This window comes from Pinus tabuliformis, chromosome J (assembly GCF_031772625.1).
Source record: "Pinus tabuliformis cultivar Carrire ecotype Pingquan chromosome J, CPIR1, whole genome shotgun sequence".
NCBI classification, from domain to species: Eukaryota; Viridiplantae; Streptophyta; class Pinopsida; order Pinales; family Pinaceae; genus Pinus; species Pinus tabuliformis.
In genome coordinates, this window is record NC_142295.1 from 197,598,884 (window position 1) to 197,670,972 (window position 72,089).

Sequence of the window (72,089 nt, forward strand, 5' to 3'; positions counted from 1 at the left end):
AATGTGAATGCTCCGAAGGATCCTTGATCTCCTAAGGAAGCTAAAGTTTATTATTAAATGCATGAGTAAGCTCTAGAGGCCTCCATTACATATATTTTTGTAAATAGAGTTCATGACATGTATGCTTGAGATCATGGACAACAACAACACTTAGTAGAAACTTCTAAACATGGAAATGTTTCACGTTCAAGAAATTCATAATAGATTCCCTACTTCCCAGGGATGATCTACTTCTTATCTTTTCTTATTTTCGAGAATCCTTCCATGCATTACCTAGAAATATTATGCAGGCCTCATGAGGACCAAGCAACACAATGTTTCGTGGACTAACAGTTTCTCAGCACAGTATGGTTCTATTCAATTTCTAGGTTTACTAGCTCTAGGATGCCTCTCGGGCTCTGTACAATTCCCAGCTGAAGGCAGGCTGTCAACTCAACTAACTCTGCACAGTTATGGACTTGAGTGCTCACTGTGGGTTTGGACACCGAAATTCCTTGGTTGAAGGCTAGTTGTCAATTGGCTCTGTACAATTCTAGAGCTAAAGGCTCACTTTCTTCCATGGAATCCTCTGCGCAGTTTCCTAACTGAAGACAAGATGTTTTTTGGGTCTGTGCAATTCTATGTACCCTAAGCTCACTATTAGGTTTCATTGTTCATTTCCTAAGAGCAAGTTTGGTTACCCTAAAGGATTGCGCAGATCATTAAGGTAGTGCAAGAACCGGATTGCAACAAAGTCACAAGGTCAACTTGTGGTTAGATGACAAAGCAAGTAAGAAAACACAAACTGTAAAGAGAAAGATAAAACTCAATTGAAAACACAAGTACGTGAGTAGTGTAAGACAATATTCTAATATTCAAGGAGCGAGGATCCAAAAAAAAGTGAAGGCGAGATTTTGGAGGGTGGTTGTAGCTGCTACAACATTGGCGACACACTCGTAGAACTCCATCTCTCTCTATGGACATTGTCTCATGTAAAGTGATTCTAACCTTTCTAGAAGTATTGCTCAATTCTTTGATCATCATGGCTTTCTCACTAGCTTCATCTAAAGGTGTAGTCCCTTCCATTCTCTTGATTGTTCATCACACATAACAAGCCAATTCCACTGAGTTGTTTCGATTGGTGATAGAGTGTCATAGTTTAGGTTTCCTCTCTGGTGTTGCTCCATTGTCAGCAGGCGTGGATAGTACCTGACTCTAGTCAATTCAAGAACACAATCATCGCTCGACTGTGAGTGATCTTGCTCAGTACCCTGGCGGAGTTTCTTACTTCACCTCTCTACTGGGGAAGCCTTTCTCTTCTTTCGCCATTATTTTATTATTATCTTTTCATTTTTCATTTTTAGAGAACTCTGCATATGCACTTGTTTATTTCATGAGGAAAAAGAGGGATCTTGACTTATTGAGAGAAAAAGAGGTTTTCCCTTCAGAGAATTATGTTATATATTCCTCTCACATACTTGTTAAGGTTTCCCCTCACCTTGCTCTACTTGAATGAGTTGACAAGGGTTAACCGAATATAGAAAAATTGAGTAGAGTAGTAGTACTAGTTAAAAGTGCAAGCATTTTGTTTTCACCAAGACTCACTCTGAACAAAACATATTTCCCATTTGGGTATCATGGATTGAAGAATGTAAGCTCTTCATAAAGAGAGGGCATAACGGATAACTAAATGTTAATATTTGTACAACTCCTCTTATACTTCACCAAAGTTTTCTCAAGAGGCAAACACAATTTAATGTCAACCTAAACATACGGGTATAACAAGAACAAACAAAGCAAAGAAAATAACAAAAGTAAAATGAAAGAAAAACAAGCAAGTAAAGAAAAACACGAAAGCAAAGAAAAGAAGAAATAAGACACTAATCCTACTCCTAAACTAAACAATGCATGGGCTTGCTAATGTGAAGTGATATTTCCAATGCAGCCATCGTCGCATTGGCTTCCCCATGTAGGTGAAGGTATGGTTGAAAAAAAAAAATGTTCACATAAACCAACATGCAAGAAAGATAAAAAATTGAAAACCAACATGCTCAAAGTTTGAATGTTTCCACAGAAAATAAAAAAGTGAAAGAACATGATAGACACTCTACGGACGTCCTATCGTGTGGAAACACACTGTGCACAGATGATGAACATGCATACTCTTTTGATCTTGGAAAATGGGCAAACATGAAAAAATAAAAAAACTTTCACTTTGTAACACGACTTGCTACGTATGACTCCTTCAATGTATGAGAAATAGCATCGTGTCATTATGGTGGATTGTGTAAGATGTGCAGATCAGCTTCATTTTCAATGTAAATGGGAGAGTAATGAGGATACTGGGGTGTTTCAAAAAAATTATGATTGGGAGCGAAACTAAAGTCAACACATTGAGGACCTGACAGAATCATCAGGTCGGGATGAAGTGCCTTGTGAGCTTCAGGGGTTTCCTCTTCATTAGTGAGTAGATCATCAAAATTCGGTGGCTTGGAAACATCAACAACAAACGAATCAACATCGTGATCAAATGAAGGACTGAAGATATCACGATAGCCATGATCCGAAAATTCAATATGTGTGTTAGCATCCTCATGATATGATGAATCATAGAGAGGAGTAGATGAGAAACATAAATTTTCACCCTCTGAATTTTCAGAAATGAAATATGATAGAATGAGTGGATTTAGAAGGAAGTATTTTTCCTCTCTGCAATCAAATGACAAACTAACATATTGTGTGTCCTGTGAATGATCAGAAATAGAAACATGCGGGAATTAATTTTCACAAGACAAATCAGAAATGGCAAGATAACAAAATATGTTAGGATAGAGCGAATGACGTGCAAACAGAAGGAGGTCATCCTTCACCGCAATTTCTTCTTCAGATTCCCACACATACTCTTAAAAAAGGACAGTCAAGTCGGCTTCTCAACAGCAACTCCATTGACAACTTGATACTTGTGAACATCACATGGTGAGTTCGGAATGGATGAATGAAAGATGCCAAAGTCCATAGGATTAATAGAACAAGAGGACGAAGGTTGAGAAAACAAGTTCACATGAAAACCAATAGTATTGTAATCCAAATCTACATAGATATCTAGTGCAGGTAGAGTGGGAGAAGGTGATGATTTAATAGATGGGTTCGTAAATTCTCCCACCTGGTCCTACTGAGCTAGAGCTTTTTGATAAGGAATAAACATTGGGTCACATGTGACCACAACATTTTCCATCTTAGATTTGGTAGATATAAGACCAAGCTATGTTGGGAGGGGTTCGAATGATTGTAACACGTGAGGATTTTCAGATACGTGAAGTCAATAATAAAAACTTTTCCTTATAAATTTCCAATCGACTTCATCTTCAGGGATTTGATAAAAAGGATTTTTGAAGAGCTTCCAAAATTTCCAAAGAGATTCATTAGGTGTTTTCTATAATTCCAAAATATAATTGTTGAGCATTTGACAGTCATAGTCATAGAAAGCACGACCTAACTCTCTTAATAAGTGATTGAAAGAGTGAATGGAGGTTGCGAGAAATGTTTGACACCATTGTTCTGCACACCTTTCGAACGTGTAAATGAACACCCCATAGACAATATTGTCCAAAGGGACTTAATTCCTATGGCACAAGCCTACGAATGCAACTATGTGCCTTAGTAGGGCTACTCCACCTTCACCGTCATACCTAATTGTGACAAGTCATCAAGAATGTCCCTTGACACTTCGAAATATTTTGCATGACAAAAACATGATGGGGGTATAATTGTAATGTAAGTGATAAATGATGTGCAGAGACTGAAAACTGACTTTGAGGACTCATATTATCATCTAGCCCTCCTTCTAGTGCCAGAAATCTTGACAGTGTTGGACCTACCAACATGACAGAGGATCTCCCTGGTAAGAGTCCCAAATAAATCTCATACCATTTAGAGCAGGAGTCCCAACAGTGGGTAGCATAGTAGTGCCTTGATTATGATAGCATGTAGAGGTAAGTATGATAACCTTGTCGGAAGCAACTGTGTGACCTTGCAGGGAGTCAAGTGAGATGCATGGGTGTTCTAACACATAGAGGGGAAAGTAACGTGTGTCCCTTAGAAGCTTGTAATATTACACAGCCCAAATGGAAAACATGAGCTGAATGACATCACATGTCAGAACTGGAATAGTCCACAATCCAAAGTGAGGGGCTAATACAGCAACAAGTCTTCAACAAGATTCGTACAATTGTATACAAAATAGTTCATACACAAATGTGTAAGTGACATAAAATAAACTTCTAAAGTAACCAATATATTCGAACTACAATAACCACATATGGATGAAAATGTGTTGGGTGAGTTATATTACTAAGTGAAAGTTCCATCCATACATACACCATTGACAGCCACTAGCCCCAATAGTGGAACATTATAGTCAACACCGCTTGCTCCTCCAAAGAGATGTACTTGCTCTATATTGGGGAGAAGCCAAGGCTCATTCCAATACTCTCCATCTAAGACATTCCCAACCAAAATCTTGGCTCCCAAATGCCCATTCTATGAGTTATGAGGTTCTATTTATAGCAAAGGGTAGAGTGACCCTTGACATTCCACTTTGTGACTCATTGTCTACCCTCATGGCTCTTTACATTACATAGTGAATTTTCAAGTTCCACTAACGACACTTGGAATTTCACTTACAATAGATTTACAATAATATACAGTTTCTACATATAACAATGTAAACTTTGAAACGGGAACTGATACTATTATCTGTTTCGTAGAAATAGCAAAAAAGTGACCTGATTTTGAAAGGGGGTGATGTAGAACACACATGTTTTTTTTAGAGCATAGTTTTTGGCACTTTAATTTTTTTTTATGTACATTTCGTTTTAGAATGGCATTGATTTTCATGCTGATTTTAAAAAGTTGTAATCTGCATCAGACCCTTTTTTTAAAAGACCTATTTTTTGACTTTAAATTTTCTAATTGATGAAATGTAAATAATTATTTTGTAAATTTAATAATTTTGGAAGTGGTCGTTTTCTTCATATTTTCTTGTTTTTATTTAGATTTTAATTTTTTCGTAGTAAGGTTTTTATTGTTTTGCATTTTTAAATTAGAAGGTCGATATTTTGAATTTTCGATATTCTACATATTTATACATCCGTAATTAATTTTTCAATCCACATGAAATAATTGCTTCTAAAAAAAATTATTTTTTAACAGTGGACATAAAAATAACCATTTTTAACATAAATATAACTAAAAAACTACATGTTTTGATAATTTTTTACTAGAATTGACATGTCAAAATCACCATTTTTATGCGAAAATTTTAACTAAAAATGGTTAAATAATATATTTTTTAATGAATTTCATGTCAAAAAATAATAATAATCACCTTTTTTTTCAAAAAATAATGATTAACTTAAGAATTAATGTGAAAATCACATATTACAAATATTAAATGCATAACAGTATCAGTTCCCATAATTAGAATCGAATAAACACCGCCCGACTGCCTTTGGGGGTGGCTATCCGATCCTCGGAATCAGATAGCCACTGCCCGGCCACCCCCACAGGCGGCCAAGCGGTGGCCATCTGATTCTGAGAATCAGATAGCCACTACCCAGCCACCCCAACGGGTGGCTGGGTGGTGGCTATCCGATTCCTAGAATCGGATAGCCACCCCCATGGGCAACTGGGAGATGGATATTTGATTCTGAGACTTGGATAGCCACCCCCACGGGCATCCAGGAGATGGCTATTCGATTCCAAGAATTGGATAGCCACCCCCACGGGTGGTCGAGTGATGGCTATTCGATTCCGAGAATCAGATAACCACCCCCACCGACGGTCAGGGAGTGGTTATTTGATTCTCGGAATCAGATAACCACCCTCTGACCACCCTTGAGGTGGATATCCGATTCTTAGAATCAGATAGCCACTGCTCCTCCGCCCCCATGGGTGGCTGAGCGGTGGCTATCCGATTCTGAGAATCAGATAACCACCACCCGGCCACCCCCACAGGCGGTTGAGTGGTGGCTATCCGATTCCAAGAATCAGATAGCCACCGCCCAACCGCCTGTGGGGGTAGCTGGGAAGTGGCTATTCGATTCTCAGAATCAAATATCGATCGTCCGTTCACCCATGGGGGTAGTGGTCGACAAAATTATTATTTTTTAAATAAAAAATAAATTTTGTTAAATATATATATATATATATATAGATATATAGATATATATATATATATATATATATATATATATATATATATATATATATATATATATATATATTTTAAATATTTTTTTTAATTTTATATATATTTGTAAAATATATATATTTTAAATATTTTAAATGTTATTTAAAAAAATATCAAAGATATATCTAGCCTTTTTAAATTTTAATTTTTTTTGAAAATGATGTTTAATTTGAAAATATGTATTTTTTTAAATTTTTAATTGTTTTTCGGGTTTTCATTTTATTTTATTTTTAATTTCAACATATTTTTTTTTTAGGGTTTTTTGAAAATGTTTTTAATCTTAATTTTTGTAGTTTTTTTTTTTTTTTTTCTTTTTTTTTTTGTTGTTTTTCTATATTTTTTAATCAAGTTTGTTTTTAATTTTTAGTTTTATTAATGTTTTTTTTAAATTTCCTACTTTTATTTAATTTTATAGTGTTTTTTTTTTCCAAATTTTTTTATTGTTTGCCACATTAAAAAAAAAGTTATTTTTTTAAAAATATGTTTTTCTTATTATTTATTTCATTATTATTATTATTATTTTTAATTGTTATATTTTATAGGTTTTTTTTTTTTTGCATTTTTTTTTTCTTTTTCTTTTTTTTTCAATTTTATGTTTTGTTTTTAATATATATTTTTATTTACGTTTTGGTATTTTTTTTAACTTCTTTTTTGCGTTTTTTCATTGTTTTTATTTTTGTTTTTATTTTTACTTTTATGTTTTCATTATTTTTTTTGAAATTTTAATGTTTTTCGGAGTCATAACAAAATCTTTTACACCATTATTTCAAAATGTTAAAAATTTACCCAAAAAAAAGCGTTATTTGAGCATCAACACTTTTCAGTTTGAGGGTGTTTTTTGCACAATTTTTGCACATAAAAATTCGATTTTATTGGCATTTTTTAAAAATGTTGAAAATTAACCCTAAAAAAAAATCCATCATTCCATTATTAGCACTTTTTATTTTCAGGTTGCTTTTTGCACAATTTTTGTACAATAAATTCGTTCTCACTGCCATTTTTAAAACATGTTCAAAATTGACCCTAAAAAAAAAAACCATCGTTCTAGTATACACACTTTTGGTTTTTAACACTTTCTTTCATGCTTTTTCGGGGTTTTTTGCGAAAAGTTCTCATTTTGAGTTTATAGTTCCCATTTCAAAGTTTATATTGTTATATAACCATGTGGCCCACGTGGGACAAAATAGGTTAGAGACATCCTAACAGGATAGAACACTATGACTCTAAAGTGTGGGAAAAGACCAACTTAGAAACCTCCACTTGATGCTACTCCATCACATACTGATGTGAAGCTTGGTACTATGTTTTGATGACTTGATGTTGTCTTGGCGAAAGAAGACTCTTTCCTTCACGGCATCTGGGCATGGGGTCTTGGAATGTGTGTCTGTCTCGTCCTAAAAACTGTGCAGCATTGTCCCGAGTGTGGTTGGATCACCAATGTAATTCTTCATGTTTTCTACACTCAACTGCATGTGATCACTGGTTGCCTCACGCAGGAAATTATCCATGTACCTGTCGACCTCCAACCAAAATTGGTTCTTGTGGTTAGCTTTGGTGAGGGAACCTGCATCTGCTCACTCTCTTCTTCAACTTCTAGTTGTTCCATCTCATTAACCTATATTTGCATTGTTTCTTTGTCATTGTACGTTTCCTTAGTTCTTATTCCTGTTTCTGCTTCTCATCTAATGTTCTTCCTTCAACTCTTATTATCCTTGCTACGATATCATTTATGTTACCTACACGATATGCTCTTTTCTCTTCATCTACTCTTCTGTCTATGTCTTGTGCTTCCTTTTGCTTCTGTTATCAAAGCTATCTTCATGAAGACTAAATGCCCTCTTGCTCTGTAGCTTTTTCCTCCCTATGTTATGTGAGTGATTTCCTCTTTCCCTAATCGTGTACTAGATTGCTACCTTCTTCCACTACTGGTAGTTTTTCTACCATCTTAGTGTTGATTCATTTTATCTAAATAGTAGGGCATCTGCATATATTGACAAGTAAATTGACACTTTCTCAACGGCTTCCCCAATACTGATCTTAGTGGTCGCTCTTGAAGCACGCTCTTTGGTGCCATGGTACAATGATTGCTGGAGACAAGCATTTCACGAGTGTGGGACCTATGGGACAGAACGAACACTCATGGAAAGCAAACATTAGATCTTACAAATATAACTTTACAACATGATCAAGAAGTAGCTAGGGCATCTCATGAGAGGAAATTTCCATTTTTGAATGACAAGGGTGACTAACTGACTCTGGGAACTGCACACTAGGTAGTACTGATAGTTGGTATGGAAGCCTAATGACTGGAACTTCGCCATGCACATATTAGCCTAGGATAGGCCCTGGGAGAGACTATGCATTACATAGTCTTAGTGACCAATCTAGGAGTCTGGATCGTCTAATTTTGTAGTGCGCAGTTGGACCCAACCCAGGACATCCTCTATACAATTCTAAAAGCCAAGGTAGAGGCTTTAAGCTGCCAGATTGTGTAGTGCATGCAAGTGAATGTGAGACCCACGCAAGTGGAGCCCAGATATATCCATGGGGAGTGTGAAAATAGGCAGATTTGAAGGATGATGTAAGGATGAGTGTAGATCTAACTAAGTGTAGATGTATGCATGTAAAACAAGTGTAGCAGTGGATCAAACTAAAGGAATAGGAGGCATGTGAAGGGAGTCGGCACGAGACGACCATTGGTGCAAAAATGGGAAAACTCATGTGACGCTTGAGGAAGGCAATGTATAATTTAAAACAAAACTTCTACAAGCTAAAACAATTTATAATGCCATCAATTTTTCAACAAAAAGAGTGAAATGCTAAACAAACCAAAGCAATAGAAAAAGAGGCAAAAGGAAATAAAAGAAAAAATCATCGCAAAAAGTGATGACAATGCTTTGAAGGCTCCTCGTTCTCCTAATGAAGCTAGAGCTTGATGATCGAATGCGTAAGTGAGCTCTAGAGGCATCCATTACATATATTTGAGCAAATGGAGTTCATGATGCGTATGCTTGAGATCAAGGAAAACAAAAACACTTAGTAGAAACTTCAAGAAATGGAATTGTGTCACCTTTAGGAAGCTAATAATGGAGTCCCTACTTCCCAGGGATGCTCTTCCTCTTAAATTCTTTCTATGTGGGAAACCTACCATGCACTACCTAGAAATATTTTGTAGTCCTCAGGACGACCGAGAAACTCTCTGGTTCATGCATTGATAGGATTTGAGCATAATATCGTTCTATGCAATTTCTGGGGTAAGTGGTTTTGGGCTATCTTTTAGGCCCTACGCTATTTCCCATATGAAGGCAGGTTGTCAGCTATTTTTGCACAATTTCTGGGCTGAGTGGATTTGGCCTACTGCTCAGGCTCTACACAAATTAATAGCTGAAGCTGGGCTATTAGTTGGCTCTACGGAATTATGGACTTGTGTGCTTATTGTGGGTTTGAACTATGCAATTCCTAGGTATAAGGCTTGTTGTAAGCTATGTCTATGCATTCCTAGAGTTGAAGTCTTACTTGCTGGTTTGGACTGCTCTGTGCAGATGCCCAGCTAAAGACAAGATGCCAGATAGGTCTATGAAATTCTCGAGCCTAAGCTCACCATTGGGTTACACTGCGCATCTCTAGAGAGCAAGGTTGGCTTTCCTTGAGGATTGTGCAAATCATCAAGGAAGTGCAGGAGCCTAATTACAACCAAGTCACAGGGTCAACTTATGGTTAGGCAGAAAATAAAGTAAGCAAACAAAGGGAAAAGATAAAATGCAAATGAAAACACAAGTAGTTGAGGAGTGAAAGACAAGATAATAATATCTAAGGAGGGTGCCTCTAAAATGAAGCGGAGGAAAAAATTTGGAGGGTTCTTATAGCTACTACAAAATAATACTAATGACATATTAGTTGGCTACGGGTTAGTTATTTTGTTGAATGACTCACACATGGGTGGTATGGCCTTACAGATAGATGGAAAATTATGGGAGCGGTGGGAGAGTGTACTTGATTTGAATTGCTAACACTCCTTTGGTTACTTCAACTCGAAAGATATTCATATATGTTCGCCTTGAGGATCATGATGTTGTGGGGGAAAACCCCATATTTTGTAAGGTCATGGCAATTTTACTGTGGGTCATGCATCGTGGTGGATTCCTTGATCAATAGCACCATTAGTTACACTATAGAGCATGTCTCAAGAGAGGATAATAGTCTCTATCATCACACCTATTTCTTCCCCACGTAATCATAGATGCTTAAAGGATAAATAGTGGGAAACCCATGGAATGTTTAATGGATGTTATTGAATGGCACGACTGACTTGGAACCCTTGGCATCACTAAGAAATAGATTTACATGACACTCTTGGAACTTGGAATGGAAGTTCTTGGAGGGCATGACTGACTTCGCCCCTGTGGAATCAAGAATAAAATGATTGGTGTGATAGCCTTGGAAATTTCAAGGGAAATTATGGAGGGGAATTATGAACTTAGCACTATTGGCCTCAAGGACAAACTGACTGGCATGGAATCCTTGGAACATTAAAAGGAAGTTGTTAGAGAGCATGACCAACTTGGAACTCTTGGTATTACAAAGAACTAGTGGTCGATGCAGACGGAAGGAATGCCAACTACAATATAATCCACTAATGGAAATAACATTCCACAAAGACATTATGTTAAAGGATTTGTGGGAAAATGGTATAATGATTATCATAATAGCTTCCAGCCAGTCATGTTGTACTAAAGATGATATTTATTTGTAAGATTCTTTTGAACAATGTTCAAGGGATGCACTCCGTTAAAATCATTGATAGGTGAACACCCTCATAATAATTTAATAAAATTAAATGTTTTTTGGTTTTCACCCTACACGGAATTCTAGGTATATTGATGTTCAATGATGAGGTTCTCTATCATTCTATTCTAGTGATGTTATTTCCTTGCATGATACGTCCTTTACATTATCGAGTATGTGATTAATTATCCTAGTTAAAAGAAACATGGAATTGATACGAGGTTCCATCAAGAATTGTATGTTAATATGCTTTAATAGTGGTTGTTAATCTTACATAACTTACTATTCTTTTACTAAAGTTACTCTACGTAATAATGAATATTTTATCTATTGCTCAATGAAAGAATATAGAAAAACAATTCAAAAAATTACATATTGGTAACTTTTGTATTAATTTTCTAATCCTATGTGTTTTTACGGTTTCCTCAAATGTTATAGATATTAATATAAGATGTAGTTCTTAGTTATTACGATATAATTCTTGCAAAAAGATTTAATTATCTCTTTGCGTCAAAAAAATTACATGGTCACTTTTATTACCCTAAAATTCATTAGAAGAAAATAAATATAACTCAATAATAAAATGTGTATTTATTTTACTTATGCCATCTAAAATACAAATAAATTTTCACCACCTTAATATTATATGAAAGTAAGCTGAAAAAAGAATAAACTTCAAATATAATTTACTATAATTCAATGAGTGGATGGAAATTCGTTCTCGGTGAGAATTACTGTTAGTACAACATGGAGAAATGGAAAGTAATATTATTAGAAAGAAAATGTCTGAAAGGTTAGCTAAATTTTAAAGATGTTAGGTTATGTATGTAAATAATATTTTAAGAATTTTTTTTAAGTGATATAAATATATTGAAATGGGGATAAAAATATTTAATTAAAAAATAATAAACTAATTTTTATTTGTAGTTAATTAAAATAATTTAGTTATATTAATTTATTGAATTGAAATAACTATAATATTATATTAAAAATATAAATTTAATTAGTATATTTAAAATATTAATGTAACATTTAATTGACTAAGTTTCACTTCTATTGATAATAGATAATATTAATAATCAATCTAACTATATAAATGGTTAGTAAATGTTTATAGGAATCAATTTATTATAAATATGAAGACACTTATTCTATGATAGATCTCGTATTATCAACAATAAAATAATCATAAATATTTACAAAATTCTAAAATTATTTTAAATTATTATTAATATTAATATTTTTTTTTTTGTAAATAAATGTTTACAAAATTCTAAAATTATTTTAAATTATTATTAATATTAATATATATATATATTTTTTTGTAAATAAACACACATAGATTTCTATTAGAAAAATATAAAGTTTACATCAATGATTACATTTGAGAAGCTATCTAGATGAAATCCATACTAGCAGAGATATCCAATATTAGGAAAAAAAGAACCTCATGAAAGTCTATACAAACATTAAGGAACAATGTTAGATCTAAGACTTTTGTGATCCATAATGTAGATAGATGTCTTTCAGATTAATCCTAATGATGTGATTAACCTGAAAGAAATCTATCTACATGAAGGAATAAATCATTGGGCTATACGATGAGATAAGAGCCTACCACAAAACTTCCTTCAACTCCCAAAAGTTCAATAACATAAGATCACCAATAGAGAACAAACACCTGGGAGAAGGTAGAGACTAGAAACAATATATAGGCATTAAATCAGTGATGCACTATTTGAACACAAATCGGAAGAATGACATCACTGCAAAAAAACAATCCCAACACAAGATATATATGCACAGGTCTATAGTCATAATACCCAATCACTATCTCCAAACAATCACACCTAGAATCACAATAAAAATTTCATGATAGTCGTAGTAAACATAAAACCTTGGTACATATAGGTGCCAAAACAAGGCTAGAAGCCATAGAATGTCATGGATAGGAATCTAAAAAACCATCGGTAGAAGATACTAGAGCAAGAGTATTTCCACTATGAGCAAGAGGGTCCATGAGATCTCCTGAATGAGAATCAGAAATTAGAATAGATTCCACATTTTCCAAGTGGGAGTCCAGATTGTTGATACTAAAGAAAATGTTTCAAACCATACATTTAATGACCTCTATAGAGTAAAATGCATTATGTCTCAATCTACTTTTCCCTGAACATAAGTCACAAAAAAATTGAAGTCTATTGCATGAGAGTAAGAAAATCAAGGAAATGTAGTCTTTATTGTCGAAAGTGACCCACGTTGGGAAACCATTTGACTCGAACACATGCAAGTTAAAATTTTGAAGTATGTGGGTGATCACCACTTTCCAATTCTTCAAGGAAGATAATTTCATGACATATTTCCAACCAAATGACATCAAAAGAAAAAGCCATTGAGTGATAGGAGAAGGGTCTGACTAGATGACATGAATTCCACACAACAAAATAACCACCAAAGTTAGTAGGCATGCATTCGCATGGTGCCATGAATACTTGTGAGGTCAGGAAGCAAGAGAAATCAGAAGAAGAGTGATGCAGGCTTTCACCTGCTTACACCCATAGTATGCATATCAAATGCATAATCGCATTTGCCCTAGGGATTCTAACTCACTATTGAGTCAAAATGTTCAACCATTAATGGTTTAGACCCTCTTTATTAAACTCTACAGAATCATTCATTGCAATAACCTAGTCTTTATTAAACCACCTTTCTATCGAACTTAATCACCCCTCATAAACCTTGTTTAATTCTTATTCCCACACATAATCAAACCCCCACTTTAATCTTTCGTAATCTTGGACTTACTACATAATCCTTCATATCGACGCTTTTATTATTATAAACTATTTATAATGGAAATACCCATAAATCATGCATAATCATACCTTTTTCCGCTTAAAATACAGTCTTTGAACATTTAACGAGGATTACATTTATCGCTATCACAATTTTCCATATCCACAGTCACATTAACACACGACCCCATATCCTCCAATATGTGATTAAGATAATGGACGTCAATTCATATAAGTCGCACTCAATAGCCTTATTAGGTCCGCTATATCACTTGTTACATTTGTTTTCGGTTGATACAACAACCCTGAATGTTTGCAATGCGATCACTTTGTTGATCGCATCGAAGATCGTTTGTTGCAATTCTTTATGGCCAAGGGTTATTCCTTCTCTATGACATGATTAAGACTCCACCATTGATCCTCTTCTGCCAGTGCTTAAGTTAATCTCCACCCCATGATCTGATGATTGATATCCTTTCCCGATCAATCAAACTTACATGATACTCCTGTACCATCGATCTACACTTAGTGGATCCAATGGTCCATGACGAATTTCAGGTGAGTCACAAGTATGGAGAATACACTCCCAAAAAGGTATTTTTCTCTCTCCACCATCATGCTACATGTCAACTAATGAGAGGAATCAGGTGAATACCCTTTAATACCACTTCCCATTTTTCTCTGCCCGATAACCCATTCATAATTTTAAATCTGCCTTCCTTCACTGACTAATGTCTGAGCTTGTTAGCGCCTAATGGCCGTAGGTCTTCTACCATCGAAGGCTCCAATGGTTCCTCCAGATTCCTCCATCACTGTTCCTCCAGGCTTTTCTTTGATCCTTCAATCAGTTCAATAGCTCATTAAAATCCTCTATCACATTCTTCCTTTCTTTGTGTATTCGCTCTCCTCTTTGCATTTGCTGAATTTCCCTACACATATATATTACAGAATTCCGATTCACTATAATTCAACACTCGAAACATAGCTATACAGGTTTGGAATTAATCTCTATATTTATAAATATAAACAACGATTATAGAATGAGATTCTTTGTCTCTCTCTGGCCTGATTCTTCTGATTTGTTGCCTCTTTTCAACCTCTACCCATAGACTTACAACCACACTTTAGCTATCTATCTAGCCTATCTAAAACATCTAACCTCTTTCTTTTCCTTTTAGGATTACTTTTATACAAAGGGATTCTAAAACCAGTCCCTAGTTTAGATCCATAGATTCCTCAACAAAATCCTAAAATCTCTTCCTCATCCCTGAGGTTCGTCTCTAATCCATAAAATCATGAACTAACTCTTAATCTGAGTTTCACAATTAATTCTCAAATCCTCTCATCTCTCAATTATCCTAAATCCCTCATGTTCTCTTACATTTGAGAACATTTATAAACATGCCTCACTATATTCAATTAAATCCTATTCTCATTAAAATCACACAAAAGCCTAAATAATTACCTTAATTCACACTTAGGAGACAAACTCCCTTGAAAACAAAATACCCTTATGTCTACGAAAATACAATGATATTATTGGGCTGAATGCTCCTCCATCAGACTCCCAAAGTAGAAAAATTTCATGATATCCTAATCATGTGTCTTCATAAGTTGATAGAAAATCTCCGGGGTCCCAAACTTTAGTTTGCAGTTGCCCAAATTCCTTGCACCTTTGTCGCGACTATATGTTTGTTGTGTTCTGCTTCATCTTCCTCTCCTTGTCAATCAGGTTCAAGTTCTGATTGATCATCCCTCCAATTGCTATCAATTTCGTCCACATGGATTGTTTCATCATCAACTGCCATAATTGTTCAATCTCTATCTCCAGTTCATCCTTGGACTCGTCCATGTTGCTGTTGTCCACTAACTCTTCAAACTATTGTTGGTTACTTTCACTTTGTAGTTGTTGGTTTACTTTTTCTTCTACTTTTGCTCTTACTACCATTGTAGACATTGCTCTTGCTCTTGCTCCAACTTTTATTGCCTCCCTTTCATCCTTACCCTCTTTCATGATTATTTCTGTTTGCACTGAATCATGACTTTCCAGCATTCTCTCCAGCAATTGAGCATCTGTGTTCCATGGATTAAATTCTTCCACATAATCTTATTCTTTCATTTTTATTTGTCTGCTCATCTGTCCCAAATTTCCTCCAGCATCTACAACTAAACCTGCACTCACAAAACAATTGTTAAAATAAAAAACATAAGGCTTTTGTGCCTTTTCCACCTTTGGCAACAATTTGGTTTGCTACTCTGTTTTCTCCTCCTCTATTAGCACATTAGTATGCTGATTTGAATTCTCAAAAGAATTCATGAGACTGTCAGCTAGTCTTTCCTCCACATCATTTGTTCTTATGATATCTTTATGTCCTTGTTCACTATAGTGAACTTCTTCATTCTCGTTCAATTATGATTTTACAACCTAAACATTTACCTTTTGGTTTTCTAGCCTTTCTTCCAAAAGACTTAACTCATGCCACAAATTTGCCATCTCGCTTGGAATTTCTCCCAACAATCCTCACTATCTTCTTCTCTATCACAAGCATAACTTATTGACACTATTTCTTCGTTCTTGATTAGAATAAAATTTTGATCCTCTATCTCTTTGATAGTTTTAGATGTCTATTTGTCACTTTCTGTTTTATCATTTAAGAAAATAAATTCCTCGTTATCCTTACCAACAACAAATTCCTTATCATAAGGCATAACTTTCTCATTACTACTCAAGATATTTCCTCCACTAAGCATGGAATTTATGAACTCTTTCTACTGTAATAGCTCAACTTGATCTTCATTTGAAAGACAATCATCATCGTATTTTAGTTGGCAATTTTCAACTTCATTCAAGACAATTCCATAAAATGGTTTTTCTTCTGCAATACCTACATTCACGTACACCTTGTTAGTTGTAAAACCACAAGACCTCATGACTTCATTTGATGATTCAATCACCAATTCCTCCAGCTGTTCCAAGTCCTTTACATGACTTAGAAATATTTCGATGGTCTTCTCCTCAATCTCATCAAGTCCTTTACTTGGTTGCTTAATATCCTTCTCTACTTCCTCTTTTAAAACAGAATTTAGATTCTTCCTGTCTTCTTCCCTCTTTATGTCAACATCAGCAATTTGTCGTCCTTCACATATTTCTCCTGCAAACATAAACAAATTGTCAGATTTAAAATCTTGTGATCCTTTGATCTCACTTGAAGTTTCAGTCTTCAAGTCTTCATCTTCATTCAGAACTTCACCCTGCTTTGGTTTACAAATGGACACTTCCATTTCCAACTCAGCTTCTCTGAGTTTTCCCATCAGCCACCTTAATTTCCTTTGTTGTAGCCTTCTCTGCAACTTATGCCACTTCACTAGCTTCTTCTTTAATACCTAACCTTGTCTCTATTTTTGCTCTTCTATCATCATCAATACATCGAGTTGTTCTTTCAACTCTACAATTTCCTCATCAATTTCCTCTTGACTCATCCTCTTTCCATTTGCCTTGGCATTCTTTTTCTTCATCTTTCCTCTACTGTGGTCTTCCTTAGAACATTTCTTATGACTATCAGTAGCCATCTTCTTCTCCATCTCTATGAGTTCCTCAATCATTCACTATGAGCTGCACTAAAGCCTCTACAATAGCAAGTCCTCCCCGCTGCCACTTACCTCACCGAGCTCTCCTCTATACTCAGTATTTTGGTAAGAAATTGGTTCTCTATTCTCTGGAACCTCTTTTGAGCACTCCTCTTTACTCGTTCTAGGCTTTAACTCATCTGCACCTCTTAAGAAAACAATTGTCCTCTTGTATTTCAATCACCATGAGATACTTGGTTCTAACCACTTATTCTTTCACTTAGAAAGTCTTACCAGCTTCCTTCATTACTTAGCAATTCTACCCACATCCTGTAGGGAACTTCCTTTGTGAAATGTAACAATACGCCTGTAGTAACAAGTCTCCTCCTTGCTACATATGCCTCACTAAGCTTCTCTCCTCTGACCTCAGTCTTTCAGCATCTCTCTGGTTCTTTCCTCGAACCTCTTGCTAACTAACAATCCTACCCAACACTTCTTTTGCTCGAATTGTTATCTCTAAGACAAATCTACCCACAATCGCAACTATGGAGCTACCTCAACAACTTCTACCCAACCGCAGTTGGAAGTTGTTCTCAGTTTCTCTTGAGCACTCCTTGATCTTAGGCTATTGCTGCAACTTCTCACCTCCTTATGTTGTCACCTGTGTATCAATATAACAACAACATATTATCCAATATTTAAATCAAATTAAACAAAATATACCACCTCACTTTCAAGATCTCTGCATAATCTTGTTCCACCATTTACTGCCCTCTAAAAGGGTTGTCCTCTATTCCTTGCATCTACAAGTTCCAATATTCTGTTATGCCTTACCTCTGTGTACCTATTGTTTGTCACATTAAAATCTGATTGCCCTTGCCTGCATAAACACTTTAACACATAACTTTGTTTTAACTCTTTCACATAGAATTTCTTTGTTCTGTTTAACACCAATTGTTTCAATTACAATTCTTCTCTGATAACAAATGATGCAGGCTTTCACCTACTTACACCCATAGTATGCATATCAAATGCATAATCACATTTTCCCGAGGAATTTTAACTCACTATCGAGTCAAAATCTTCAACCATCATTGGTTTAGGCCCTCTTTATTAAACTCTATGGAATCATTCATTACAATATCCCAGTCTTTACTAAACCACCTATTTTATCGAACTTAATCGCCCCTCATAAACCTTGTTTAATTCTTATTCTCACATATAATAAAACCCCCACTTTAATCTTTCGTAATCTTGGACTTACTACATAATCCTTCATATCGGCGCTTTTATTATTAGAAACCATTTATAATGGAAATACCCATAAAGCATGCATAATCATACCTTTTCCTCTCAAAATATGGTCTTTGCACATTTAACGACGATTACCTTTATCGCTATGACAATTTCCCATCTCCATGGTCACATTAACACACGACTCCATCTCCTCCGATATGCGATTAACATAACAGACTTCAATTCATATAAGCCACACTCAATAACCTTATTGGGTCTGCCATATCCCTTGTTGCATTTGTTTTCGACCGATACAAAACCTCTGAACGTTTGCGATGGGATCACTTCATTCTTTCTCCCAGGGTTATTCTTTCTCCAAAATATGATTAAGACTCCACCATTGATCCTCTTCTGCTAGTGCTTAAGTTAATCTCCACCCCACGATCTGACGATTCATATCCTTCCCGATCAATCAAACTTGCACAATAGTCCTCCACATTCGATCTGCACTCAGTGGATCTAACGGTCCATGACGAATTTCAGGTGAGTCACAAGCATGGAGAATACTGGCTCAAAAAAGCAATTTTCTCTCCCCACCCTCATGCTACATATCAACTGATGAGTGGAACTGGGTGACTACCTTTTAATACCACTTACCATTTTTCTCCACCTGATAACTTGCTCATAATTTTAAATCCGCCTTCCATCGTTGACTAACGTCTAAGCTTATTAGCACCTGATGACCATAGGTCTTCAACCATCAACAGCTGCGACGACTCCTCCAGATTCCTCCATCACTATTCGTCCAGGCTTTTCTTTGATCCTTCAATTGGTTTAACAGCTCATTAAAATCCTCTGTCGCATTCTTCCTTACTCTGTATATTCACTTTCCTCTTTGCATTCGCCGAATTTGTCTGCACATATATATTACATAATTTCGATTAACTATAATTCAACACTCGAAACACACTTATATAGGTTTGGAATTAATCTCTGTATTTATAAATATAAACAACGATTACATAATGAGATTCTTTGTCTCTCTCTGGCCCGATTCTTTTGATTTGTTTCCTCTTTTCACACTCTACCTGTAAGCTTACAACCACACTTTAGCTATCTATCTAGCCTATCTAAAACATCTAACCTCTTTCTTTTCCTTTTAGGCTTACATTTATACAAAGGGATTCTAAAACCAATTCCTTGCTTAGATCCATAGATTCCTCAAAAAAATCCTAAAATCTCTTCCTCATCCCTAAGGCTTGTCTCTAATCCATAAAATCATGAACTAACTCCTAATCTAAGTTTTACAATTAATTCTCAAATTCTCTCATCTCTGAATTATCCTAAATCCCTCATGTTCTCTTACGTTTGATAACATTTACAAATATGTGTCACTATATTCAATTAAATCCTATTCTCATTAAAATCACTAAAAAGCCTAAATAATTACATTAATTCTCACTTAGGAGACCAACTCCCTTGAAAACAAAATACCCCTATGTCTACTAAAATAAAATGACATTATTGGGCTGAATGCTCCTACATCAGACTCCCAAAGTAGAAAATTTTCATGATCTCCTGATCATGTGTCTTCATAAGTTGATAGAATATCTCCAGGTTCCGAAACTTTAGTTTGTAGTTTCCCAAATTCCTTACACCTTTGTTGCAACTATATGTCTGTTGTGTTCTATTGCATCTTCCTCTCCTTGTCAATCAAGTTCAAGATTGATCATCCTTCCTGTCGCTATCAATTTCCTCCACATGGATTTTTTCATTATCAACTACCATAATTCTTCAATCTCTATCTCTGGTTCATCCTTGGACTCGTCCATGTTGCATTTGTCCACTAACTCTTCAAATTTTTGTTGGTTACTTTCACTTTGTAGTTGCTGGTTTACTTTTTCTTCTACTTTTGTTCTTGCTACCATTGTAGACATTTCTCTTGCTCTTGCTCCAACTTTTGTTGCCTCTCTTTCATCCTTACCCTCTTTCATGATTATTTCTGTCTGTACTGAACCATGACTTTTCAGCATTCTCTCCAGCAATTGAGCGTCTCTGTTCCATGGATTAAATTCTTCCACATAATCTTATTCTTTCATTTTTATTTGTCTTCTCATATGTGCCAAATTTCCTCCAGCATCTGCAACTAAACCTGCACTCACAAAACAATTGTTAAAATAAAAAACATAAGGCTTTCGTGCCTTTTCCACCTTTGGCAACAATTTGATTTGTTGTTCTGTTTTCTCCTCCTCTATCAGCAGATCAGTATGCTGATTTGAATTCTCAATATAATTCATGAGACTGTCAACTAGTCTTTCCTCCACATCATCTGTTCTTATGATGTCTTTCTATCCTTGTTCACTGTAGTGAACTTCTTCATTCTTGTTCAATTATGATTTTAAAACCTGAACATTTACAATTTGGTTTCCTAGCCTTTCTTCCAAAATACTTAACTCATGCCACAAATTTGCCATCTCGCTTGAAATTTCTCCCAAAAATTGTATACAGTCCTCACTATCTTCTTCTTTGTCACAAGCAAAACTTATTGACACTATTTCTTCATTCTTGATTAGAATAAAATTATGATCCTCTATCTCTTTGACAATTTTAGATGTCTATCCATCACTTTAGCTTTGATCATTTAAGAAAATAAATTACTCGTTATCCTTACCAACAACAAATTCCTTATCATAAGGCATAACTATCTCATTACTATTGAAGATATTTCCTCCACTAAACATGGAATTTATGATCTCTTTCTGCTGTAATAACTCAACTTGATCTTCATTTGAAAGACAATCATCATCGTACTTTACTTGGTGATTTTCAGCTTCATTCAAGACAATTCCTTCATTCAAGACAATTCCATAAAATGATTTGTCTTCTGCAATACCTGCATTCATGCACACCTTGTCAATTGTAAAACCACAAGACCTCATAACTTCATTTGATGATTCAATCACCAATTCCTCCAGTTATTCCAAGTCCTTTACATGACTTATAAATATTTTGATGGTATTCTCCTCAATCTCATCAAGTCCTTTACTTGGTTGCTTAATATCCTTCTATACTTCTTCTTTTAAAACATAATTTAGATTCTTCCTGTCTTCTTCCCTCTTTAAGTCAACATCAGCAATTTGTCATCCTTCACATATTTCTCCTGCAAACATAAACAAATTGTCAGATTTAAAATCTTGTGATCGTTTGATCTCACTTGAAGTTTCAGTCATCAAGTCTTCATCTTCATTCAGAACTTCACCCTGTTTTAGTTTACAAATGGACACATCCATTTCCAACTCAGCTTCTTTGAGTTTTCCCATCAGCCACCTTACTTGCCTTTGTTGTAGCCTTCTCTGCAATTTATGCCACTTCACTAGATTCTTCTTTAATACCCAACCTTGTCCCTAGTTTTCCTCTAGTATCAGCATCAATACATCGCTAGTATCATCATCAATACATCGGGTTGTTCTTTCATCTCTGCAATTTCCTCTTGACTCATCCTCTTATCATTTGGCTTGGCATTCACTTTCTTCATCTTTCTTCTGTTGTGGTCTTCCTCAAAACCTCTGTTATGACTATATGCAGCCATCTTCTTCTCCATCTCTATTAGTTCCTCACTCATTCACTATGAGCTCTACTAAAGCCTCTACAATAGCAAGTCCTCCCCACTGCTACTTACCTCACCAAGCTCTCCTCTATACCCGGTCTTTTGGTAAGAAATTGGTTCCCTATTCTCTGGAACCTCTTTTGAGCACTCCTCCTTGCTCCTTCTAGGCTTTAACTTATCTGCACCTCTTAAGAACACAACTATCCTCTTGTATTTCAATCACCATGAGATACTTGGTTCTAACCACTTATTCTTTCACTTAGAAAGTCTTACCAGCTTCCTTCATTACTTAGCAATTCTACCCACATCCTCTGTGGAATTTCCTTTGTGAATTGTAACAATACCCCTATAGTAACAAGTCTCCTCCTTGCTACATATGCCTCACTAAGCTTCTCTCCTCTAAGCTCATTCTTTCAGCATCTCCCTGGTTCTTTCCTCAAAACTCTTGCTGACTAACAATCATACCCAACACTTCTCTTGCTGGAATTGTTATCTCTAAGACAAATCTACCCACAATCACAACTGTGGAGCTACCTCAACAACTTCTACCCAACCACAGTTGGAAGTTGTTCACAATTTCTCTTAAGAATTCCTTGCTCTTAGGCTATTGATGCAACTTCTCACCTCCTTATGTACTCACCTGTGTATCAATATAACAACAACATATTCTCCAATATTTATATCAAATTAAACAAAACATACCACCTCACCTTCAAGATCTCTACATGATCTTGTTCCACCATTTACTGCCCTTTAAAAGGGTTGTCCTCTGTTCCTTGCATCTGCAAGTTCCAATATTTTGTTATACATTACCTCTGTGTACCTACTATTTGTCACATTAAAATCTGATCTCCCTTGCCTGCATAAACACTTTAACACATAACTTTGTTTTAATTCTTTCACATAGAATTTCTTTATTTTTTTTAACACCAATTGTTTCAATTACAATTCTTCTCTCATACCAAATGATGCAGGCTTTCACCTACTTACACCCATAGTATGCATGTCAAATGCATAATCACATTTGCCCCAGGAATTTTAACTCACTATCAAGTCAAAATCCTCAACCATCAATGGTTTAGGCCCTCTTTATTAAACTCTACAGAATCATTCATTACAATATCCCAGACTTTACTAAGCCACCTTTTCTATCGGACTTAATCACCCCTCACAAACCTTGTTTAATTCTTTTTCCCGCATATAATCAAACCCCCACTTTAATCTTTCGTAATCTTGGACTTACCACATAATCCTTCATATCAGTGCTTTTATTATTAGAAACCATTTATAATGGAAATACCCATAAAGAATGCATAATCATACCTTTTTCACTTAAAATACGGTCTTTACACATTTATCGATGATTAATTTTATCGCTATCGCAATTTCCCATCTCCATGGTCACATTAACACACGAATCCATTTCGTTCGATATGCGATTAACATAGTAGACTTCAATTCATATAAGCCGCACTCAATAACCTTATCGAGTCTACCATATCGCTTGTTGCATTTGTTATCGGCCGATACAACACCCCTAAACGTTTGCGATGCGATCACTTCATTCATTCTCCAAGGGTTATTCTTTCTCCGAAATACGATTAAGACTCCACCATTGATCCTCTTCTGCCAATGCTTAACTTAATCTCCACCCCACAATCTGACGATTCATATCCTTTCTCAATCAATCAAACTTGCATGATAGTCCTCCACCATCAATCTACACTTAGTGGATCTGACGGTCCATGATGAATTTCAGGTGAGTCACAGGCATGGAGAATAACTACTCGAAAAATAAATTTTCTCTCTCCACCATTGTGCTACGTGTAAACTGATGAGTGGAATCGGGTGACTACCCTTTAATACCACTTACCATTTTTCTCTGCCCGATAACTTGCTCATAATTTTGAATCCGCCTTCCTTTGTTGACTAACGTATGAGCTTATTAGCGCTCGATGACCGTAGGTCTTCCACAATCAATGGCTGCGACGGCTCCTCCAGATTCCTCCATCACTGTTCCTCTAGGCTTTTCTTTGATCCTTCAATTGGTTCAACGACTCATTAAAATCCTCTTTCGCATTCTTCCTTACTCTATGTATTCGCTCTCCTCTTTGCGTTCACCGAATTGGCCTGCACATATATATTACAGAATTCCAATTAACTATAATTCAACACTCGAAACACACCTATACAGGTTTGGAATTAATCTCTGTATTTATAAATATAAACAACGATTACAAAATGAGATTCTCTGTCTCTCTCTGGCCTGATTCTTCTGAGTTGTGGCCTCTTTTAAAACTTTGCCCGTAAGCTTACAACCACACTTTAGCTATCTATCTAGCCTATCTCAAACATCTAACCTCTTTCTTTTCCTTTTAGACTTACATTTATACAAAGGGATTCTAAAACCAATTCTTGTTTTTGATCCATAGATTCCTCAACAAAATCATAAAATCTCTTGCTCATCCCTAAGGATCCTGTCTAATCCATAAAATCATGAACTAACTCCTAATCTGAGTTTTACAATTAATTCCCAAATCCTCTCATCTCTCAATTATCCTAAATCCCTCACATTCTCCTACATTCAAGAACATTTACAAATATGCCTCATTATATTCAATTAAATCCTATTCTCATTAAAATCACCCAAAAGCCTAAATAATTACATTAATTCACACTTAGGAGACCAACTCCCTTGAAAACACAATACCCCTATGTCTACTAAAATACAATGACATTATTGGGCTGAATTTTCCTGCATCAAAGAGCACTACCTAATAAATTAGACTCAAGGATAGCAAGGGAGTCACGGGAACCCAGATAAAAAAATAACAATACCATCCTCGAAAAACTGCTCAACAGGACCGAAGCACAAGCGACAAAGGAATTTTGAACACATGCAATAGGAAGAATAAAACCAGACACTAGGTAAAAAATCCAAAGGACAAGGTGGAGGAGTTAGCCTTGACCCACGAAGGCCTTCCTCTAATATTCTCCCAGTTGAAGTGAAACATTATACCTGAGATGTCACAAACCCCAAACACAATGACATTAACTACCCGTAAACACAACATAAAATAAATTAACCAAGTTGTACACTCACAAAACTCCCAATGTCACCCATCCCACATGTTAGATGCCATTGGGGACTATTATTAATATTATTTCTAGGAATATATACATTAAATAAAAAACATCATTCTTAATCATAGATATTCAGTCTCATATCATGAACATTTTTGACCTATACATTTTTTTCATTAAATTCCTGGGATAAATATTCCATGGCTCAAATAAGCCATAATTCATTTCATAATAAAAATATTTTATATAAACTTTAAGTTAATTTGAATTTATTCTATTGTTTTTAAAATTAAAATGAAAAATGGGCTTATTTTGTTTAAAATGAAAAATGGTCTTATTTTGTTTAAAATGAAAAATGGGCTTATTTTATTTGAGATAAATATTAAGATTCTATTCTTGTTTATTATTACAAATGCTTTATAAACATTTCTTAAAGGTTAAATAGCTATTATCCATAATTAAATTAAATTTTAGAAACTATGTTGTGAGTAGACACACACATATCAACTCAATTATTTTTAAAAAAGTTTTTCTTTTGTGAATTATTAATATTATTTATATTAGATAGATAAATAAAGAGAAATAACTTTAAAAAGTTCAAATAAATTAAAATAATATCTGTTTTAGAGGCACATATCAACTTAATTATAAATAATAAAAATGACATTTTTTTTAGGTTCAAAATTTTCATTTATAAAGTAAAATTACATGATTTTGCACTTATTATCAAAATTAAGACAACCTTACTCTTTTAAGTTTTTTTTTTTCAGTAGAAAACTTCCAAAATTGATTACTCTAAGAGAGAAAAATTTTGTTATCCAAATCAGATCTGGCATTCCTTAAGAGATGTAGAGATTACTCAATCTTTGAATGACCACCCTCTTTATTTAACTTGTTTCCATGATGTGGTTATTCATATTGTCCTAATGATGAACCACACTTGCTCATTTGAAACATGTCAACAAATGAATTTTGATGTGATTATCACCAAAAACATCTCAAAAACTTGATATGGATCACAGAAGCCTTAATTCAATAATTACATCCGTGCAAGGAAGGGCCACTACGATTAAGGTTCATCATTTTGAGCGGGCACACTTGGAGGTTTCTAAGTTCAAGTCAGATATGGAATTCCTTAAGAGATGTAGAGAGTACTCAGTGTTTGAATGATCGGTCTCTCTATTTAACCTGTTGCCATGATCTGGTTCTTCATCTTGTCCCGGCGATGAACCACACTTCTTGGTTCGAAACGTGTCCACAAATGAATTTTTATGTGATTATCAATGAAAAGTCTCAAAAAATTGGTATGGATCACATAAGCCTTAATTCAATCATTACATCCCTGCACAAAGGGCCACTACGACTATGGTTCATCATTTTGAATAGGCATGCTTGGAGGTTCCTAAGTTGAATTCAAATTTGGCATTCCTTAAGAGATGCAGAGATTACTCAGTCTTTGAATGACCATTCTCTTTATTTAACTTGTTGCCATGATCTAGTTCTTTATCTTGTCTTAATGACGAACCACACTTGCCGGTATGAAATATGTTGACAAATGAATTTCAATGTGATTATCACTGAAAATGTCTTAAAAGCTTGACATGGATCACAAAATCCTTAATTCAATAAGTACATCCCTGCATTGAAGGGCCACTATGAATAAGGTTCATCATTTTGAATGAGCACGCTTGCAGGTTTCTAAGTTGAAGTTAGATCTGACATTCCTTAAGAGATGTGGATATTACTTAGTCCTTGAATGACCTGTCTCTCTATTTAACTTGTTGCGATGATCTGGTTCTTCATCTTGTCCTGACAAAGAGCCACACTTGCTGGTTCAAAATGTGTCAACAAATGAATTTTGATGTGATTATAGCTGAGAAATGTCTCCAAAAAGTGATATGGATCATAGAAGCCTTAATTCAATAATTACATCCCTGCATGGAAGGGCCACTACCTGTAAGGTTCATTATTTTGAATGGGAACACTTGCAGTTTTCTAAGTTGAAGTAAGATGTGGCATTCCTTAAGAGATGGAGAGATTACTCAGTCTTTGCAAGACCAGTATCTCTATTTAACTAGTTTCCATGATCTGGTTCTTCATCTTGTCTTGGTGATGAACCACACTTGCTGGTTCGAAATGTGTTGACAAATGCATTTTGATGTGATTATCATGGAAATGCATCTCAAAAACTTGATATGGATCATAGAAGCCTTAATTCAATAATTACATTCCTGCATGGAAGGGCCACTGTGACTACGATTCATCATTTAGAATGAGCATGCTTGGAGGGTTCTAAGTTGAGGTCAGATCTGGCATTCCTTAAGAGATGTAGAGATTACTCAGTCTTTAAATGACCCGTCTCTCTATTTAACTTGATGCCATGATCTGGTTCTTCATCTTGTCTTGACAATGAACCACACTTGCTGGTTCGAAATGCATTGACAAATGAATTCTGATGTGATTATCACCAAAAAAATGTCTCAAAAAATTGATATGGATCACAGAAGCCTTAATTCAATAATTACATTCCTGCGCAAAAGGGCCACTGCGACTCAGGTTCATAATTTTGAATGAGCACACTTGGAGGTTTCTAAGTTGAGGTCATTTCTAGCATTCCTTAAGAGATGTAGAGATTACTCAGTCTTTGAATGAATGGTCTCTATATTTAACTTGTTGCCATGATCTGGTTTTTCATCTTGTCGTGATGATGAACCACACCTGCTGGTTTGAAACATGTTGACAAATGAATTTTGATGTGATTATCACTTAAAAACGTCTCAAAATCTTGATATGGATCACAAAAGAATTAATTCAATAATTACATCCCTGCACGAAAGGGCCATTGCGACTAAGGTTCATCATTTTAAATGTGCACGCTTACAGGTTTCTAAGTTGAAGTTAGATCTGGCATTCCTTAAGAGATGTAGAGATTACTCAGTCTTTGAATAACTGGTTTGTCTATTTAACTTCTTGCCATGATATGGTTCTTCATCTTGTGCTAACGATGAACCACACTTGTTGGTTCAAAACGTGCTGAAAAGTGAATTTTGATTTTATTATCATTGAAAAATGTCTCAGAAACTTGATATGGATCAGAGAAGCCTTAATTCAATAATTATATCCCTGCACGGAAGGTCCACGGTGACTAAGGTTCATAATTTTGAATAGGCACAGTTGCATGTTTCTAAGATAAAGTTAGATCTGACATTACTTAAGAGATGTAGAGATTAGTTAGTATTTCAATGCCCAGCCTCTTTATTTAACTTGTTCCCATGATCTAGTTCTTCATCTTATCCTAACGATGAATCCCACTTGTTGGTTCGAAACATGTCGACAAATGATTTTTGATGTGATTATCGCCAAAAAATGTCTCAAAAACTTGATATGGATCATAGAAGGCTTAATTCAATAATTGCATCCCTGAACAGAAGGGCCACTACGAGTAAGGTTCATCATCTCGAATGGGCATGCTTGCAGGTTTCTAGGTTGAAGTCAGACCTGACATTCCTTAAGAGATGTAGAGATTACTCAGTCTTTGAATGAATGGTCTCTCTATTTAACTTGTTTTCATGATCTAGATATTCATCTTGTCCTAACGATGAACCAAACTTGTTGGTTCGAAACATGTGGAAAAATGAATTTTGATGTGATTATCACCGAATAATGTCTCAAAATGTTGATATGGATCACAAAAGCCTTAATTCGATAATAATTGAAATTATTTTCAAAAAGTTAGTGGTGATTCAGAATGATTTCTAATGGTTCTTATTGACTTTCTTGTAGGAAGATGGTAGAAGGTAGGTTCAAAGAAAGAAAGGAAGGGAAAAGAAAATAAGTAAGTGTTATATTACTTAATCTTATTTTATGTATTTTTTTTTATGATTATTTTCTCTATTTCTGAGTCTTAAGTGAGCACATTCTAAATGTTATTACCATAATAAAATTTAATTTTGTTCTATTTTTCAAATATTAAATAAAGCTATGATTTTTTTTCCATAATATTAATAATAATAAACAACGACATTAACCATCAACAACCACTATTTAAAATCCATTAACCAGGTGATACACTAACACAACTCCCAAAGTGACTTCCCCCACATGTTCACCCACTTAATATTATTTCTATATAGAAATTCACTTAAAACGACATAAAACAACATTCTTAATCATAGAAATTCAGAGTAAGGTTATCATGAATATGTTTAATCTATTAATATGTTTTGATGGAATATTATGAAATAATATTTCATAGCTCAAATAAACCATAACTCATTTCATAATAAAAACACTTTATAGAAATTTTAAATTAATTTGAATTTATAATATTTTTTTAAATTGAAATGAAAATTTTTTTCCCTTTTTTCTATAAATATAAAACATATTTTATTATTTATTATTACAAATATTTTTTTAAAGTTAAATACTTATTAATCATAATTAACTTAAATTTTAGAAACTATGTTGTAAGAAAAACAACGCATATCAAATTAATTATTAAAAAAAGATTTCTTTTGTGAATTATTAATATTATTTTTATATAGATAGAAAAATCAAGAAATCAAGCTTTAAATAAAATAAGATAAAATGAATTTTAGATAGACATATCGAATTAATTACAAAAAAATAGATATTTTTTGTGATTCCAAAATTTTCATTTATAAAGTAAAATTACATTGTTGTCCACTAACCAGCAAAATTATGTCAATATTACCCTTTTGAGCATTGATGTCTAACATAAAGCTTCCAAAAATGATCATTCTAAGAGAGGACCATTTTTTATCTAAAAATGGAAACTGATGCAATACTACAATTCCATCAAGATAAAGATGCAACTGATCACCATTTAGACTGATAAATAAGGGGAGGTGGAGTCTACAAGTTGTAATGAATATGTTTTTCCATATGCCTCAAGCAATCATCTAGATGATTCAAGATTCCCTATAAGTGTCATTAATTTCATTGGTGATGAGCTAGATTATCTTTCTCATGTCATTCATTTCAATTGAGGTCATTCATGATCGAAATGAGTGCACTTTGGGAATCATAGCTTGCATTTAGGAGTTTTACCATTAAAATAATGCATTGTAATAATTTAACTAAATAAGTTAGAATTGTATATAGAATGTCTATTTTTCTGTACCAACCTCTTTGAGTAGTTATGCTCCTCTCACATACTTTGTGGAATTGGTGATTCTCAGTTGCAAGTTACACTCGAGTCAAAGTCTCAGGAAGAGGTCAACTAGACCCACTTCTTTCCCTTGTTCCCCTACATATCTATCCAGACTATCATGATATCTAGATACTCTCAATGACATAATGACAACTAAGACTATGAAATTTATTAGAGTGTGCCAACAAGAAGGATTTCTACATCCTCAAAATTTATCATAGATCTCAGTCCCAAACAATTAATGAGTGATGTAAACCACTAATCCACCATAAAAACCAAAAGTAGAGATAAAACCAAGAATAATAACAGTGAGGGAGGGGATACTAAGAAAAATAAAAGTTAGGGACTAGCAAAAAGAGATTTTGGTTATTACGTTGGCTTGAGAGGAAAAAGCAAACCCCTAAACTAGAATGAAGGAAACCAAATTAACCACAAAGACAAACACCCAAAGTAGAATAGAAGATGCATGGAATTAACTAGTGTTGCAGCCCCCTAATCCTCGAGTGACTAGAATAAGACATAAAAACCTTCTCTTCTCAAGCATATAATAGACCTTTACAAAATATACAAAGAGTAGGAGAGGTCAGGGGCTAGGCAGAGGTCTTGACTCTAAGCCCTATGATTAAACTACAAAATAACCTCAAAAATAAATGACATTAAGTTCAAAATATCACAAATAATAATACTCAAATGAAAACACAAGAGGGGCATTTCTAGATAGATGAATTAGCAAAAGACAATAACAAATCTTAAGAGCAAGGAAAGCCATGTATCCCACATTACCTCCACGACAACTAAATTTGAATGGAATAGCTTTGCTACAAGCCCACCACTATTTGGAGAAGCTTATGGCATTTTCCCTCTATGCTCATGATCTCCTCAAATGTAGGGAGTTGATGAGGACGAGGCCCCTGAGTTTATCAGTAATCACTCACTCTCTATTAATTCAAACAAAGACCAAACAATGTGGTAGGTAATTTCCATCCCAAAGATTTAATAGTAGGCTTATAGGGCATCCATGCAGCTGGCCTGACTACCTATCATAACATTGTACCACCAACACTAATCAGCAGCAAAAGTGAAAATTCATGAAACATTATATGAGCTTCTCAGTAAATAAAAGAATGAATGTCACACATTTTATGGGTAGGGGAAACTTGCCACACTACCACTCCTCCCGCCCTTTATGGACAATGGGATTCGTTAAGGTGGATAATAACATAAAAGAAAATCAAATTAAAAAATAAAGGAAATTTGTATACATACGAATTATTTTCTTTGGAGGTTATCTCAATCCCAATATGGAAGAGATTAGTCACTTCCTATTATATTATATTATCTAAAAAATTTTACTCCATCAAATTACATAAAAATAAAAATAAAAATAAAATACAGTAATAAAATAAATATTGTACATAAGAAAATATATATATATATATATATATATATATATATATATATATATATATATATATATATATATATCATAATTAAATATAAATTAAATTAAACTAAAAAAATAAATTGCATGCTAGTTTAAAACTATAGATTAAATTGCATATAGATCTCTTATATATAATATAATTTATCATAAATTATAATTATAAGTAATAATAATATTAAATAAATTCCATGTTCCAAATTTCCCCTACCACGATAACATTTAGGTGCATATATATGCCTTTTCCACAAGCACAAGTGAATATAGAGCATTTGAACCACAAACCTCCTCACATATTTCACATTATTTTAATGAACATCGCCAATTTTGATAACGTAAAAAAAATAAAAAAATAAAAAATAAAAATAAATAAAAATAAATATTAAATATATTTTCTTTAAATTATAACATGTCATATTCATTCTCGAAAAGAAGTTACAAAGCTATCATATTCAGATTCAAAGCTACTAAACATGACAAACAAAACCATACAATCCTAAAATCAACAAATAAAGAAATTAGCTAATAAGAATTCTCATCAATATATCAGGACATAATAAGCCATTTTCCAACCATTTGATACAACACTAACATGGAAACGTGATAATTCTTACCAAGTTTCTTGAAGCCGAGAATCAAAAGCATCTCTTGTATACCATTAACCTCTAGTGCTCTCCACAAACCATTCTGCACAAAAATATCATTGAAAGGCCGATATAAATCACCTTGTTTGGAAAAACTCGAAAGCCATAAGTTTTATCACCAAAACGATGATTGATGTGATGAAGGAAAGTGAAACTCACAATGACCATTAATAACATAAGTAGTCCATATACCCCATGTGCAAATAGAAACTCACTCCCTGAGAGATGACCATAGCAATATTCTCATGTGGTAGAATTGAGGCCAACCCATAACCCATAATAATAAAGTGAAGTGAAGTGTAGTAATGATGTAAATGTACCAAACAATTTTGGGTCAAGAAAACTTACCAACATTCCATCCCCCATCCCCATTTAGGATTTGTAGGACATACATGATACTGAAAATCTTGCTCACACCAGACCTACAAAAGAGCCAGAGAGACCATAATACCACCTCTCTATGAATAAGCCCATATTTGGACAAGTAAGAAACCCTCTACAGAAATGTGTAATAAAAAAAATTGAAAATAAGGATGAAACAACTTTCTCCATTTTAGTGTGGCTCGAATATATATATAAAAAAAAAACTTTTCTACTAAGCCTAAGAGCCAAACATGTTGAAATCACCATGAAGAGATTATATATGGAGAATGATTTTTACGATAGTAAAAAAAAAATCTTTAGACAAAGTATTACTAGTTCTGATGAGAGAAAATTAATAGTTATATCGTAAGCAGTATCAACCCACGAGTTAATGGGATCACTAGGAGGATCAATGTCACTACAGGTTGAATATGACACTAGAAATATTTCCATATAGGCCAATCAAGAAACCACACTATCTAAATAAAACCTTTGGTTTTGGAGCATGTGTTTGATGTCCTCTAGTGAATAATACACCTTATATTTCTCAACTTTCTTATCTTTGAAGATTAAACACAATAGTATATCTATTTGCTAGTGTAAAGCCAAAGAGATCAAGAAATGAATCCTCCTTTTTGCTAAATATACAAGGATTTGGAACCTATTTCATATCTTCTCCTACAGCATCTGAATATGAGTGATATGATCGTTCCCTTGCTTCTTTACATTCCAATAATAGGATTTCCTTTCTCACCTCTAGAGGAACAACATCAAGGATAGTCTGAACTAAATCATATGCAAAAGGACGAATTTGTTTGTACCTAAATTACCTATACCAACCCTTATGCTTATCATTCTCTAATGAGTAGGCATGAGCATAATGAAAAGGGAACAAAGGGGAAAACCACTAAGAGAACATCTAATTACAAGAAAGAAAATGAGAAATAAAGAATTGAAACCTTGACTTAAAGACTACCAAAATATCACCTATTTGCCACACTAAAACCGGATTCCAAAAAAAATCTATATTCACCACATCACAAAAACATAACACACCAAATTCCCCAACACCATAATAAACGCCAAAATCTCTAGATTCTTGAAATAAAGGACAAAAACATTTCCGAGGCCTAAATCACTATTACCACCAGCAAAGTGAACCTCAAAATAATTAAAGAGGCTTTCCCATGAAGTGATTACGGAAACCCAAATTCACAAACTCAAATTATTGTTGATATATAAAACATATGCACCAAATAAAACCCTTTAATTATGACATAGTTGTATTGACAAAGCAATAATCCTACCAATGATATGTAAATATTGCATGGCTAGAAGGACTTACATAATTCAATACCTTAAAAGAGACATTTGACACCTCTAAAATTTCAATCAAATAACTAGACACGAGCGGATATAAAAATCCCAATCTTTTCATGTACGAAGCAAGAAACAAAATGTTGCAACCCTAGATGAAACGAGATGAAGGAAGTCAAGGAAAGATCCTTATCACCACTCCCATGCTACACATACCTTTGTCACCCTAATGACATAACTATGCATTTAAAACGATGACCTTTATCACCCCAATGACATAACTATGCATTTAAAACGATGAGATACCTGGTTCAAAATCCGACGCCTGTTAACCATTTTTTGCCATCCCTCATCTAAGATAAGGCACATGTGATTATGGAAAAATTTCCAATAAAGCTCTAATTCCTCCCGCGTTATCATCCCATCTAAAACTGAAAATTTTAAAAACATGTTCATTTTCATTCTCAAATTTTTATCTTAAGTTTAAGAAATATTAATGTTATATTTTGTGATAGTGATAAAAATTCAAAGTGTAATTTTTTATTTTTTTTGTAAGCAATGGTAGTATCCTCCTTTTCTATTTATAATAACTAGTTGAAACAAATACAACGATATGGTGGCCTCAACTTGCTTAAAAGGGAAACCAAGTCTGTTGGCCACCTGAGTTTGCTATAAGCCATCCAGTAACAAAATTTAATGAGTTTTTCCATCCAAGCTATGTGCACTATGCATCTAAAAACACTTAACATACTAAAAACTAACATATAAATGTATGAGAAAAAGAGCTATCTGCAAAAAATCAGAATAAACTGTGAAGGATTAGTCCTTCCAGTCATTAGTGACCAAATCTGTGTTAACAGGAGCTGCCATGGAGTCATTGGGTGCTTGAGTCATCTGTATCAACCTTTGTTGAATCTCATCCAGCTTGTTGTCTTGCATTATCATAATGACCTGCAAGTTTTTCAGTTCCTTTTTCAGATTCAGCATTCCTTGGGCAATTGCCGCCACCTCTCCTGCCACCTGCTCAAGAGCCTTCACTAGAAGCTCTTTTAACACCTAGTAGACATGAAGAGCTTTCCTGTAAAGCATCATACGACCTCTGGTGTTGCCTGGTTCATGGATGATTTCTGCCCATTCCTCCATCTCAGGATCTGACTCCTCTTCCATTACATTCTCTTCCATTTCTTGAATTAATTGGCAGATGTCCTCATCCATCCCTTCTCGATATGCTCTAGCTGCTTCCTGGACTGCAGTCCTCATAGATCTCCTCCCATGCCACTGATTTGCAGGCATCGAGGTTGGCTGGTCAGCTATGTTTGGTTGGCTCTGTCGCCCACTACCTCCACACCCCCTGCGTCTGCCCAGGCATGCCATTTTCCCCTTTATTATTGCCTATTTGCAATTTTCATCAATAGAAGTTAGATTTCTATGAGTGACAGACTTCCCATCATCCTTCAGTTCCTTATCCCTAATCCCTCCTACCCCACTCCAATCGTCTCCATTGTTCTGAAGTTTCCATTGATTTTCTCCTCCTAGATAAAGGAAGGTAAGTAAACCCTCTGTCATACTAACCATCACCTGGGCCTGGTTCATAGTTTTCTCGGCTTGACTCTCTGTCCCCCTACTACCATTTACCATAGTATTTTCTCTCTAGTCTTTACTTTTTATCCCCAAGCAGTCCTCTGGTTCACTCATCCTCCACCCAACTTTTGCAAAACCCTGCTTACCCCCCTCTTCTACTTTACTGTGCATGGTAGAATATAGAGCTACCACACTCCTACCACTCTCCTCCCTGGTAGTTGCCATTAGGCCCCTCTCTTCCATCATACCATGCAATTCAGAGAGAACTTTAGGAAGAAGGCCAAAGGAAACATACCTGAGTTCATGCTTTCCCGTCGAAGCTCCCAACTCCTGCGCTACACCGTGTTCCTCTTCCCTTTGACACATACTAACTTTCCTTCTCCCCTTTGCAACCCTCAAGTAATTCATCCCATCTAGCGCATGTCCCATCCCACTACCGCCACCGATTTTACCCTTCTCTCCCCCCACTCCTTCCACTCCACTGCCTCAAAACCCCCGCTGACATGCAGGACACCACTCCCGATGACATGTAGGACGCCACCATGGCCTTTTGGACAACACTGCGGCCGATAGGTGGCCATCTTGTCCATCCTCTCCCATGTGTTGTCCTTCTGCCCTTACCTCCCTTCCTTCTCACCCTGATCGGGGGCCACCTGTGTCTAATATCTTTAGGTCGTGTCATCATGACAGTCTTGGGCTAATATCACTTTGGGAGGCTCTAATCCTGGCTTCTCGAGATGGGATAGCCAGATGCTATCTAACTTGCTGCCTTGTTCATCACTTCCCAAATTTGCAAGGAAATCCGTTGCTTTGTTGCCTTCCCTTCTTACATGCTTAATGATCATATAATCAAATCTCTTTGAGATAGTTTCCAGATCTTGGACCATGCTAGTCATCTTCTAGCTTTGCGTAACTTTGTCCCATGTTGTCCCATTATTGAGTTTCCTTATTATGTTAGTAACCATTTGGGAATCGCCTTCAACTTCCAGATTGTTGTAGCCATTTCTTATCACTATTCTCAGTCCTTGGTAGACTGCCATCAGCTCTGCTTCATTGTTACTCATGATGCCACCATTGTCTGAGTAAATCCATCTTGTTCTGCCTTGGTCATCCCAGAAAATACCTCCAAACCCTGCCAGGCCCGAGTTGCCTTTGGAGGCTCCATCAAAATTCAGTTTGATAAATCCTGTCGTGGGGCGAGAGAAATGGATAGGGTTGTTGCATCCTGTATCAGGGAGTTTCCACATTTGTGGTGCTACCATTCCTTGTTTTAGATTCATCTTGTTTAGAATTTGTTCTTCTTCCGGTGTCATTTTCCAATCCTCTATGCTCCATGTTTCCGCTAGAATAGTTTCTCTTATATGACTCAGGGTTTTTTCCCAGACCTGCTCTAGAGACAGCTCTTTATTTTGAAAGATTCTCCTATTTCTTTCTTTCCATATCATCCACATGTTCATGCCTACTGCCAGACTCCATGCTCTTCTAACCACTGGGCTCATGAATTGACCTCGTCCCCATTGTTTAATTGTTTCTTTGATGTTCTGATGATCTCTATTTGTCCTTCCAAAGAGTCTCCTTACTTCTCCCCATTGCTTTTGAGCTCCACTATAAGAATTCAAGAGATGTTCCTACATTTCCTGATCCTATTTACAAAGACAACATCTGGGAGGGCCCTGAATTCCACATTTTTGAAGTTGATCCCAGGTCAAAATGCGACCTTTACCTACCAGCCATAAGAAGTGAGTCACTTTCGGCCACCAATTACTCTTCCAAATTTGTTTCCATATGGGTGTCATATCATCTTGTTCTTACTGAGTGGTGAGATGATATGCTTCTTTAATCGTAAAGTTTCCCTTCATTGAATAACCCCATCTCAGTATGTCTGGGCCTGTTCTTATAGGTATTTTCCTTGTCTTCATTTCCTTTATATACAGCTCTCTTTGCTCTCTAGCAATATGTCCATCCCATTCTTCTGGGTTTTTCCAGGTTCTCCAGGATTCCTCTTGGCTTCCTTCATTCCAGAAATCCCTAACATAGTTCAACCCTTCCTCTTTTGCCTTCTGGTATGTGCCTCTTAGAGCCTGTACGTCGTTCAGTTTCTCCCTTTGCTGCCAGGCTTCTTCCCAGAACTTGGCTGAACTTCCATTCCTGATTTCCCAGAAAGCATGCTTAGATATTATCTCCCTGTTTTGACTGGCCAAATTCCATATTGTCGACCCTTTCGGGGTTTCCCTCAGTCTTAAGATTTCCTCTAGAGTTGTTGGCATGTTATATTTTTTTGTCCAGATTCTTTTCCATAGGTCGTCCCCTCCCTTCATCCATCTCCACCAAAGCTTAGCCCCCATTACTTGGTTCAAGGAGTATGGATCTCTCAGGCTCAATCCCCCTTCAGCTTTACTTTTCACTAGGCCCTTCCAGGATACCAGAGCCCACTTTCTTTGCTACTTCGGTCCTCCCTAGAAGAATTTTTTGAATATCTCCACCATTTTGGCACATGCACCTTTAGGGGCGGCCATTTCCGAGAGTTGGTAGATCGGAATCGATTGTAAGACTGCCTTGACCAATACTACTCGGCCTGCTATATTCAGGGTTCTGAAGGACCATTTGGCTAATTTGTTGGTAATTTTCTCAATGGTTTGTTGCCAATTCATCATCTTTAATGGGTTCAAGGCTAGCGGAGTACCTAGATATTTTGTGGGTAGCTCTCTTGAGCGGAAACCCAATAATCTTGTTAAATAATTTTTTATATTTCCTGCAGTGTTGAAGAAATATGTACATGACTTCTCCTTATTAATTTGCGTACCAGAAGCTTCCATAAAGAGGTCTAAGATTCCTTTTATTCTTCTTGCTTCTCTGAGAGACACTGTGCAAAACAACATGATATCGTCCACAAATTGCTGGTGCATGATTGGGAGGTTATTCCCCCATATCTAGATCCCTTTAATTTTCCTTTCCCTCAATTCTTTTTTGATGTATCTTCCTAACCCCTCCGCCGCAATGATGAATAGGAAGGGGGACAGGGGATCCCCCTGACGCAGTCCTCTAGAGGCCTTGAAGGTTTTAGAAGGTGATCCATTCAGAAGAATGGAGAAATTTGGGGTAGAGATCATGGCAGAAACCCATTCAATCCATCTATTACAAAACCCAAAGGCCCTTAAAACCGATTTCAAGTATTCCCAATTCAGACGATCATAAGCCTTGGAGAGGTCTAGTTTGATCATCTTACCTGCTTCCTTTTTTGTTTTTAAAGAATGCACTACTTCTTAGGAGGCTACCAATCCATCCAGAATTTGACGTCCTTCCACAAAGCCTGTTTGTTCTGGGGAAATAATACTTGAGAGAATTGGCTTAAGTCTTTTAGCCAGAAGTGTAGCAATAATTTTATATATTATGGTACAAAGGGAAATGGTTCTAAAACCCTGAGGATCTTCAGACTTAGCAGTTTTGGGAATAAGAAATAGGAGGGTTGAGTTTAAGCATGTACATACCTTTTGATTTCTTCGAGATTCTTCCACCATGTCCAAAATGTCTTGGCCCAAAAACTTCCATCCAGCCAGATAGAATTCTTCCACCATGTGAAGCCATCTGGTCCAGGTGCTTTATTCTTCTTCATCCCTTTCATGATCTCTTCTACCTCTTCCAGAGTTGCTACCCTCATAAGAGCTAAATTTTCATCCCTGTGGATCATGCTTGGAATCTCATTGCATATTCTCTCAGTAGCCTCTTTTCTATCTTCATTGGGTTTCATAAATAGATATTTTAAGTGATTTACCAGGATCTATTCCATTTCCTCATGTTGAGTTACTCGAAGTCCTTCTTCATTCTTTATGGAGAAGATTCGATTTCTCTGTCTTTGTTGGATCATTGCCTGATGGAAGAACTTCGTGTTCCTCTCCCCTTCTCGAAGCCAATTCACTCTAGATTTTTGTCTCCACAAAATCTCTTCCTGTTTCCTTCTTTCTTCAATTTAGCCTATCAGAATCCCCTCTTCTCTAGCTAGATCCTCACTTCTGCCTGCTATTATAATTTCTTATTGGACTTTCTTCATATTTTGATATAGAATCTGCTTATCCTTGAGACATTTCCAAATTCCTCTTTGTTCCATTTTTTAATTTTTTCTTTCAGTTCCTTTAGTTTTAGTTGGAAGGTTTGCATCCTGCTTCTTCCCTTTTGTTGGCTTTGTTTCCACCATTCCTCTACTTTCATCATAAACTTCTGATCCCTGAGCCAGAAGGCCTCAAACCTGAAAGGCCTTTTCTTGGGACTGGCTTTGATGTCAAGTTCTATTTTAATCGGATAGTGGTCGGAACCCATTCCCAGTAAAATCATTGCTTCAATGAATATATCTTGGTTTATGATCTATTCTGATATTAAAAATCTATCCAGTCTTGAAGCAATTTGGTGTATACCTCCTCTTCTGTTGTTCCAAGTGTGAATCCCATTTGTCATTTGAATGTCTACCAGTCTTTGTTCCGCAATCATATCTCTGAAAGCTTCCATATCTGAGTCTGTTCTTCTAAGTCCTCCCCTTTTCTCCTTTAGAGATGTGATCATATTAAAGTCTCCTCCAACAATCCATGGAGATGTTGGAAACATGGATCGTATTGTTTCCAAGTTCTAAAGGAAGATCCTGCGTTCTCCCGGTATGTGTGGACCATATACACCGGAGAGAAGAACCCATTCCTGAGATCCTATATTCCTAAATTTTCCTGAAAGGATTCAAGGCACACTGACCCAATCTTCAAATTGAATCTCCTCTGGGTTCCAGAGGATTGCGAAACCCCCAGCGCTGCCTATAGCATCCTGACCTATTATCTCATAATGCGGCTTGAAATTGCTCATAATATCTTTTAATTTTTGTTCTCTAATTTTTGTTTCTTGAACTATCATTATATTGGGCTTATCTTTCTTAAGTCTCTCTTTCAGATATCTTTGTTTCCCCTTACTATTCAACCCTCTAATATTCTAGGTTGTAATGATCATTTTAATAGTTTAAGGGGTTGTTGGAATACCTCCGACAAGGGTACCACTCTTCCTGAGTTTACCAGCATTTCTCCAACCATTTGGATGGTCTCACTCATAGGTCTTCTTCCTCTTTTCCTGCCTCCCTTCCCTGTAGTACCCACATCTGTGCTTTGTCCTCCTTGTACCCCTAGTTATTCTGGTTGATTTGTTATTGTTGTCCCTCGTTTCTCCTTGTATCTTTGAACTTGTCTTTATATAATTGTTTTTGGTCTTTTGGGATGAATCTTTCATCCAAATGCCTCCATTCTTGTATGAGTCTCTTCATGACTTGTTCTTCTTCGCTTCCTTTGTCCTGTTGTGGGTCTATCTCCATTTGGTTCTGATCTTGAGGTCTTTCTGTTCTCTCCCCTTCCTTTTCTATTTCCATACTTGTTTGCAATTTATTTTTTCCCTTGTCTTCCTTTGTATGCTCTACTGTTTCTTCTTCGCCATCCTCACCTTCTCCTTCCATTTCCTCTTCTTGTAATATCTCAAACTGATTCTGAGTTTTCTAAGTGAGTTCTGGAGAGGGTGGATTCTGTTTAGTCTGTTCTTTTTGGGGTTTTCTTCGCCGTGGCACTTCTGCAAACCCTTCATTGTCTTCTCCTCTCATCCCTTCCTTCTTCTCAACATTCTCCTCTTTCCTAGACTCTGTCGGTGCTTCATTGGCGATCATCGGACATGATTTGTAAATATGGCCATATTCATGGCATCGTCTACAGTGGAATGGAATATGGTCATAATCAACTGGTTGTTGCCATACCTCATCATGGTATTCCACTTCAATGTAGTCCGGAAGCGGTTCTGTGATATTCATGTAGACACAGATCCTAGCATATGACGTATATCTACCTCTTTTAGTAGTTTCTACCACCTTAACAAAAGTCCCGATTGAGTTCCTGATACCCTCTAGAATCTTTGGATCCCAGAACTCTATTGGGAGCCCAAACAATCTAACCCATATAGGTGCCGCTAACATTTTCTCCTTATCTAGGTTATAGCATTCTTCCCATTGTCTCATAAGAAGGATTTCATTATTGAAGAAGTAAGGTCCCTCCTCAAAGATCCTCTCCTTATCTTCCAGTTTATCAAAAATGACCATATGAAAACATTTTGATCCTAGTTTTAGGTTGATATTCCCCTTGGGATTCCATCTCTATTGTATCCATTTGGCCAGGTCTTTGTTAGACTGCCATGTCCCTACAAACTTACAGATTAGAGTGTGATCCTTCATATATCCTCTGTACTCTTCAAGTTTATTATTTGGGATAACAAACCTAGGTTTTTTGTTGCTCTCAGTAGGCATCTGTTTCCCGACCTTGCTTTCCATATTGCCCCCATGACCGACGTGTCCTTGCTTCGTCTACTTGTAGTGTCGTTTGATCTGTTCCTACTTGTTTCTCCTGCTGCTACATTTTTATAGGAGGGGATCTCTAGCACCCCCCCCCCCCCCCCACCCAGTTCTGTCATTTCTTTTGTCAGTCACGTCGATTTTCTGGTTTTCTTCCTCCAATTAGCCTGATGATCTTGCTTGATCTGATATTGTGCAGGTGGATTCAGGTTACCCCTGCACCCTGACCAGGCGCAGGTCTGCAAGAGGCAAACCTTGCCAAATCCATAACCCTAAGCATTTGTCTGCAGCGCCCCAATACTCAATCCTTGCATTCCCAATTTAAAGTGTAAAATTAATAAAAATTCACTCATTGAATTTATTTTTTCAATTTAGATAATTGTAAAATTAATATTCACTATTTTTTTTATTATTAATATTATTTAATGTTTCATATTATAAAAGTATGATTTTCTGAAAGAAATAATTTCTATAGTTAACCTTTATTATATCACAAATTTGTAAGCCAATTTATCTATATAAATATAATATCTAATTTTTTAGATATCATTTTTGGATTCAACTGCGTTAAGTAAGTCATTCACGTATGACCATTACCATGAGAGGTAGTCACAACTGACTAATTTCTCATAATTTTTTAATAGTTCACTTAGCACGCATTGCATCAGGTGATGCTCACAAGGGTGAAGAAGTGGGATTGAAACTAGTGAAATGAATCACATAGCATCAGTCATAACTTTCGAGGCTTGCACCCGGTAACCAGGACTTCCCGAGAGGTCACCCATCCCAGATCGCCTCTAGTTCAAGCGTGTTTAACTGTGGAGTTTTCCTCACAATCAAGCCCACTTAGCTTGCTACCCCATTTGCAAAACCTTAGCAAGTATTGTGCCTCATGAGCCATTCAAGTAGAGGCCCTTCACCTTTTTTGAATTTAAGTACTAGGGGGCTTACGCAGTGCATTATATTAGATATCATTTTGGGATTCAACTGCGTTAAGTAAGTCATTCATGTATGACCATTACCATGAGAGGTAGTCATAAGTAACTAATTTCTCATGATTTTTGAATAGTTCACTTAGCACTCATTGCATCAGGTGATGCTCACAAGGGTCAAGAAGTGGGATTGAAACTAGTGAAATGAATCACATAGCATCAATCATAACTTTCGGGGCTTGCACCCGGTAACTAGGACTTCGCGGGAGGTCACTCATCCCAGATCGCCTCTGGTTCAAGCGCGTTCAACTGTGGAGTTTTCCCCACAATCAAGCCCACTTAGCTTGCTACCCCATTTGCAAAACCTTAGCAAGTATTGTGCCTCATGAACCATTCATGTAGAGATCCCTTCACTCTTTTTGAATTTTAGTATTAGGGGGTTTATGTAGTGCATTATATTAGATATCATTTTGGGATTCAATTGCGTTAAGTAGGTCATTCACGTATGACCATTTCCATGAGAGGTAGTCACAACTGACTAATTTCTCATGATTTTTGAATAGTTCATTTACCACTCATTGCATAGGGTGATGCTCACACAAGTGAAGAAGTGGGACTGAAACTAGTGAAATGAATCACATAGCATCAATCAACACTTCTGGGGCTTGCACCCGGTAACCAGGACTTCCCAGGAGGTCACCCATCCTAGATCACCTCTGGCTCAGGCACGCTTAACTATGGAGATTTCCCCACAATCAAGCCCACTTAGCTTGCTAACCCATTTGCAAAACCTTAGCAAGTATTGTACCTCATGAACCATTCAAGTAGAGATCCCTTCAGTCCTTTTGAATTTAAGTATTAGGGGGTTTACGCAGTGTATTATATTAGATATCATTTTGGGATAAGTATTCGGGGGTTTACATAGTGTATTATATTAGATATCATTTTGGGATTCAACTGTGTTAAGTAAGTCATTCACGTATGACCATTTCCATGGGAGGTAGTCATAACTGACCAATTTCTCATGATTTTTGAATACTTTACTTAGCACTCATTGCATCAAGTGATGCTCATAGGGGTGAAGAAGTGGGATTGAAACTAGTGAAATGAATCACATAGCATCAATCATCACTTCTAGGGCTTTCACTAAGTAACCAGGACTTCCCGGGAGGTCACCCATCCTAGATTGACTTTGGCTCAAGCGCGCTTAACAGTAGACTTTTCCCCACAATCAAGCCCACTTAGCTTGCTACCCCATTTGCAAAACCTTAGCAAGTATTGTGCCTCATGAACCATTCATGTAGAGATCTCTTCACTCTTTTCGAAATTAAGTATTAGGGGATTTATGTAGTGCATTATATTAGATATCTTTTTGGGATTCAACTGCGCTAATTAAGTCATTCACATATGACCATTTCCATGAGAGGAAGTAGTAACTGACTAATTTCTCATGATTTTTAAATAGTGCACTTAACACTCATTGCATCGGGTGATGCTCTGAGGGGTGAAGAAGTGGGATTGAAATGAGTGAAATGAATCACATAGCATCAATCATCACTTCCAGAGCTTGCACCCGGTAACCAGGACTTCTCGGGAGGCCACCCATCCTAGATCACCTCTAGCTCAAGTATGCTTAACTGTGGAGATTTCCCCACAATAAAGCCCACTTAGCTTGCTACCCCATTTGCAAAACCTTGTCAAGTATTGTGCCTCATGAACCACTCAAGTAGAGATCCCTTCACTCTTTTTGAATTTAAGTATTAGGGGGTTTACACAGTGCATTATATTAGATATAATTTTGGGATTCAACTGCGTTAAGTAAGTAATTCACATATGACCATTTCCATGAGAGGTAGTCATAACTGACTAATTTCTCATGATTTTTGAATAGTTCACTTAGCACTCATTACATCGGGAGATTCTCACAGGGGTGAAGAAGTGGGATTGAAACTAGTGAAATGAATCACATAGCGTCAACCATCACTTCCGGGGCTTGCACCCAGTAGCCAGGGCTTCCCAGGAGATCACCCATCCCAGATCACCTTTGGCTCAAGTGTGCTTAACTATGGAGTTTTCCCCACAATCAAGCCCACTTAGCTTGCTACCCCATTTGCAAAACCTTAGCAAGTATTGTGCCTTATGAACCATTCGTGTAGAGATCCCTTCAGTCTTTTTGAATTTAAATATTAGGGGCTTTACGTAGTGCATTATATTAGATATCATTTTGGGATTCAACTGCATTAAGTAAGTCATTCGCGTATGACCATTTCCATGAGAGGTAGTTGTAACTGACTAATTTCTCATGATTTTTGAATAGTTTACTTAGCACTCATAGCATCGGATGATGCTCATAGGCATGAAGAATTGGGATTGAAACTAGTGAAATGAATCACATAGCATCAATCATCACTTCCGGGGCTTGCACCTGATAACCAGGACTTCCCGGGAGGTCACCCATCCTAGATTGCCTCTGGCTCAAGCGCACTTAACTGTGAAGTTTTCCACACAATCAAGCCCACTTAGCTTGCTACCCCATTTGCAAAACCTTAGCAAGTATTGTGCCTCATGAACCATTCAAATAGAGATATGTTCACTCTTTTTGAATTTAGGTATTAGGGGGTTTACGCAGTGCATTATATTAGATATCATTTTGGGATTCAACTGCGTTAAGTAAGTCATTCACGTATGAACATTTCCATGAGAGGTAGTCACAACTGACTAATTTCTCATGATTTTTGAATAGTTCACTTAGCACTCATTGCATCTGGTGATGTTCATAGGGTTGAAGAAGTGGGATTGAAACTAGTGAAATGAATCACATAGTGTCAATCATCACTTCCGAGCCTTACACCTGGTAACCAGGGCTTCCCTGGAGGTCACCCCTCCCAGATCACCTCTGGGTCAAGCGCGCTTAACTGTGGAGTTTTCCCCACAATCAAGCCCACTTAGCTTTCTACCCCATTTGCAAAACCTTAGCAAGTATTGTGCCTCATGAACCATTCATGCAAAGATCCCTTCACTCTTTGAATTTAAGTATTAGGGGGTTTACGCAGTGCATTATATTAGATATCATTTTGGGATTCAACTGCATTAAGTAAGTCATTCACGTATGACGATTTCCATGAGAGGTAGTCGTAACTGCCTAATTTCTCATGATTTTTAAATAGTTCGCTTAGCACTCATTGCGTTGGGTGAGGTTTGTACGGGTGAAGAAATGGGATTGAAACTAGTGAAATGAATCACATAGCGTCAATCATCACTTCCTAGGCTTGCACCTGGTAACCAAGACTTCCCGGAAAATCGCCCATCCCAGATCACCTCTGGCTCAAGTGTGCTTCACTGTGGAGTTTTCCCCACAATCAAGCCCACGTAGCTTGCTACCCCATTTGCAAAACCTTAACAAGTATTGTGCTTCATGAACCATTCAAGTAGAGATCCCTTAAGACTTTTTGAATTTAAGTATTAGGGGATTTACGTAGTGCAGTATATTAGATATCATTTTGGGATTCAACTTTGTTAAGTAATTCATTCACGTATGACCGTTTCCATGAGAGGTAGTCATAACTGACTTACTTCTCATGATTTTCGAATAGTTCACTTAGTGCTCATTGTATCGGGTGATGCTCATAGGGGTGAAGAAGTGGGATTGAAACTAGTGAAATGAATCACCGGGTAACCGAGACTTCTCAGGAGGTCACCCATCCCAAATCGCCTCTGGCTCAAGCATGCTTAACTATGGAGTTTTCCCCACAATCAAGCCCACTTAACTTGCTACCCCATTTGCAAATCCTTAGCAAATATTGTGCCTCACGAACCATTCAAGTAGAGATCCCTTCACTCTTTTCAAATTTAAGTATTAGGCAGTTTATGCTCTGCATTATATTAGATATGATTTTGGGATTCAACTGCGTTAAGTAAGTCATTCACGTATGACCATTTCGCTGAGAGGTATTCATAACTGACCAATTTCTCATTAATTTTGAATAGTTCATTTAGCACTCATTGCATCGGGTGATGCTCAGAGGGGTGAAGAAGTGAGATTGAAACTAGTGAAATGAATCACATACATGAATGACTTACTTAATGCAACTAAATCCCAAAATGATATCTAATATAATGCACTACGTAAACCCCCTAATATATAATTTTTTTCCTATCTTTAATGTAAATAAATAATATATATTTTTTTTTAATTTTAAATTAAAATCTTAAAAAAACGTTTTCCCACCTTATTTTATCTTATATCGCCATAAATAAAAATATAAAATCAATATTTTCTATCCAGTAACCAAAAAAAAACATATATCTAATACATTGTGTCATTTCTTTCATTGCATTTTCTCATTATTTATATTCAAAATAACATTAGAATGTATTCTTTGTCAATCATTATGGATGGACTTCTTTGTAAACATATTTTAAAGTTAGGCATGAACTTATACCAATTGAATTTATGATAAAATGATAAATTTAATATTTTTCTTTTAGTTTTTATGGTAAAATTTTCCATATTATTATTATTGATTTTTCAAAATTTTATAATAAATATTATTTTAAAATAATTAAAATTATTTCATGTTTCAGAAAAATTCACAAAATCTTTTTTTGGTGTTGAATGAGTTATAATGGTTTTTATTGATCATCTTGTACGAATATGATAGAAGGTAGGTTAAAAGAGATAAAGTAAAAAAAATAAGTAGTTGCTTAATTTTTATTTTTAGGTTTTTTTCCATTTTTATATTTTTAGTTTTTTTTTTTTCCATTTTATATTTTAAATATTTTAGTGTATATAAAGTATAATTTTTTCTTTCAAATATTGAAATGAAATTATGATTTTTTTTTTCCATAATTATAATAACAATATTTTTTTATTATTTGTGCAATTTAAGTTTTTGTGATTGATATCAAGTTTAATGAGAAGATTTTTTTTGGTGGAAATCATATTATAGTATTTTTGTGGATGCTTTCCAAGCCAACGAGTGTGGTTCATCCTCAGGACAAGTTGAAAGGACATGTTGAAGAACCAGATCATGGCTATAGGTTAAATAGGGGGAGCAGATCTTCCAATAGCTATTTTGACTAGGAAACACCTATTTTGACTGAGAAACGACTAAATTTCACTAGTTAAGTTGACTGGACCAGGAGAGGATTTTAATAAAATTAAAGTTTGTATTCAAAATTTTTAGAAAATTAATAAATTGGTTGTCCAATTATAATTAAAAATATATAAATGGTTAGTAAATCATCAAGGAAGTTAGTTTTTTTTCTTTTTTTGCTACCTCAAAATTGCTAATAGGAATACTAATTAAATGTATATGTATATTGTGAAATAATTATAAAAAAAAAAGATACATTCATAATATAGTATGGAAAGATATGTAAAAATATACCTTTCAAATTTAATATAAATATATAAATAAATAGTTAATAAGTTATTATGCAAGATAGTTCATTTATTATTAATATCATAAACATAAAATGTAGGAATTAACTCACAAGACCGTAACCTATTAATAGACCTATCTAAAAGAAAATCACAAATGAATGATATAATAAGGATATATATATATATATATATATATATATATATGTTGGGTCCCTATAATACTAGTGATTACCCCATTACTATTGTAGTTATACCCCTTATTTATATTGTTGTGCCCCCATTTCCCCCATATTGTTATTAATGTGCCCATAGAATCCCTCTATTGTTATTTTTGTGGCTTTATATTATTATTGTTAGGTCGGCTGGATTATATTGTGACTCCACAGACTCCTATATATAGAAATGAGGTTTTGTCATTTGAATCATCGAAGAATTGTTCATTTATGTAATGTAAAGGAGGTTTCCCCCTCGAAGAGGCTAAATTCTAAGGCGTTGATCTATCTTTTCTATCCTTTCTTGAGCTGGGTTCATAACATTTGGTATCAGAGCTTTGGATTCTAGGGTTTCGCTGCTCCAAACAGGTCATCGTGGCATTTTTGCTATAACTTTTTTTCTGTGACGTTTTAGAAGTCGCCAAGAAAACCCATTTGAGAAGAAATCACGCTGAACCTTGGGTCCGAATTTCAGAGCTTTTCACGTGATATTTTCGGAGATATGATCTCAGAAAGTTGGTCTTTTTGCAGACTCCTGAATTACACTCAAAACAGGTGACCTAGGGAAAATCGTCATAACTTTCTTTTTGAGCATCGGATTGAAATTTCGTAAGAAGGTACAGAAAGAGGACAGACTGTAGTTTTCTTTTATATATTTTTTAGAGTCAAAGGTTGAAACAGTGACACGTGGCACTTCATACAATTTCGCTCTACTGAACTAGTCAATAATCAGGTCACTGCGGGAGATTTTGCATAACTCTTTCTTGGAGAATCCAATTTGGTTCAGACTAGTGGCATTGGAAAGAGGACATAGAAGGATACTACAGGTCACAATTTTAGAACTGGAGGATTCGAAATTACAGAGATACATCAGATTCAATATCAGGCTTCTACAAAGTAAAAAAAAGTGTGTAGTTTTTATTTTTTATTTTTGCATAAGCTTGGAATTCAAAGGGCATAGTAAAGCATTATTATCGGTAACTGATGCCCCGAGGAAAGAAAATGCAAACACCTAGTAAGGAACCTGAAAGCTCTAGCATGACTCATGAAGAAGAGGAAGAAATGCTACATGATATATCAAAATTACAAGAACAAGTGCAACAAATGTCACACTCACAAAAGCTAACAGATGCTAAGATAAATGGCGTGGAATCTAAGATAAAGGGCATGGAAGCTAATATGGATGATCTGAAGACAGATTTGAGGATAGATTTGAAGACAGACATGGCAGATTTGAAGACAGATTTGACAAATTTTCTACAAGAAATACTTACTAATGGTGAAAAGGTTGTAAAGGAAACTCATGATGTGAACAAAAGAAATGTTAATCATGATTCCATAGACTCTAATGTTGGATCGAAGACCCACCATATTCCAAAAATCGATATGAGGAAGTTTTATGGCAAGGATCCCGCCACATGGATATTACAGATGGAGCAGTTCTTCGATCTCAATAATGTGCAAAACACACAAAAGGTACGTATGGCAACTTTATATTTGGAACCAAATCAATTTGTATGGTATCAATGGCTTTGCTCTCATAAACAATTTATCACTTGGGCAATTTTTACGGAAGAATTGATAGCACATTATGAGGATACAAAAAGCAACACTTTTTTTAGCCAATTGATAAGTCTCAAACAAAAGGGTTCAATAATGGAGCACATTGAGGAGTTCCAAAAATTGAACATAAGGGTAAAAGATATTCCAGAGGAGCATAGGATTGATGTGTTCATAGGGTCTTTAAAGGATAATATCCAACATGATGTTCGACTTTGGGAACCTGATTCATTAGAGAAGGCATTCAGGTTAGCAAGAAAAATGGAAAGCAAAATTATGGCAACCAGGAAGCATACCACTCACAACTATAAAGACGGAAGTGCAGTTGCCCCTAGTCTTCCACAACCTATAAGGTTGACACCACAACAATTGGAAGAAAAAAGAGCAAAAGGGCTTTGTTATAGTTGTGATAGCAAATACACTAAAGGTCATAAGTGTGCTGAGAAGAAATTATTCTACATAGATTGTGAAGAGGAAGAAGAAAAGGAGCAAGAAAGGTCAAAAGAACAGGATATACTCCAGGAACAAAGCCTAGATGAAGAACAAATAAATCCGACCATATCTTGTAATGCATTGGTGGGAATTACCACTCCTCAAACCATCAAGATAGAAGGACAAATCAAGAAGAAAAAGGTAATAGTGTTGATTGATTCAGGAAGCACCCACAATTTTATTCATTGTAGGGTAGCAAAAGAATTGAATTGCTTCCTATATCCAGCACCAGAGTGTCAAGTGATGATTGCAAATGGAGGAACAATAAATTGCTCTGGAAAGTGCCATAATATCAAGCTATCCATGGGAGAATATGTATTGACTAGCCCAATGCTTTCCATTCCAATGGGAGGTGCTGATGTTGTACTAGGAGTCCAATGGCTACAATCCTTGGGTACAATAGCTTTTAATTTTCAAGAACTTTTCATCAAATTTTCTGTGGAAGGAAAGGAAGTTGAATTAAGGGGTATTGCAGGGAAACCAGGAAAGATAATCAGCTCTAATGGTATGACAAAGCTTCTAAAAAAGGAGCAAAGGGGTGTAATTGCACAATTATGTTCGCTAGATGTTTCCACATTAGAATCATCTATTTCTCCAGATCTCCAAAAAGTCCTGGACAATCATTCCAAGGTATTTGAGACTCCCAAAGGTCTCCCACCTATGCGTGATCATGATCATGCTATTCATCTGATTCCAAGAAGTGTTCCTCCAAACATCAGGCCGTACAGATATCCCTATGTCCAAAAAAGTGAAATTGAACGTATGGTTGCAGAAATGCTAGAGGCTGGTATAATTCAACCGAGTCAAAGTTCTTTCTCTGCTCCAGTAGTATTGGTGCACAAGAAGGATGGATCATGGCGCATGTGTCCGGATTATAGGGAGCTCAACAAGCTCACTATTAAAGATAAGTTCCCCATTCCTGTCATTGATGAATTACTGGATGAATTGCATGGATCAATTTACTTCACCAAGTTGGATCTTCGTTCAGGATATCATCAAATCAGAATGAAGATTGAAGACATTCCGAAAACGGCATTTAGAACTCATGAGGGTCATTATGAATTTTTGGTCATGCCTTTTGGCCTTACCAATGCACCTTCAACATTTCAAGGTTTGATGAATTCAATTTTCAAACCATTCCTTAGAAAATTTGTGTTAGTATTTTTTGATGATATACTAATCTACAGCAAGTCTTGGAAGGATCATGTTGAACATGTTGACAGGGTGCTACAACTATTGGAAGAGAAACAATTATATGCCAAAAGATCCAAATGTTTCTTTGGAGTCCAGGAGGTGGAATATTTGGGTCATATTGTATCTCATGAAGGAGTTAAGGTAGACCCTACCAAAATTAAAGCCATTAAGGAATGGAAAATCCCCACATCCATAAAGCATTTGCGCGGATTTCTTGGGTTGACAGGGTATTATCGCAAGTTTGTTAAGAATTATGGGAGAATAGCAGCACCTCTAACGACATTATTGAAGAAAGATGCATTTTCATGGACTTCGGAAGCAACAAAGGCCTTTGAACATCTTAAAGAGGCAATGTGCCAAGCACCGGTCTTAGCTACACCGGACTTCACAAAAACCTTTATTGTGGAATGTGATGCTTCAGGAAATGGAATTGGTGCTGTTCTAATGCAAGATGAAAGACCCATTGCTTTTGAAAGTCGTCCAATCAAGGGAAAGTTTTTAAGCAAAGCTATTTATGAGAAGGAAATGTTGGCAATACTCCATGCACTTAAGAAATGGCGACCCTACCTAATGGGAAGACACTTCAAGGTAAAAACGGATCATGATAGCCTTAAATACTTTTTAGAACAAAGATTATCCTCTGAAGAGCAACAAAAGTGGGTCACAAAGATGTTGGGTTATGACTTTGAAATCATCTACAAAAAAGGGAAGCAAAATGTGGTGGCAGATGCACTCTCAAGAAAGGATGAGGATGTGGAAGCATTGTTGTGCGTTATTTCTATTATCCAACCAGATTGGATAAATGAAGAAAGGGAGGAATGGAAGAATGACGAAGAAGTGTGGGCACTTATTCGAAAGCTACAACAAGATTCCAGTACGTCTGATACATTTAGCTGGAAAAATGATTCGTTATGGTACAAAGATCGCTTATACCTCTGTAAGAATTCCCAGCTAAAACAAAAGATTCTTATGGAATTGCACACTTCTCCCTTAGGAGGGCACTCAGGATTTTTAAAAACTTACCACAGGGTTAAGAAGGAATTTTTTTGGATGGCCTTAAATCAGATATTCAAAAGTTTGTGGCAGAATGTTTGGTTTGCCAACAAAATAAAGTTGAAACAATTAAGACACCGGGTCTATTACAACCTTTATCCATTCCAAGCCAACGTTGGGAGGAGGTATCAATGGATTTTATCACAGGTTTACCCAAGTCTGAGGGAAAGAGTGTCATCATGGTGGTAGTTGACAGACTTACCAAGTATGCACACTTTTGTGCATTATCACATCCATTTAAAGCCAGTACAGTTTCTACTGCATTTATGGAAACAATTCAAAAGCTACATGGAAACCCAAAGATTATTGTAAGTGACAGAGATCCCATTTTCACTGGAAATTTTTGGACACAATTATTTTCTTGTCTTGGTACTCAGTTAGCTCATAGCTCATCTTATCATCCTCAATCTGATGGGCAAACTGAGATAGTAAACAAATGTTTGGAAGGATATCTTCGTTGCTTTGTATCTGATAAACAGACACAATGGGTCAAATGGTTGCCTCTGGCTGAATGGTGGTATAACACTTCCTTTCATACAGCAACAAAAATGACCCCATTTATGGCACTTTATGGGTATCAACCACCATCCATCACATCATATTTAAGAGAAAATTCTAAGGTTCAGGTAGTGGAACATCACATCGAACATCAACAACAAGTCCTCCAACTCTTAAAGGATAACCTCGTGTTGGTACAGAATAGAATGAAACAACAGGCAGATCAACATCGCAGTGAAAGAAGTTTTGATGTAGGTGATTGGGTATTCCTACGGCTACAACTATATAAGCAAATGTCCCTCAAGCAAGCTAAGAAGGATAATAAATTATCACCAAAGTATTATGGTCCGTACAAGGTGTTGCAAAAGATTGGTACTATGGCATACAAATTACAGCTTCCTGCAGCTTCTCGATTGCACCCAGTTTTCCATGTTTCATGCTTAAAGAAGGTTATAGGCAACAAGCTCCCAGTTCAAACAATATTGCCAGAACTTGATGAGGAAGGAAAAATTATATTGGAACCGGAAGCAGTTATAGAAACAAGAACTCGACAGCTACGAAATCGATCAATTTCAGAGTACCTTATCAAGTGGAAGAACTTATCCGCTGAAGATTCCACATGGGAGGATGAGAATTTTATGCAGAAGTATCCTGAACTACTCAAGCATTGAGGACAACACTTTTTTGAAGGAGAGGGGCATGTTGGGTCCCTATAATACTAGTGATTACCCCATTACTATTGTAGTTATACCCCTTATTTATATTGTTGTGCCCCCATTACCCCCATATTGTTATTAATGTGTCCATAGAATCCCTCTATTGTTATTTTTGTGGCTTTATATTATTATTGTTAGGTCGGTTGGATTATATTGTGACTCCATAGACTCCTATATATAGAAAGGAGGTTTTGTCATTTGAATCATCGAAGAATTGTTCATTTATGTAATGTAAAGGATGTTGCCCCCTCGAAGAGGCTGAATTCTAAGGCGTTGATCTATCTTTTCTATCTTTTCTTGAGCTGGGTTCATAACAATATATATATATATATATATATATATATATATATATATATATATATATATATATATATATATATATATATAGATACTAACATGGAGTACTAAATAAATGTGTATTATGAAATCAAAACCTTAAATCATTAATATAATATGGAATAATTTGTATATATATACTTACTGAATTGAATATATAAATAAATAGTTAATTAGTTATTATGCAAATTAGTTTCTAGAAAGAATCAACTCATAATACCTAAAGCTATTAATCTACCGATCAAGAAAGAAAACAAAAATGAATTATAAAAGGATATATCTATATCTATCTATATCTATCTCTCTCTCTATATATAGGGAGTGAAGGGAAATAGAGAGACGAGAAGGGAAGAAAGCACAATGATCAAGCAAGGCAAGGAGGTGTAAAACAAGGAAACCGGGTCGGGGATAGGGGGAGGGAGAGAAAAAAAGGGGAGGTTGCTAGGAGGAGAGGACAGGGATCCAACAACTACTAATTCTCCAGATATGATCTCTATTGAGGATTCTCGGTCTTCTTTCGATTTCAATGGCTTCCCTAAATTTCTAGTGATGTAAATGTGCCACCTTAGTGATAACACGTGCTTCCTCAATGCATACATGGTGCTTCATCTTCTCCACATGTTCAGCCAGGGTGGAAGACCGGGTTCTGTTATGTTTTATGTCGGTTGAGTGTTCATTAATCCTTTGGTAATAGAGAAACCAGTCTCACCAACATATGGGGTCCCACAGGAGCATGGAATAACATCGACACCTTTTATGTCCTCATAGTCAGTCGGGCCTTTTACCGATCTAAGGGAGTTATGTATGGTGTTAAGTGGTCTAAAGGTAGAGGGCACATTAGGCTTCCTTATAATTATACCACTCTTATCAATTGTCACATGGATGAAAGGGAGATGAACCCATGAGACTTGCTCTTTAGGGTCTTTCTTGACCAATGAATTCTTGTTGGCTTTGAGGGAAGCTTTCTCACGGAGGTGCCTACTATAACCATTATTGTCAAAAACATTAAGGAGATGAGACTTCTCTTTATTGAGGATTTTTCATCAGAGATCCTAAGCTCCCGAGTAGCTAGCGTGTTAAAAACACCTAACTTTTGAGTGGGGAAACAATGTGAACTGACATGAATATAATGCTCAGTATGAGTTTTTTTTCTGAAACACTTGGTGGGATACCGAACCATCATCATTCCTTGAAATGAGAACATCAAAGAAGGACAGGTGCCCATCAACTTCCTACTCCATAGTGAACTTTATGGAGGAGGACTGGTTGTTGAGATGATTGAAGAAAAGAACCAACTCTTCTTGGCCTTGGGGCCAGATGACATTCGTGTCATCCATAAATCTCTTCCAAAGCTTGGGAAGGAGTCAGGCAGAGGCCAAAGTCTTGGATTCAAAATCTTCCATAAAAAGATTAGCAACAATCAGGGACAGTGGGGAGGCCATGGCAACACCATAGGTCTGCTCAAAGAACTCACCCTCAAAGCTGAAAAAGTTGAAGTGAGACAGACCTCCACTAAACGAGTGGTATCAGGGTTCGTGAGGCAATTGATGACATCGATGGCCTCTTTTATAGGATTGGACGTGTAAAGGTATACAACATCAAAACTAACAAGCATGTCCCCAGGGTCAAGCTTTACGCCCTTAAGCTCCTCGATGAAAGATGAAGAGTCTTTGAAAAAATACTTTCTGAGGCCAAGCAGGGCTTTAAGTGATCCCATTATAGATAATGTGTGAATTCGCTTATGTTACTTAGTTCAATGGATCTAAAATATTGCGAATAACATAAACACATAAACAATTGAAAACATATTTAAACACATCAACACAGGAAAATTTAATAAAGGAGTTCACCAGACTTTCTGGCTACATCTCCTGGTCCTTTCACTTCTAGTGCTGACCTCTTTATTTTGTATTCAACAACCTGTTATAGGCATGAGTTCAAAAATAGAGTCTCAAACCAGAAAATGGACATCACCACCCTGTCCAGCTTGAAATTTTGAGTCAAATGAGTGTAAACTTGACCAAATTTGGCCATAGTGACCTCCAGACCCCTTGGGAAGTCAAAAATCACCATACACCTGTAAAAACTACCTTTCTGCTGCACAAAACCACCTTTGAATACAAAAACCACTTTGTAAAGTGTGTTGGTGGTGTTATGGGTTTGGCACCTGCAAAAAAAGACATAAAATTTCGGTGACTCAGATACCAAGCTTTGCCGCTTGGTATGTTGGTTATCACACTTGTGTTAAGGCGCTGGTATATATAGTGGGAGGTTGGCGGGTCGAAACCCCCACCCCACACTCTGATCTTTTACGTCGTTGTTGATACGATAACATATATCATATATATTATATGATATGGTTTGTTGTGGCTCGTTGCGATGTTAATATGGTTTATAACTATGGTGTTCATACATGTATTGTAACACATAAATTTTGGTAAGGTGACCTGCAGTCATGGGGTTGACCCCGACCGTGTGGTCCTTTTTCGGTGGCCCTTATCCCACAACAATAAAGATAATCCAATCCTGTTGGTTTAAAAAGTCATTCCATAGCCCGATCGGTGCGTTGTTCCTGTGAGATCTCAGACTTTCAAGGAGGATAGGGGTTTGATGCTCCCTTACGCCCAAAATTTTCGGATTTCATGCCAACATTGGGCAAATCCGGGCTGCCACATGTCAGCACTGAATTGGCCCGTTTCAACCAATCAAATCATGACACATCATCAACCTTGATGAAATCACCCTAGAATATGGTGCATTCCTAAGACAACATGTGTCCTACTAACATCACCCTATGTTGATTGTTGACCTTTGACTTTGACTATTTGACTTTGAATTTTTTACTGTTTTCCCTACTTTCCTTTGAAACTTTTACTCGCCTTAACTTCATCTGAACTCGGATTTATGTGCCATTCACACCGTTGGAATTGTCTCGACGAGCGCTTCGACTTGATCCCACTTTCAACTCAATTTGAAGAATTTGATCTGGAGGCAAAACTAAATCCATTTTGGATCACTCCTCCCAACTAGAAGCTTTTGGACCACCAAAAGATGGTTTTAGTTATCGAGTAAGTGAAGATAAATTTCCCTCACTTTTCCAATCTCTATCCATTATGCTTTACTTGGATTTGAACCTTTGAGTCTGACTCGAAGATACTCAACGTTTCTGTGTCATGAATTCCTTATCCTCCTGTCAAGCATTGTGTCCTCTTGTAGCTCATTGAGATACTCGGGCAAAAGATCTTTAATGGAAGGTAGCAGACCTTGCTCTTTGGCATATTCAATCAATGAAGGTTCATACAATCTCAAGTTTTCAACATTTACGATGGAATATATCTCCATATAAGCTCATAGATCTAGGTAGAAAGCATTTTCACCAATTTTATCAATTATTTTGAAAGGACCATACCTAATTGGTTTCAACTTTTTACCTTGCCCTTGCAGTCTTTCTTTACTGATGTACAACCAGACTTGATCACCAACTTGAAAACTACACTCAACTCGATGCTTGTCACGTCATGCTTTATACTTCACTTGGCTGCTTTGCAGCTATTCCTATATTGCCTTGTGAATTTCCTCGATTTCTTCAATGAACTTGGTTGCTTTGTCCACATCACCGTGTCCATCAACTACTATGTCTTTACCAAAGACAAAATCGAAGGGAGACTTTGGTGTAAAACCAAAACAAGTCTCCAAAGGAGATCTCTGAGTAGAAGAATTCTTTTCATGGTGGTAAGCATGTTGCACATAACACAAATGCTCATCCCAAATTTTGGGATGCTTGATACACTATCCTCAAAGCAGCTGTATCACTGTCATGTTGACCACTTCTGTTTAACCATTTGTTTGCGGATGAAATTCCATGATATTATTCAACTTTTTTTCCACTAACTCCCGTAGACTTGACCAAAATTTCCCAACAAATCAAGAATCTTAATTAGATACAATAGAAGCGGGTAACCCAAAATGAACCCATACATTTTGAAAGAACAACTTTACAGTTTGTTCAACTATGCCATGTTTATTACATGGTGTCAAAATACACATCTTACTAAACCTATCGACAACTACATACAAATAATCATGGCCTTTTATAGACTTTGGCAACCCCCCAACAAAATCCATGGAAACACTTTCCCAAGGACAATAAGGAATTAAGAATGGAGTATACAAGCCTAATTTTCTATTACTTGGCTTGCTTGTAGCACACATAGTACATCCTTTAATATATCTAGAAACGGTCTCATTCATTCATGGCCAATAGAAAAATCTTTGTAATTATGAAACTGTTTTACTTACAACAATATGACCTAATATGAGAGAAGTATGTGCTTTTCTAATTATGTTAACTCTTTTAGTTTGTGGAATGCATAACTTTCCCGAATCATATAAGAGTTTTTCCTTTCTGTAATAATCCAATTCTTCTACCTGCTTGCCATGACTTAAAGTTGCATATACATCCTTAAAATCTATGTCTTGAGCATATTGTTCTATGTAACTTTCATGATTTACCGAATTCTACTTAATTATTGTCGATGAATTTATGATTGGTCCTGATAACATGTCTGCAACCTTATTATGTATTCCCTTCTTATATCTGATAACAAGATGATATTGTTGTAGAAAACCCATCCACCTGTAATGTCGTGATTGTTGCAATTTAGTTTGTGCGTATAAATATTGTAGTGGTTGATGATCTGTGTGTATGATTGTTTCTTTACCCATTATGTAATGTTTCCACTTCTTAACACTCTGAACTAATGCATATAATTCTTTATCATATGTAGGATAGTTAACTACTGTTGATGTGAATGTCTCAAAATGAAAGCATATAGGCTTTCCGTGGTGCATCAACACTGCCCCCATGGCATATTCACTTGCATCTGTCTTGATCTCAAATGGATGCTGAAGATATGGCAGTGCTAGTACTGGCGATATACTAATCCTTTCTTTCATTGTGTCGAATGATTTTTGTTGTTTGGCACCCCACTGAAACACCTGTTTCACACTTGTCAAAGCATGTAAAGGAGTTGCAATCAAAGAAAAGTTAGCAATAAACTTTATCCAATATTGTGCTGCCCCTAAGAAACTTCTAACTTCTATACTAGTATTAGGCTTAGGCCAATTTACAATGACTTCAACCTTAGAGGGATCTATCTTCAATTCACCACCCCCTACAATATAACCCAAATAATTCAAAGATGTTCTGCCAAATTCACATTTTGACAGTTTTACATAGAGATTTTCTCTTTTCAAAACATCTAAAATCTGCTTTACATGCTTAACATGTCCATCCCATGTTCTACTAAAAACAAGAATATCATCTAAATAGACTATTACAAAATCATCAATGAATGGTCTAAATACATCATTCATGACTCGCATGAATGTAGCTGGAGCATTAGTTAAGCCAAAAGGCATAACCATCCATTGATAGAGTCCTTGCTTCATTTTGAAAGTAGTCTTCTATATATCGTGTTCTACAACTCTGATCTGATGATAGCCACTTTGCAAGTCCAATTTAGAGAAGTAAACAACATCCTTTAACTGATCTAACAAATCATCAATACGAGGAAGAGGATAATGATTCCTTCTTGTGATTTTATTCAATGTTCTAAAATCAATGAACATTTGCCAGAATCCATCTTTCTTTCATACTAACACAATAGGTGATCCACATGGTGATGTGAGTCGAATATACCCTTGATCGAGCAACTCCTGCACTTGCTTCTTTATCTCTGCATTCTCTAGAGCAATAACCCATACATTCGAATGCTAGGTAGTGGAGCATCTTGCTGCAAATAAATCTCGTGTTCTATCTCTCTCTTGGGTGGAAACCCTTTAGGCTCTTGAAATAGAATATCATAATCACAAATAACTTTGACTAGATATGCTTTCTGTTTAGGATTATAGCCTTTGAATGCATCAGATTTATCAATATCCTTTTCTTTTACATTCATGAGTAAAAATTGTTTACTTGCATTTACAATTATTTTCATCTATCCAGAATTTATAAGAAAGAAGTTATCTTTAATTTTATGAGCCCTTACAATATATTCGATTCCATCCTTAGTGAGTTGATACCTATTTTTAGTTCGATAGAAGATATCATTTCTATCGTACAAGTATGGACTTCCTAATACAATTCCACATATCTCCAATGGGACTATGTCTAACTTAATCACATCTACAAACTTTGACCCAATAGAAAAATGAAGTTTACATTGTTTTGTAGCTTGTAGCTTAGTTTTATCACACACCCAACCTAATTGATATGGCTTCTTATGAGGTTTTGTTTCTAGACCCAACTTCTTTACAATTGCTTTAGAAATCAAATTAACTTGTGATCCACTATCAAATAAAGTATCAATTTTAGTATGCTTGGAAATGACTCTTATGTGAAATATCTCATTTCTTTTCCTCTCATCATTATCATTATCAATAGAATTTTAAGAAGTACTTGTAGATGCTTTAGAATCTTTACCTTTTATACCTGCAATTGTAACCGTTGTCTCACTACCTTAATCTGATCCTAAGTCCTTTTGAATAACAACAGCATTCTTTCGCTCTTTGCCTCCAAACTTCTTAGGCTTCAATTCTGGATGCAAAGACCAGTAGTGTGCCTCTTTGTGTCCTTACTTCTTACAATGAGTGCATGAAGGTTTATCCTTCTTCATGGTGTTTTTTCTCTTCTCCTTTCATTTCAATTTCTTCTTGCCTTTATTCTTGCCTTCAATAGGTTTGGACGATTTCCCAACATCTGGGGTTACAATTTTACCTCTAGCTTTTAGATGAGTTGTTTGAACAAATACATCATCTAAGATAGTTGGATTAAACATAAGTATGGTATGCCTCAAATAACTATGAAGACCACCTATGTATTTCATAAATGTTTCTGGTGAGTCCAATGAAATGCCTAATGTTAAAGCTCTCTTACGTAATTCCTGAGTATAACTTTGAACACTTTGACCTTTTAATTGACGTAGTGTTTTCCAACTCATCATTGCTTGTGGCATATAAGCCAATGGATAAAATTTCTTTTTAATGGTAGAAACAAATTCATTCCAAGATGAAATGATTTTACCATTCTTTTCGAGATCTGCTTGTGTCTTGCCTTCCCACCATACAAGTGCAGTTCCTCCAAGTCGAAGGCTAGCAAGCTAGATATTCTTTCTTTCTGAATCAAATTTCTGCACCCTGCAATATACATCAATTTTCCTTATCCAATTATCAAGATTTGCATCATTAATTTCTCCATCATAAATTGGAAAATCAAATTTTACATCTAATTTGATCAAAGAGGCTTTCTTTTTCTTCTTCTTATAAGAACTAGTTTTATGAGAAGAAGATAATGATGATGATGATGATGGTGATGATGGAGGAGATGGAGGAGGATTTTCTCCCTTTCCTTTATCTTCTTTATTTGGAGGAGTAAAAAGAAAAGGTTCCTTTTCTCCTTTGTCTAGTTTAGGTGATGAAGTGCCTTCACCTTTACCCTTTTTAAACTAATGATACATCTCTTCTACCATGGAACGTATGTCATGAAACTATCCAAGAATTGGGATTCTGACCCAGGTGGAGTTTCATCTTCCATCCTTCTTTGTGAAAAGACCCTTCCAATCTCTGATTTTGCCTCAAAAATCTCTCCTTCACCTCGTTTGAGCCTCAACTTAGTAAGCATCCAAATTTTCACACAAACTTGTCAAACCTTAAAAACCTTGCCACTCTCATACCACTTGATCCCATAATGAAAAAGGTATTATAGACTATGTGTTAATTCACTTATGTTACTTAGTCCAATGGATCGTAAATATTGTGAATAACATAAACACATAAACAATTTGAAAACACATTTAAACACATCAACACAACCAAATTTAATAAAGGAGTTCACCAGACTTTCCAGCTATATGTCCTGCTCCTTTTGCTTCTAGTGCTGACCTATTTATTTTGTCTTGAACAAACTGTTATAGGCATGAGCTCAAAAATAGAGTCTGAAATCAGAAAATGGACATCACCACCACGTCCAGCTTGAAATTTCGAGTCAAATGAGTGTAAACTCGACCAAATTTCGCCACAGTGATCTTTAAAACCCCTGGAATGTCAAAACCCACTATACACTTGCAAAAGCCACCTTTCTACTGCACAAAACCACCTCTGCATACAAAAACCGCTTTGGAAAGCACACTTGTGGTGTTGCAGGTTCGACACCTGCATAAAAATACATAAAATTTGGGCATATTGAATACCAAGCTCTGCCACTTGGTATGTCAGTTATCACACTTGTGTTAAGGTTTTGGTATATATAGTGGGAGGTCAGCAAGTTGAAACCCCCGTTTGACACTCTGGACTTTCACATGGTTGTTGATACGATAATATATATCATATATATTATATGATATGATTTTTTGTGGTTCATTGCTGTGTTAATATGATTTATAACTATGGTGTTGATACATGTATTGTAACACATAACTTCTATTAAGGTGACTAGTAGTTGTGGGGTTGACCCCGACTATTCGGCCCTTTTCTGGTGGCCCTTATCCCACAAAAATAAAGATAACCTAATCCTTTTGGTTTAACAAGTAATTCCGTAGCCCGATCGATTCACTGTTTCAGTGAGATCTCAGCCATTCTGGGAGGTCAGGGGTTTGATCCTCCCTGACTCCCAAAATTTTGTGATTTCATGCCAACATTGGGCAAATATGGGTTGCCACGTGTCAGCACCAGATTGGCCCATGTCAACCAATAAAATCATGACAAGTCATCAACCTTTATGACATCACCCTAGACATATGGTGCATTCCCGAGATGACACGTGTCCTGCTGACATCACCATGTGTTGACCATTTATGTTTGACTTTGACTTTTTGACTTTTTACCCTAGTTTGCCTTTGAACTTTGATTGGCCTTAACTTCTTCAACCGAACTCGAATTGATGTGCCGTTTGCACCATTGGAATCACCTTGACGAGAAATTCACCTTGGTCCCACTTTCAACTAAATTTTAAGACTATGATCTGAAGGAAAAACTTAATCCATTTTGGATCATTAAGCTTTAAGGAAATGAATTTTTCCAGAAGGTAAGTAGCACCACCAATGGTATTGACAATCAGCCTTAGGGGAGCCCCCTATTTGTGAATCTTTGGAAGCCCATAGATCCTTGGAGTAATGGGGCTACTCTCAATTAACTTATGGCTCATGGAAGCCATAGAGTTACTAGACTTGATGGCAAGAGCCACTGCCCTTGATATATTTTTCACGAGATTCTTGCAGAGCTTCTTGTATCTTCCACTATTACAGAGATGATCCAACATCTTATGAACATACTCCTATTTGTCAAGGATGACGACACCCCGTCCTTTATCAGCTTTCAGAACCACTATATCCTTATTGTGGTTTAAGGATTTTAGGCCCTCGAATTCATCCCTACTGATGTTGCTTCTAGGGGGCTTAGCCTTCCTAAGGACAACGGTGAAATTTTTCCTTATAGTGTCCTTAATATTATCGGGTAAGCCCTTAATCCCAAACTCTATGTCACATATAATGTCTTTTATCAGGATATTTTTAGGGGTTATGGAAAAATTTAAACCCTTACCGAAAAGATTAAAGTGCCTCGATAAAGAGAAGGTTCATCTCCTTAATCTTTTTGCTAATAATGGTTATAGTAGGCACCTCGGTGAGAAATCTTTCCTCAAAGTCAGCAAGACTTCATTGGTCAAGAAAGTCCCTAAAGACCAAGTCCCAGGGTTTCATCTCCATTTCATTTATGGGACAACTGATCAGATTGCTAGAATTATCAGGAAGCATAATGTTCCCTCTACCTTTAGACCCCTTAACACCATACGTTACTCCCTTAGATCGGTAAAAGACCCGATTCACCCTAAGGACATGAATGGTGTCAATGTTATTCCATGCTCCTGTGGGACGCCATATGTTGGTGAGACTGGTTGCTCTATTAACCAAAGGATTAATGAACACTCAGCCGACATAAAACATAGTAGAACCCGGTCTTCTGCCCTTGCTAAACATGTGAAGAAGATTAAGCACCATGTATGCATTGGGGAAGCCCGTGTTATCACCAAGGCAGTGCATTTCCATCACCGGAAATATGGGGAAGCCATAGAATTCGAAAAAAGGTTGAGAAACCTCTATAGAGATGACGACAGGAAAATTAGTAGTTGCTGGATCCCTGCCCTCTCCTCCTAGCCGCCTCCCCATTTTTTCCCTCCCTCACCCTGTACCTGGATCAATTTCTTTGTTTCCCCCCTCCTTGCCTTGTTTGATCGTTCTCATTTTTTCCTTTCTCGTCTCTCTATTTTCCTTCACTCCCTCCATATATATATATATATCCTTTTATAATTGGTTTTTGTTTTCTTTCTAGATAGGTATATTAATAGGTTTAGGTCCTATGAGTTGATTCTTTCTAGTAACTAATTTTCATAATAACTAATTAACTATTTATTTATATATTTAATTGAGTAATTATATATATACATATTATTCCATATTATATTAATGATTTATGGTTTTGATTTCATAATATACATTTATTTAATACTCCACACACACACACATATATATATCTAGATGAATCCTTATTAGATCATTCATTTGTGTTCTTAGTTTAGATAAGTCTACTAATAGGTTAGGGTCTTGTGGGTTAATTCTTACATTTTATGTTTATGATATTAATAATAAATGAAACTACCTTGCATAATAACTTATTAACTATTTATTTATATATTTATATTAAATTAGGAAGGTATATTTTTACATTTATTTCCATACTATATTATTGATGTACTTTTTTTGTTTTATAATTATTTCACAGTATACATATACATTCAATTAGTATTCCTATTAGCAATTTTGAGGTAGGAAAAAAAAACTAACTTCCTTGATCACTTACTAACAATTTCTATATTTTTAATTATGATTGGACAACTAATTTATTTATTTTCTAAAAATTTTGAATACAAGATTTACTTTTATTCAAATGATCGTAATAAATATAAAAATAATTTTGGTAATAATCATAACAGTAATAACTTTTCCTCTCCCAGTCCAATCATGTTGGCCAGTCAAATTTAGTCATTTCTTAGTCAAAATAGTTGTTTCCTAGTCAAATATAGCTATTGGAAAATCTTCTCTCCCTATTTAACCTGTAGCCATGATCTAGTTCTTCAACTTGTCCTGACAATGAACCACACTTGTTGGTTCGTGTTATGCTCCTAACCTGCAAAATGATACCCAAATACAGAATATGTGAAGAAAAGATACCCAGAACACAGAATAGCAATGATTTTATTATTCAGAGAGTAATGTTCACTTGCCTCTTCGAGGGGGCAACCTCCAATAGAGCAGAGCTCGATTACAAAATAAGACACGATGCTCCTTGCAGGGAGTCTCTATCCTTTATATATGACTCATACATGCAATACCATGGACCAATATCGTGGGTTTTATTAATACCATCTATCTAATACTACGGCCCATTTGCAACTAACTGTGGTTCCGTCATTAATTGTGGATTAAAGTCCTGATGATGGATCCCAGTTGGGATTTGAAACGTTGGCATAAAAATACTCATACTGTGGGTTCTCTGGTTATTAATTCAAAAGATACAAACCACAGATCTCTTAAATCCAGAATTGCGGATTAACCACTTACAATTATTAATATGGGCTTTATTGACTCTTGAATATGACGTGATCCCATTACATAAATAATGGGGTTAGGGTGGGACCCTAACATGCCCTCCCCCTTAATACTAGCCTTGTCCTCAAGGCTGAAGCTGTGGAAACTGCTGAAGAATAGTGGCTGGTTCCCAAGTTGCATCTTTCGGAGAGGTGTCTTTCCATTTGACGAGGACTTCCTTAATCATGCGGTCGCGCAGTTGCTTGTCTTGTCTGTTTAGGACTTGTTTAGGTTGAAGCCAGATGGACCCTTCTTTGTCCAATTCAGGTAGACTGGTTTGAATTCTGCAATTATTCCCAATCACTTTCTTGAGGCATGAGACATGGAAAACTGGATGGATTTTTGCAGTAGGTGGCAAGGCCAACTTGTAAGCCACTTCTCCAATGCGCTGAAGTACTTGATATGGTCCGTAGAATTTGGGAGATAGTTTTTGACACCCCTTGTCTTTGAGTGATGTTTGCTTATATGGTTGTAGCCGTAAAAAGACCTGATCCCCTTCTTGAAATTGGCACTCGGAGCGATGCTGGTCTACTTGCTGCTTCATGCGGTTCTGATCTTGATGAAGATTCTCTCGAAGATGGGCGAGCATGGTTGTGTGGTGTTGGAGGAGTTGATCCACTGCTTGTACTTTTGAGCACCCCTTGAGATACGAAGTAGGTGAAGGCGGGAGTTGGCCATATACTGCTTCATAGGGAGTCATTTTGGTGGTGGCATGATAGTTGGTGTTATACCACCATTCAGCCAGAGGTAACCACTGTACCCAAAGGTGTTGCTTTTCGGAAGTGAAACACCTAAGGTAGGTTTCTAGACATTTGTTGACGGCTTTAGCTTGGCCATCTGTTTGTGGATGATAGGAAGTACTGAGTTTTAGTTCAGTGCCTTGTATCCTGAAGATTTCCTGCCAAAAATTATTGGTGAAGATCGTGTCGCGGTCGGACACAATAGAAGTGGGCATGCCATGCAATTTGAAGATCTGATCCATGAGAGATTGAGCAACCAAGGTTGGTGTAAACGGGTGGGGTAAGGCGCAGAAATGAGCATACTTCGACAATCGGTCTACAACCACCATGATGACTGACTTGTTCCCTGACTTTGGAAGACCTGTAATGAAATCCATAGAAACCTCCATCCAAATTGATGCCGGAATGGGCAATGGTTGTAATGTGCCTGGTGTGTTGACAGTTTCTCCTTTGTGGCGTTGAAAGACATCGCATTCTGCTACGAAAGTAAGGATGTCCTTTTTCATGCCTGTCCAAAAAAATGATCTTCTGGTGCGAGCATACGTCTTCTGAAAGCCCGAATGTCCTGCATTGGGAGATGAGTGCAATTCTGCCAAAATGTGACTTTTGAGGGTGGATGTTGGTGATATTACGACTCGGTCCTTGTAGCAAAGAATATCATCCTGCCACGAGTAGCCCTTGGTGGAATTTGGATCTACCTGCAATTCAGAAATGAGTTCAGAGAGCCAGGGGTGTGAAAACCATTCCCTGCGAGCCTCTTCAATCCATTCTGGAATGGGGAGGGAAATTGCTAGCAGAGTACTTTCCTCCTCAAATTGGCGAGATAATGCATCTGCTACACTATTGTCTTTCCCTTTCTTGTAAATGATCTCATAATCATATCCTAGCATTTTGGCGAGCCATTTATTTTGTTGTGGGGAGGATAGGCATTGCTCCAAAAAATATTTAAGACTGTGATGATCTGTGCGGATTTGGAAACGTCGCCCCAATAAGTAAGGTCGCCAGGTCTCCACTGGATGTAAGATGGCCATCATTTCCTTCTCGTAGGTAGATTGGCCCAGATTCCTCCCACTTAGTTGTTGCCTTTTGAAGGCCAACGGTCGCCCTTCCTGCATTAAGACCGCCCCAATACATGTACCTGAAGCATCACATTCAATGACAAAAGATTTGGTGAAGTCAGGTAGTGCTAATACTGGAGTGGAACACATGGCATTTTTTAGAGCTGTAAAGGCCGGTTGTGCTTCCTCATTCTAGAAGAATGAATTTTTCTTTAGGAGTTGGGTGAGGGGCTTTGCTATGCGACCATAGTTGTGGACAAATTTATGATAATAGCTTGTGAGACCCAAAAATCCTCTCAAGCTCTTCAAGGTCTTAGGTTGAGGCCATTCCTGCATTGCCTGGATCTTTTTGGGGTCCACCATGACACCATCACGCCCCACAATGTGGCCCAAATACTCTACTTCTACCATGCCAAACGAACACTTGGACATCTTGACAAATAATTTATGCTTGCGGAGCAGTTGCAAGAGTAGATCTACATGCTGAAGATGTGCGGCCCAAGTGCAACTATAGATGAGGATGTCATCGAAGAAGACAAGGACAAATTTCCTCAGATATGGTTTGAGAATGTTGTTCATAAGGCTTTGAAAAGTAGAGGGGGCATTACAAAGACCAAATGGCATGACCAGGAATTCATAATGGCCTTCATGAGTTCTCAAAGCAGTCTTGGGAATGTCGACTTCCTTCATGCAAATTTGGTGGTAGCCTGAGCAAAGATCCAGCTTAGTTAAGAATTGAGCCCCATTGAGTTCATCCAGCAAATCATCAACCACCGGGATGGGAAATTTATCTTTGACTGTCAACTTATTGAGGGCCCTGAAGTCGGGACACATCCACCATTCCCCATATTTCTTGAGCACTATGACCACTGGGGATGAATAAGGACTAATGCTGGGACGAATGACACCTGCTTCCAAAAGTTCCTTGATGATTTTTTCTATTTCAATCTTTTGGGTGAACGGATATCCATATGGGCGAACATTTGGGGGTTGGGCCCCTGGAACCAGGGTGATGCTATGATCATGTTCCCCTTGCGAGGGTGGAGGCTCATGAGGCTTGTCAAATACTGGCATATGGTTATTTAAAATCTGTTGCATCTCAGGATGAATTGGTAGAGGCTTGGTTTTGACTGCCTGGATGGCATTAAATTGAGCTACAACTCCATGATTTCCCTTTTTTAACAATTTTTCCATCCTATGCGAGCTGATGATAGAGGGGGCTCCCGCCTGGAGTCCACGGAGGGTATGTGTGTAGTTGTTCTGCTTAAAACTCATATATAACTCCTAGAAATCCATTGTGATTGGCCCAAGAGTGCGGAGCCATTCAGCGCTGAGGACAATGTCGCAACCCCCCATGTGTATGGCAAACATGTGGGTTTTCAACTGATAATCACCCATTTGAAGTTTGACATTTTCACAGCGGCCTTCACATTTCATTGTGCCTCCATCCGCAATTTGAACTTGGAAGTTAGAAATTGCTCGTACAAAACAATGCACTGCTTCTGTGAATTTTTGATGGATGAAATTATGTGTACTTCCACTATCAATCAAGACTACTACTGGGCGATGTTTAATAAAACCTCTAATTTTGAGAGTTTGAGGGGAAGAAATCCCTGCCAAAGCATGCAACGAAATAACTGGTTCGTCAGAGACATTGTCCTTTTGGTTGTCTTCTTCTAGCGGCTCATGTTCCTCAAGTGGTGGATCTTCCTCTTTTGAGCTGTAGTCAGTGGCATCAATTTGAAAAAATTTGAGCTCCTTGCATTTATGACCTGGGGAGTATTTTTCATCATAGTAGTAACATAGTCCTTGCTTTCTTCTGTCGGCCATTTCGGCAGGGGACACCTTTTGGACCTTAAGTGTTTGAGTCGTGTTGTGAGCCTGTGGGGGGCGACCTTTAGCAGAGAAATTTGGGCGACTGTATTGGGCTACTAATGCATATTCCACGTTACGAGCTACCTTGCAAGCCTCCATCCATGTGGGAGGGTGGTGCAGTAGGACTTGAGCTTTGATGGCTTCTTTAAGACCGCTGATAAAACATTCTGTGTAGAACACATCTGAGAGACCCCAAGTGCGGAAGGCTAAGGCTTCAAAAGCTGTAATATATTCACCCATTGTACCAGTCTATCAAGCTTAGTAAGACGACCCAAAAAAGATGATTCCTGGTCAAAGCGGTCTTAAAGAGCTTTGGTGAATTTGGTCCAAGTCCTAAAAGGTCCAGTGCAATGTTGGTGCCATTCCCACCATTGCCACCTTTCATTGTCCAAGTACATGCTCCCCAACATAAGCTGAGTCTCATCATCTAAGATGTGATTCAGTTTGAAATACTTCTCCATTTGTGCTATCCATGCCGACGGGTGAGAACTGTCAAATTTATGCATATCCAACTTGGGAGGTCGCTGACTGAGTTGTTGGTGGGTGTGCCAGACGTGAGGAGAGTGGCTAGACTCACCCTCATTATGTCCATTGCCATTATACTCCTCCTCGTGGGCTTGCTCCTTGCCCTTCAGGATTATTTTCTCGACCATGCTATATAGTCCACTAAGCTGAATGTTGAGGGTTTGCACTGATTCTTCAAGTTTGTCCATCCTTTCATTGGCCATCGCTTGAGCTCTAGCTTCTACCATACACCAACCTGATTTTTTTTTAAATTGGGACCGCCTAAAAAAAAATTTCCACTAAGAAGTGAATGGTACCACCGTGCTCAGCTTGTCGTCCTGATTCTGATGGGCTAGATCACCAATAAGCACCCCGAAAGATCCCAGATACTCCTTCCTTATCAATACTGCAGTCGCCAAATCCTCAAAATGTCAATGCGGCCAAAAGTCCTGTGAAAATTATACCCCGGTATAGGAACCCTTCACAATGACTTCGATCTGGTGGATCTGAGAGATCTGAATGGCGGATCTGATAGCTCTAGGCGGCGGAACAGACTGCTTCTACGGATCTGATGGATCTAATAGATCGAAATGGCTGATCTGCGAACTCGAGACTGCGGGACTGATGTCTGTTGCTATTGCACCCCTTTGCACCAGCGGATCTGGAAGGGATGATGTGTGATTCCCCGATAGAAAAGGGAACTATGGTCTTGAGGAGTGTCAGGTGCTACAGATCGCAATATACATAAGGGTCTGGCAGTAGTACTCAGTCCAATGTTTCAGGGCTCTAACTAAGGAGGATCGACCATACCCTTAGCCGTACAAACCGACTACCCTATCGTACGGGCGAGTCATCTCTCCGAGTGTTGTTCTCGGTGTACTGTAGCCGCAAGACGGCCGACGGTTTATCTATGGCGAGGTTTCAAGGGAGCCTAGGGGGCTTCCAATATACCTAGAGGGTACGTGGAAAACAGTCCGTGCGCGGTTCTGTCTAATGCGCTACTACTTGAAGGGGTACCCACAGGGGTTACAAGGGAGTCCAACAGACGTGACCACCTTTTGTATTTCCTGCGTGCATGCCTCCCCAAATCCGCATGTTTATGCGCTCAACGATAGATCCCGTGGTTTAAAGACGCCAGAACACGTCTCTAGCCAAAAAAAAAAAATTGCTAAGAAATGGAGATCCCACCAGCCCTGGAAAGTGCTCTGATACCACTTGTTATGCTCTTAACCTGCAAAATGATACCCAAATACAGAATATGCGAAGAAAAGATACCCAGAACACAGAATAGCAATGATTTTATTATTCAGAGAGTAATGTTCACTTGCCTCTTCGATGGGGCAACCTCCAATAGAGCAGATCTCGATTACAAAATAAGACATGATGCTCCTCGCAGGGAGTCTCTATCCTTTATATATGACTCATACATGCAATACCACAGACCAATATCGTGGGTTTTATTAATACCATCTATCTAATACTATGACCCATTTGCAACTAACTGTGGTTCCGTCATTAATTGCGGATTAACCACTTACAATTATTAATATGGGCTTTATTGACTCTTGACTATGACATGATCCCATTACATAAATAAGGGGGTTAGGGTGGGACCCTAACAGTTCGAAATGTGTCGACAAAAATACTATAATGTGAC